Source organism: Coenobita brevimanus, chromosome 101, assembly GCF_032717465.1.
Source record: "Coenobita brevimanus isolate Jiangsu-jjx chromosome 101, ASM3271746v2, whole genome shotgun sequence".
Lineage (NCBI taxonomy): Eukaryota > Metazoa > Arthropoda > Malacostraca > Decapoda > Coenobitidae > Coenobita > Coenobita brevimanus.
In genome coordinates this window covers 24,799,436-24,871,524 of record NC_137054.1, presented here as the reverse complement: position 1 = coordinate 24,871,524, position 72,089 = coordinate 24,799,436, and positions in this window count along the sequence as shown.

Genomic DNA, 72,089 nt, shown 5'->3' with positions numbered 1-72,089 from the left:
AAGGAGGACAGTCAAGTGCACCAAGAAACTGACCTTTTATTTCATCCACATGGCCCTATTCAGTGCCTACATCCTCTGCAAGAACAACACCAACAGGCCCATGACTCTTCTGCAATTCCAGGAGCACATATGCCACAAACTCCTGGCATTCCAGGGGGAGGAGTGGCTGGCATCTGGTCATGCCCTTCACCATGCCCCTGACCTTCCCTCACGATGACAACCACCTGTACATGCAGCAGCCAGTCCGTCAACTGCAGTCTCCGCTCTACCTGCAACGATCACTCCACCTCCCGCAACCATTGCTCCACCTCCTGGAGTAGCTGGTCCGTCAGAGTTACTCGGACAGTTACTGCCACAACCACTCCACCTCCTGCAGTAGCTGGTCCATCAGGAGTTACTCAGACAGCTCCTGCCACTGCACCTCCAGCAGGAGTATGGAGGCGAGGAGATGGAGGAGCACCACTGTCCAAGCGCCGTTGATATGTGGACGACAGGACAAGCTTGGATGCAACACTGCACCACGCCCTAGGGAGAATCCCCGACAGGAAAAGGCTGCGATGTGTGTTGTGCTATTTGAACAAGAGGAGGAGGAACACCAGCTATATATGTCCTGTTTGCGATGTGCCACTCTGCACAGGACTGTGCTTTCATCAGTATCATACTGATGAAATCACACACACTGAGGAGGCACCAAGGAGAGCAGACGCAGGCCAACAGCGCTCCATACCGAGCCAGCACGGCCAGTGGCATTACCTAAATTAGTATCTTTATATGAGTCAAGCTCTGTACCAGGTTAGACTAAATGGTTTTCTATTATTGGAAAAAAAGAATAAGAAGAAGTTTAAACAAGACTTGTTCAAACAGAAAAGAGAACCGAGTAGCGAAAGAATGAGCTCAATCAGCTGATTGTTTGTTTAGACTACAACTGCCCCAGGGAATGTAAGTACTCTGAGCTTTTAGTATTGCAAAATGGCCACATACTTTAGTAAAGCAAATTTGGAAAAGAAAAGGGATAAAGGTAAAAAGCAGGATGATGATTTCTACCAAGAACTGGTGGAAATGGAGACTCACAATAAACTGGTAGAGCGTGTGCACAGACTGGAGATGGCTTTTCAGAATGAGATTGATGAAATAATGAAGCAGATGCACTTCCAAAAGGAAGAAATAGAAAAACTAGGAAGGGAGGTCAACAAGACACAACCATATGTGGACTAACAGTGGAAGTGAGTACACTTAGGAGGAAAATGAGTGAAATGGCAAGTACAGTAGTCAACCACGAGAGTATTGTGGAAGAGTTCAAAAATGATACAGAGACAATTAGGCAAGTAAGCAGTCTGATAGACCAGAGCAGTGATATTGAGAAGATAACACAGGTACATGAAGCTGTGCAAAGCTACAAAAATGATGCGGAAACCACGTATGCTGAAACGGTGAAAGTAAAGAAAGACTTAGAAACAAGGGTGGAAGAAATAAGCATTAAAAAGGAAATGAAAAGAATAATCCAAAACAATCCAAAGTTAGTCAGAGATTCAGTAAATATCAACAAATCTACAGTAATCACTGGTATAGAAGAGGAAGAAGTAAAAACAAGATCTCAAGAGACAAAAAGGAGATGGCAAATGTAATGAGCTTTTCGAAAGAAGTATCAGAGGAAATCTGTAGTAAAGACATAGAGGAACATAAAAGATTAGAGAAATACGAGAAAAGCAAGTCAAGACCTCTAAAGGTAACCTTCCAGAGTGTAAACACCGTGAAGGAGATACTAAAAAATGCAAAGAATCTATGGAAAAAGAGAAGTTCAAAAATGTATGGATAAAAAGATGCCTAACACAAGAGGAACTGGAATTACTGAAAGAGAAGAGGGAGGAAGCAAAAACAAAAAATGAGGGAAGATCAGAAGAGGAGAACAAATTTTTTTACAAAGTAATAGGATAGCAGGTACGAAAGTGGTACATAAACAGGAGGGAATATAAAAGAGGAAGGTAGTAGCACCATGTGATGACAAGTATATAAATAAGATGATTAAGTTGATGTATTCATATGTGGATGGAATGGTATCTAAATTATTAGAGATGAATGATTATGCCAGAGAAAATGAACCACATATAATATGTCTAACTGAAACTAAATTAACACCAAGGATATCGAATGACATACTAAACTTAGAGGAATATAATATATGGAGAAGAGATAGGAACTTAAAAAAAAAGGAGGAGGAATTATAATATTAACTAAGAAAAATCTAAAAGTCAAAGAAATAGAACTAGATATACCCTCACAAGTAGAACTGATTGCAGTAGAGATCAACATCTCTGAAGGGAAAGTAATTGTAGCCAATTTGTACATGCCACCCAGATCAAACACATGGGAAAGAGACGAATATGAGGACCTGGCAGAGAGTACAATTCAGAGTTTAAGAGCATTACTACATAAAATGGGAGAGAAATCGGAAAGAATTATACCAAGTGGAGATTTTCATACAAATATAAATTGGAATACTCTAGATATAATAAGCCAAGAAAGCTGTTGGGACCAAAAGCTCCTGGCTCTCGTGCAAGAGTTTTTCCTAACGCGACATGTGAGGGAAGCCACCAGAAAAAGAGGACTCGATGTACCTTCATTGCTAGATCTCATATTTACTAAGCAAGAAATTGATATTGACAGTTTAATATATCACCCTCCACTTGGCAAAAGCGACCATGCACTACTGAATTGCAACTTCAGGATAGCATATGACATAGTTAACAGCAATGAAAGTTAAAAAAAAAAAAAGAGCCTAAACTATAAAAAGGGAAATTATAATGACCTAAAGAAGTATTTCTTAGAAATTGATTGGGAAAATGAGCTTAGAGGACAAGATTTAAATGCTGTATATAAAAAAATCTGCGAATTTTATGAAATAGGAGTCCAGAAGTATATCCCACAGAACAAAGAAGCAGAAAAGAAAATAAAGAAATGGTTCAATACAGAATGTAAAAAATCAAAAGAAAGAAGAGATTTGTTGTGGAATAGATACAGAAGACACAATAGTGAAAAGGCATATAATAATTACAAACAGGCAAGAAACGATTATACAAGAATAAGGAGGGAAGCCCAAAAACAGTTTGAGGAGGATATCATAAATAAAAGTAGTGATCAACCGAAGCTATTTTACAGCTACACCAGAAGCAAAACCAAAGTAAAAGATAAAATACAGTTCATTACGGACGAGGGAATCACCTATACACAAGAGAAAGATATTTGTGAACACTAAATAAGAATTTCCAATCAGTTTTTACAGAAGAAAAAAATTTTGAGAGGGACTATGTGGAACAAGCATGCCCACACATACTACCAGATATACAAATATCAGAAAAAGTAATACGGGACGAGTTAAGTAAATTAGACAAAGGAAAAGCAAATGGTCCTGATGAAATTTCATGTTGGGTGCTACGAGAATGTGCAAAGGAGTTAAGTAAACCATTATTTTTAGTTTTCAAGAAATCCTTGAGTCAAGGTACACTACCAGATATTTGGAAGAAAGCAAATATTGTCCCCTTATTCAAGAAAGGGAATAGACAAAATCCACTCAACTACCGACCAGTATCACTGACCAGTGTTGTAAGCAAGGTATTAGAAAAGCTTATAAGAAAAGCATGGGTAAATCATCTAGAATAACAGAATATGATAACAGAAAGACAGTTTGGTTTCAAAAAAAGGAAAATCATGTGTTACTAATCTGTTGAGCTACTATGGCAGAGTAACAGACATAATACATGAAAGAGAAGGGTGGGTGGACAGTATCTATTTAGATTTCAAGAACGCATTTGACACAGTACCACACCAAAGACTTTTATGGAAACTGTACCATCAAGGAGGAATTCGAAGCAAACTGTTTTGTTGGATGCAAGATTTTCTCACAAAATGAGAAATGAGAACAGTACTAAGGGGAAAGTACTCATCATGGAAAGACGTGACTAGTGGAGTACCACAAGGCTCAGTGCTGGCACCAATCATGTTTTTAGTGTATATAAATGTTATAGATAGTAACACTGGAAATGAAAGCTATCTAAATATGTTTGCAGATGATGCAAAAATATAAAAGAGAATTACTAACACAGACTCTTGTAAAGAGCTACAAGAAGAATTAAATAGACTTCATGAATGGAGCAATACATGGCAAATGGAATTCAATGTGGACAAGTGTCATGTAATCAAGTTTGGTAAAAGTGGAAAAAGACCTGATTGGGATTATATGTCAGGAAATAAAACCCTACACACATCAGAAAGAGAGAAGGACCTAGGTGTGATTATCAATAACAGACTATCTCCGGCTGACCACATCAGTGAGAAGGTACGGAACATGTATACACTGCTTGCAAATATGAGAATAGCATTCACATACATAAATTAAGACATACTAAGAAGGATAATAACATCATTCATCAGACCAACCCTGGAGTATGCATCAGTAGTGTGGAGTCCTCATCTCAAAAAACACATAGACAAGATTGAAAAAGTTCAAAGGGCCGCTACAAGATGGATACCAAGCTTAAGGGATCTAAGCTACGAAGAAAGACTAAACTGAATCTACCAACACTACAGGAGAGAAGGAAAAGAGGTGACATGATAATGCTATGTAAATGCATGTCAGGGAAGGAGAAAATAGACATAAATGATTACTTAACATATGGGGAAGCATCAGCAAGAGGACACTGCAAAAAAACTGCATAAGAAGAGAGGTGATAAAGACGTAAGGAAATCAGTTTCCCAAACAGAGCAATTGATCAGTGGAATGCACTACCGAATGAAATAGTGTGTGCCAAAACAATTCACAAATTTAAGGATATGTACGATAAATATGGTTTAAGACACGGGACAGTACGAGCTTGACTCATTCCTGTAAAGATACAATTAGGTAAGAACAATTAGGTAAGAACACACACACACACACACACACACACACACATACACACACACATAATGCACACTCACACACACTCACACATCACAAATACTCACACACACACACACACACACACACACACACACACACACACACACACACACAGGCTGTGATTGTACCTGTCCTCCTCTCTGTTACTCCATCTCCTCTCAAGCAGGGTTGCCATTCGTATGATAATTATCGTACATGTACGATTAAACTGCCTGTGGTACGATGTACAATACCTTTCTTATTATCGTACTTTTGTACGATAATTTTGTGTTTTATGGCATAAGAGTTTTCATTTTAAAAAATTATAATAAAAAAAGGCTTTTCATCAAGAATAAATCTTTTCCGTTGATAGTCAGTTATCAGTAAAATGAGAAGTTGTAATTTTCCTTAGTGCACGTAGGGTAATTGTGTTTATGAGATAGCTAGGCTTGTTGTACTTGTACTGAACGAAATGTACAGACACATTTCGAGTCACACTGACGGTTGACTGTTACGGTTTGATATTCGTCATTCGTCACCGTGAAGTACTATACAGTATAAAAGAAATATTTATTTTGATAAGAAAGAATTACCTAAAAGTATCTTGCGTAATCAGTGATCTGTAAATAATGTAGAGGAATTGTTTATTTTATTTGATAAATTTTGATGAATCTAATTAACTTTTCTAAACTGAATATTGGTATATAAATCTCCCTTAAATGATACCTGCTGTATACAGGATTTACATCAGCCATTACAAACAGTATATCGAAACTTTCATGAATTTCCATTTTTTCTTTTTTATTACATGAGACCAATGTTGTTAATATAAATTTAAAACACCACTGAAGACACGTTGTGTTGATAAGAGCTCCATCATTTATTTTATCATCATCAAATTACTGTAGAGCATAGTGTAGTACCGGTAGTAGCAGAAAAAATATGCGATAATTTTCACAGGCATCCAATATATTTCTAGGATAATCTGGGTGGAAAAACGATAATTTTGAAACATCAGTACGATAACTCGATTTTAAAAATCTGGCAACCCTGCTCTCAAGAAACACTACAGTACTGTTAGAGGACTTGAGTAACCAGCTTGTCTGGTTTTTATACTGTTGTATTGTGAGGTACACACTGTGTGTTTACTTATATTTCTCATAGGGAAACTGTGGTGCATTTCATTGCTATTCTCTCAGACATTTTACTCATAAAGTATAGGTCGCATAAAAAATCTGAAGAAAGCATGATCAAGCTGATGATTTCTTATGCATACTTTTGTAAAGCAATACTCTACCTATGTGTGCAAATAATTATTTGGGGAAATTACAAAAGACGAACATAGCCTACGTACCGGAACGTAGGTGCTTTCACCGCATGCAACCCATCGTAACTTTTCAAAATTCATTTTCTCAATAACAATAAGGGTTATATCACTGAATTATATCATTGGCTTCCTTAACCTTTGGGCTACAAAACTGGATAGAATATACATATATGTTTGTTACAGTGTCACTAATAATATGTGAAAAAATAAGCAAATCACACATTTTTAGGCGATTTACGTAGTTTTATTCGATTTACTTGAAAATTATTGGATGGATCAACTCGAAACCTGTTTCTTTTGAATGATTGTGAAATTCTGCATATAGACATGTCCTTTGCAATTCCACATCACAGGAAAAAATTTTCAGTGCTATTGGGAAGTTATGAGAGGCTAGTTTTCACATAAATAAGGTTTATTCTGGCTTCATTTCTGTACATTTATTCATGTTTTATGTTTTTTTTTCTTATCTGATAGTATAAACATCAGCGAAGATGATGGGATGCAATATATAACAATATAAGTACTTTCCGAGGGTAAATTGGGCCATATAATTTGTTTCCTTGCCGCGCAAGCGGAGGCCGCCTGAGCGGTGTTTTGGTCCTGTGCGGGGAACCAAAACTTAGTGGAAACTTATGGTGCACGAGAGAGTTAAGCAATTTAACTAAGAGCATGAAGAAAGAACCCAAACAAATTATATTGCTAAACTTCATCGGCTGGTAAAAGAACTAATAAGTTATATACGATAGTGTGTAAGGGTGCCTGGCTCAAAGCTGCGCATAGGATTACAGGAACAGCATCACATAAATACCTTAACCAGTTTTCAGGATAAACTTGTTTTTTATATCTTTTTTTTTCTTTTCAATCAGAAATGATATGTTTTATAATTATAATAATAATAATAATGATAATTTATTATTATTGTAATTATTAATTATTATTATTATTATTATTATCATTATCTTTATCATTGTTACTGTTGTTGTTGCTGATGTTGTTATTTTTGATATTACTGTTGTATGATGAGGACAACTTTTGTACTTTGTTGTACCTATTGACAGACAATTTCACTCCTCTCAATACACCACAGTAGCCTGGTGTTAAAACTGTCACTGTTAAGCATGTCATGGTCGGAACAGCTGTTTTTCTATTTCAGCTAAGACCTACCGATTTCACTTAGCTGAGAGTGAGTCATTAGAGTTAGAGTGTTAAGCAACTGGCAAAATGACTGTATCTCCTCAATAGTTTGTTTTTAAAAGTAATAGATCGTTCTTCTTGTATTCTGATTATCATGTACTGTAACTGTAACTTGGTTGTGAAGTGTGTCGAAGCTCAGCAAATGATGACAATATCATTAACCCCTTAACCGCGGGGCATCACTTTCATAATGCTCGGGTGCAATGGATCATACCGCTGGGCATCAGTTTTGTGATTCTGTCATTTTGAATTCGCCCGGGCTTTTCAGTGGTGGCTTGTATCATCTATCAATACTGCCAGTGTCCAGCTATAGTTAGTGCTGCTAATGTCACCTGTACTCCCATCCATTGTTGACAATTGAGCCATTTTTCCCCGTCCTTGACTCCCATGCTTACCTCTCCTCCATTACCCTCTCCTCCTGCCTGCCCAGCCGCGCAGCGCAACGCAAATCCTGCATGGATTTTTCCACTGATTTCATCTATTGAAATGTGCCTTATGCCCTATTCTTATACAAAAAAATATATATATATATAAAAAAGGTAATTGATAGTGCCATACACCTGGAATTGGCTAATTATCACCTGGCAACACCCCACGTGCACTCGTTCACTAATTTTCCCTGCTTATTTCCACTTGAAATATGCTGTATTGCCGTAATAAAAATATATATATAAGAAAGGAAGGGAGAAGCCTAAATGATATTTACATTAACCTGGACCTACCTAATTTATTATATATTGTCTAGATTTCCTGCCAATCATTTCATAGCATATAAATTAGCAGCTGTCACCACAATGACATTGTAAACCCTTGCCTGCCCATGTACGCCACATCATTCAGGTTACTGTCGTCTTTTGAGGTGAAACCATGTTGGATTCGTGCCCCTCCATTTCTGCCGCTTCTGAGCCCACTGCAAAGGGCCCTGTGACCTCTGCCCCTACTAAACCTCGTGTGGGAAGGGGTAAAGGACTAAATGACTCTGCTGTTGAATCTGCTGTTGAATGTGAACTGGCTGATTTATCAATGATAATGATGGATAGTGACCTTGATCTTTCTGGTGAATCACGTGATGAGCCTGTAGAGGAAGTGGTGACAGAAACTCCCAGTTCGAGTGCTTCAATGTCCCAAGTTTGTCCTGGCTCCACGGGAAAGGAGCCCTTAGTGCAACAAGGGAAGGATTTTGGGGAGGGAGTGAAGGCGAGTTAGCCCCGGAACAATGGCCCCATGTGACCCAGCCCACCATGAGTCCCAAGGTGAATCACCTCCCTGCTCTCCCAGCCCCACATCACTAATATCTTCCACCTCCTCAGCTGAAATTTCTCCTGAGTCTTCATCGTTGGAGTCTCCATCAGCACCTACAGTGAAGGCACGCTGTATGGGATGAGGTATATCCCATACTCGTCATAAAAGTAGACTTGTATCTAGAGTAAGGGTTGCTAGTGGTACACGGCCACCTACGTCAGTCGGAGTGACCTTGAGACGGCCCAGTCTGCCTCACAGCGACCCTCATTCATCCTCACCCAGCCTACACCACCACAAGAGGGAACCCTGGATGCCTTCGTGTGGACGGAAGGTTCCGATTTCGTCCCGGAACAACTCCACTTTGACGAGAGTTCCTCAGGGATACAGCCTGCCTTCACTCTTGATGAGGATGCTGAGTGTGTGGAATAATTTTGGCCTTCCTTGATGACCAAGTCATGCAACACATAAGTGATGAGACCAACAGGTTTGAGTCACAACGTGCTCTAAGTGGTGCAGGTACAGCACACATGCAACAGTGGACCGTGTTTGGAGTGCAGGAACTGTATGTACTTTTTCGCCCTCATGCTTCTGATGCCTCATTCACGGAAGCATGAGTTGGAAGATTACTGGTTCATGGACCCTTTACTACCCTCACCCACCTTCATTAAGTACATGGCCAGAGATCGGTTCTGTAACATCATGGGAAACCTGCACTTCACCAACTACGATGTACCTTCCCAGACTGACCCACTCTGGAAGATCCGGGAAATTCTGAACAGAGGTTCGTACAGTACATTCCAAGCAAACATCATCGGTTTGGAATAAAGTTCTTTGTACTGTAAGACACGGTACATCCTTGACTTCGTCATCTATTCAGCCAGCACTGTCGATCTGGCTTCTCAGGCTGTCTAGTGAAAGAGCTGCTTGAAAGGTATTTTTGTGGGAATCATGTGCTGTATACTGACAACTATTATAAAGCACCAAAACTTGTTAAATACCTTTTAGAGCACGGCATCGGCTCCTGCGGCACTGTCAAGAACAATCATGCCCACTTCCCCAAATTCCCCGAGGCAGGAAGTTCACAGCAGGGAGACTTGCACCTACGCAAGTCTGAGACGATGCTGGCAATACGGTGGCATGATAAGAGGGTCGTGCACATGCTTACCACCGAACACAAGGGGGACTAAAAGACAGTGGGAAGGTCGACCATAGGACAGGTGAACCGGTGATGAAACCTGATGCTGTCATCGACTGTAATATCAACATGCGGCTGGTGGACAAGTCCGACATGATGATTGGAGAGATCGACTGCCTCAGGAAAAATACCAGGTGGTACAGGAAATTATTTCTGCATCTCATTGACATGACGATGCTGAACGCCATCATCCTGTTCAAGATGAAGGTAAAGCCACCCAAGTCCTTCTCCCTGAGGTTGTTCGTCAGGACCTGTGTTGAGCAGTTGCTTGAGAGATATGGTAGCGTGACAGCAGCAGCTCCTAGGCGCCATGCTGTAAGACTTCCTGACAGACTTGACCAGAGGGCATACATGGATTGGCACAGACTGGTGCAAATGCCTGCCACTACGATGAGGAAGGCTGCGATCCACAGGTGCCAGATGTGTGCACATACCACCCGACGCACACCTGAGCACAAATGCACCTCTTGGCAGTGTGCTAAGTGCCAGGTTCCCCTCTGTGTACCCTGCTTCTTTGATTACCACAGCCTGAAGCATTTCTAAAACAGTGCAAGTAGAAATGTAAATAATGTGAAAATAATGTGCAAATAGCAAGTGAAAACAATGGATGTAAATATAATTGAACAGTGGAAAATAGTTTTATAAGTTACTGCAAGTGACAGTGCATAACATCGTATAAATAAAATAGAAATGTAAATAATGTAAATAAATTAGAAAATGTAAATAGAAATGTAAATAATTTGTAATATAAGAATATGAGTATAAATACTTGGAGAAATGACAGTGAAAGCGAAAGCTTCGCTCTCTATGCTAGTTTAATGAACGAGAAAGTGAATGCCTGGAGTTAAAATAAACTACTAGTACTGAAGGAAACTTATGGATAAATATTGTATATATAAAATAGTGCAATAAAGTACTAGGAACATAAAGTGTGAGTGTGTTTATGAATAATATATGACAGAATACCAGCAGGGAACGAGCACAGGTGGAAAGCTCGTACGCGCTCGCAATTTACATTGCTTTCACAGTTTTTTTTTTTTTTGGAATATGGATTCCAAACTACTTGAAATTCATAGAACAGTGTTTCTAGTGATAATATCAGACAGTGGTAATCATATTACGGGGTGTCGGGAAATGTAAAGTGGAGACTTCGTTACCCAAATTCAGAAGTCTCCACAAGTCCTGCGGTAGTCGACGAAGGCTCAACAAACATCCCAGGAGAAAGCTGAAGGTATGTGCCATAAGCATATTTAATTATAATATTCTAGGACTAATAACTGATTTTTGGCAAATTTTTAAAAAAGTCAGTTGGAGCACGATTATCTCCGCGGTACGGGCACGGAGTGTTTCCGACATCCCCGTGGTTAAGGGGTTAACAAGCATTTATACACAATAAAAAGTTAAAGAAAATATGTCAGTACACAATTCGAATCTCAGAGATTGGGCCACCCAACCTATGCCTGATGTCTGATACATAAATCAAGAAGAGGGCTGATACAGTCAGCAGTTCCATTACAACTTCTCAACACCATTTCAAAACATAGGGTGATCTTGTTAGGTTGATTAACCCCTTCATCTCGAGGGGTCTCGTGCACTGAATGTTTGTGTAACAGAAGCACAAATGAGAAAGGTGTCATCGTACAGAAAGTGTTAAATCAGATTGTTCCTCTTTCACTGAGGGTCTCTCCTATGCTGATTATAATCATCTGATGGAAGCAAGAGCAGTTAGGATTGCGTTATCGTAATGACTGAAGGGATTAAATAACACTGTTTTTTTAGCTCTCTCACTGAAAGATTCTTTCCTGTGTTGAAGAATGTCTCCTGGCGAAAGCAAGACAAAGAAATAATCATACTGGATATATTAATATACTGAATAACCTACCTGGAACTCTGGGTTCCCTACAATGGTGAATCAAATCGTTTGGAGGAAGGGTTAAAAAAAAATGAATAACACTAACCAAATGGGAAGAACGTTGTCCTTCATTATGTGACAAAGCAGAATGTGTAAAGAAATATTTGGTTGTATGATGAAAGTACTGAGCAAGTGTAAATGAATTAATGAACGCGTTGTCGTATCTTGAAATGTGAGCGTTAGAGGCCGAGAGGAGGGAAGTCGACCGATAATTTTAATATTAATATTTACACTTCATTAGCAGCACGGGCAGATAACAGATACTGAAAAGAGCTGGTGATAGGGAAGTAGCGTCCTTGTGTGTGTGTGTGTGGGTGGGTGTGCGTGTGTGGGTGTTATGAATATGTCTGCATGTTTGTGAGCATATGGGAATGTACTTTTAATCATGTTTATGTCTATTTGTACTGATGAATGTCCATGCAACCGTAAGTGTGCAGTTGCTGCAGTGAGACAGTGATTACAAAATAGTTCAACAAAATCAAATATTCATACTAGTCTTACCTCCACACCATCACCACCAATACCCCCGCCTCTCCTCGTAATGTTATCCACTTCTCAGCCTAGGTCATAACCCTTTCGCCGCCGTGGACGCACCACACATATCATTCAGGATAACACCCCGCACATTTTGCCCAGAAAGGGGAACATCTTATCTCGAAAAAGCCTTTCCTTGTTATGGGCCCATATACCTATATTATTTTGACTGACACCAGGCCATTTAATTCAGCTGAAGGAAATCATGTTGTCTCTCTTTTTACTTTTTTTGAACACAGAAAGTTTACTGATCCAACATCAAACAATTTGGTTTACCTGAATGAAATCCTACGTGCCAGTGGGGGTACAAAACTAGGTATCGAGTCAAAAGAGACAAGGTAAACAAAAGCAGACAAGTTTCCCTAAACCATTTCAACACAATAACGTCATTTATTCTGCCTGTAACCGCCAACACTTCTTATTGGTTTAGGGAAGATGTCTATACGTGTATAAGTTTTAGGTAATATGTTAACTCTTTCTATACAAGTTCTCCCTAACTGAATGAAACCACCCAGGGGACGCAAGAACTGAGTCATCAACCAGAAAGATTTAAGCAGATTCATATAAAGCATTTCTGGTTAGTACTTGGATGGGTGACCGCCTGGGAACACCAGATGCTGTTGGCATCCCTACGTGTCAAGTGGGGTTGGTGGAGGATTAGCGCCCCTCCCTGTAAAACAATTAACTCTAAGCCGTTGGCCACCCCGTTTGGGATACATGGCGTCTGGCAATGAATGAAAAAATGAAAATTTTGCAGAAACATTTCAGTTTAGTATGGTCGCCAAAAGATAGCAAAAGTAAACAAGATGAAGGCGTCACTTTTAAGCGTAGATCAGAACCATCTGGCTCCTGTTACTATTTTCTGAGTAAAATACCTATATCTGTCTTAATCATACCAGGGTTATCATCACACTCTCCGGCTCTTATGATTCACTTTCAGTTGAGTAAAGTAGTCTGCCTATGGCGGAAATACCATATAGGAAATGTCGCAACCGTGAGAGTTTTAGTACAATAAAAATACAAAAATTTACGCCTACAGAGAAATATTGAGGCACTCACACGAACAGACTTGCAGAATTGAAGGGCTGGTTGGATTTATTGTATTTTTGTTTCACATATCATGTTACAAGGGTGTGTGGAAAAGACCTTTTGTGTATTGACGTGTGTTTGTGTGTATGAGAGAGAGAGAGAGAGAGAGAGAGAGAGAGAGATGGGAAAGTACATTTCAATCGATGTGCAATGGCACAGTAGAGATAATTTATTTATCGACTTGCAGTATCTGTGCATATCAGATTCTGTGAATAGTACAGACTTCCAATTACTTATGTATGAGAGACTGAATGTATCGCAGTGGTGTGTGTGTGTGTGTGTCGACTTCCAGTGACGTTACGTGTATGAGTACATTGCAGTCCCTTGAGCCTGAATACATCTATTGTTCTTCTTTGTGATCAACAACAGACGACTTCATTCAGCTTTAAAGAAACGTAGTCTTGGTGGGGACGTTAAGACACTCGTCCAGTGGGCTACATCTTTCAACCCGATGATGTCACTTATTTCGTTGCAGTTATAAGATAGGATTTTTTTTTTTTTTTTTGGGGGGGGGAGAGGAGCTTGGGAGGGTAGTCCTGCAACTGATGGGATTAAAATATTATACTTGTTTATAAAACATCCGCCTGTGGCCTGATGAAATTTTCCTAGCGACAAAACGCTACTACTCTTGCAGCTATGTGGTTGGTAGTAATGCATTTCATAATATATGAAATTTAATGTAGCTGACAACAAAAACATGGCTCATCATTCAAGTCTGGGCCACGGCTGAGTTTGGTCAAAGTTGAACAAACAGAATACAAGAAATGTACAAAAATCACTTGTACACTTGCTTATAAGCCACGACGTTTGAAGATTAAGCGCTAGAGAGAATTCAAGAGATCGCTACAAACACACCAGAGAATATTACAAAGTATACAAGAATCGCTAGAAAGTATAGAGAGAGCTTAAAAGTACACTATAAAAGAACTAGAACGCACTCAGAGCGCATATGTCTACCAGTGCCATTGCCATTAAAATGGATCCGGATCTGGATGGGTGGATATAGGAACCAGATCCGGATCCACCCCCTAATTTAATAAATTCTTTCATGGTGCATGGCCTACCTTTCCACAAATTTCATTAAAATTCATTGAGGACTTTTGGAGATATTGTGCGAGATACTCCAGTTCCGGATCCGCCCTCAGATTTAATCATTTTTTTCCTTGGCCCATGGTACAACCTTGCACAAAATTTCATCGAAATCTGTTCATAACTTTTTGAGTAATCCCGCATCCGGATCCATGGATAGAGGATCCGGATCAAGATCCGCCCCCAAATTTAATTAATTCTTTCGTGGTCAATGGCCCAATTTTCCACAAAAGATTTTCATTGGGAACTACTGGAGATATTGTGCGGGATACACCGGATCCAGATCCGGATCTGGCCAAAAATTTAATAATTTCTTCCTTGGCCCATGGTCCACCCTTTCACAAAATTTCATCAAAATCCGTTCATAACTTTTTGAGTAATCCTGCTAACAGACCAACGAACAAACAAACAGACAAACCAACCAACACGGGGTAAATTTAACATAACTTCCTTGGCGGAGGTAAGAAAGTATACAAGAGACAGCTAAAAACATACAAGTGGCAGCTAGAAGTATATAAGCGAATGGCAGAAGTAGCTAATGCAGAAAAAAAAAAAGGAAAAATGAAAAAATACGAGGTATTCAAAATACCAGATAGACAGGAGACCGCGAGAAAGTATTCACGAGATCATTAAGAAATGTGCACGAGAACGCTGAAGAGACAGACAGACGGACAGACAGACGGACAGAGAGCTGACACTTAAACAGTATTCCTTTTGACAGATATACACAAATTTCGCACACCTGCGAGACGAAGCGCAGTTCGAAAATATGACCCCTAAGAAGTATATGCCATGCACCTTCTAAGCATACACAGCCCCTCTACGCGTGCATATACGTTTTAATAATGCCACAGAAATGCGTCTAATAAGTATACACAAGACCCTGCTCCGGCGTGAATACGCAGTAGTATTTGAAAATAAGACCAGTAAAATCGGTTTGATTTTATCTTATGAAACTGGGCCACATCAAAAACTAGAATACTAAATCGTGGTTGTGTGAAACTCTATAAGCCTTAGTTATGAGGTAAGAATGAGTATCCACGGTCAATAGTCAAATCAATCTTCCAGTTTAACTACGCTTGATCATCACCTGACTTGAATGGGGTTAGATATCGTCGTCAGCATAGAAAATCCTCACTAATTAACATTCACAAGACACCCATTTCTACATAGATGCAAAGCAGTTTGAAGATAAGACTTAACAAGTATATGAAAAATCACAATAAAGTGTAAAAGTATTGCACGGTTAAAAAAAAAAAAAAAAAGTTATATACAGTAGCAATGCTCTTGATGAATAATGGATAAACCTGTATAAGCTGTATTCTCCATGCTCCAACAAAACAGCGTTGGAAAGTATAAAGCAATCACATGGCTGCCACGAATTTCATTCGACTGAACAAAATCTTGTGATGTTAGCGCGAATATTCTATCTTAATGTACCACCAACCGAAGTGGAAGGATTAATGAACATGCCGAGGCTTTCATAACGGCTACGCAGCTTGAAGATCGCAGCGGATGGGATGAAACACTCTTTGGCAACTATGGCTCACAGTCAGTTCATTAAAGCTCCTAGCGTTAAGTAGAAGACAATAGTATTTTTTTTTCCTACCATTAAGGGGATAGTAAGCGTAAAGAAGCCTGCATTCTGGCAGCATCGGTTGAAAAGAGCAATGGAAGGCATAAAACTACTGAGTTAATGAACATATACCAAGCTCCGCGTAATTTCATGGTAACCCATACAGAAAGTTGGTAATTAATGATTCTAATATTCATACATCCACCTCTGAGAGTACTGGCGGCGCAGACTGAGAGAGCTGCAATGTATAAAAATAATGGTTGGTGTGGGGATTGAGAGAATAGCGAGTTTCTAGAAAATAATGGTGGTGGTATTCCTTCCTCGGCGAAGTTTCCACACCCGGGTAATGCTATATTTTTCTTAGACTTTTATTTCCGTTCAATTTTTATTTTTTTTATTTCTGTTCATTTTATCTGTTCACAAGATTTAATTTTTGGAAAGTGTTATTGATTCAGCCGGGACCTGAGCCCAGGACTCACCGGTAGCAGGCAGGTACTCATATCACTACACCATGGCGCGATAAAACCTGAGCCACCCGAATTCTGAGAACCACGTAAATCAATTATAGTATATTTTTCATCCAAAACCAAGATAACACATTTAAAAGTCATTTGGAATTTCGCATAGCCTCACTCAACATGGCATTCCCAGCCAGTGCATGCATCTTCCTAGATGTTGGAGAAACACGGATTACACATATGAATATGTGGAAAGTTGTTAATGCTCTAGCTGGGAATCGAAGCCGGGACTCCTAAAAAGAAGCCAGACATTGCAGTCACTGTGCTATAACATGATTAAAGCTAATTGTTAAAAAACTTTCCACAAACGTCCACACGTGTGATGTGTGTTTCGCCAGCATATAAGAAGTCGCTTGGTCCAGCTGGCATAGATGAAACCTGCTCTCACATGCTGAGTTGGGTTGGACTAAGCAAAAATCCAGATGACATTGAAATATGTGTCAACATATGGATATGGGTTGAAACATATTTTTCTATTGAGGAGAGTTACCTGGTTCTTCACATAATTCCGGTAATGTAGCTTGTATCAGGCAATGACTATGGTGATCGTAGTGCCTGGCTTCTACCCGGGAGACCCAGGTTCTATTCCCAAAACTTTCCGTTTGTCATCACGGGTAGTGTGTTTCTCCAATATTTTTGTTGTTGTTGTTGTTCTTATTAATTTAGTTCAGAGCTGTCTTCCATCCACCTTCTCATGTCTCTCCTTTTGGTTCATCTAATTTAATATGACGCTTGCATACACTGTACTTCTCATTTACTCACTCCCATAACTCGATATAATGTTCATTCAGCCCCACTCACTGTAACCACACACACACACACACACACACACACTTGTTGTCACTTATTGTAGTACACGAGCTCATTTTCACTTGCAATGATTATAATTCTCTCTCTCTCTCTCTCTCTCTCTCTCTCTCTCTCTCTCTCCTATGTTTAGGCAAGGTGTACGAGCTGAGTTTAGGTAGTTTCTTGTGGCTACCACAGGGTAATTATATTCAGCTCAGGAAAACCCTGTCCTGGAACGGGTACCGTAAATGTACTATTCATTCACTTTCGTTTTATCACTCATTCTTGCCAGCGTTCCCAGATTTCAGTGTTGAAAATATCCTACACAACCACCAAAAATTATCTTATTTTGAGCTAGATTATCGTACACCTTCAGTTCATGTGCATCATACCAATATTGTTATTCCTTCATTTCTTTTCACTTGGATAAAACTTCAGAAAGGTATATTTGGCACACTAAGCATCAATAACGCATTCTCCTCTTAACATTAAAATATCATAAATGCAACGGAAGGCTACTCACCGGTTTAATGGTTAGTGGCTGATTCCACATCGATTTCCGGATAGTCAGGATCACATTCTTCACCAGCTGGGTACAGTATTTGAGAAGTCATGTTCCTGATCATGCTTCTGGATGGCGTGAATGAGGTGCAGTCATGGTTTCCTCCGGTGGTTACGGATTGCTTTGCTAAAAGAATATCTCTCACTGATTCTGTTTTAAGTTTGTTTCTGTCTTTTGTTTTCATTCTGTTAATGTCTGAAAAGCACCTTTCGCAGTCTGCATTTGCATGGGGCAATGATAAGCATGCTAGTACAAAGTCAGACACACACTTGTATTTTGGATTTCCCTCAGTATCCACAATCGCCCTTATTTCTCCCTAGAACAGGTCAGGAGTAATGTCTTTTACTTTTTTCTGTTCCTTGCTCATACTTCTAACGTGAATCGCACACTGACAAGTGAACTTTGCTTGGGCTATTTGCGCTCCCACCGGTACTGGTACTGGACGGACGTGTCCTGGACTTGGCCGAATCGCTACCAGCGTACCGTATCGAGTTATCACAGTTTTTAGTGATGTTCGTTAGTGATAGATTATTCTAAACGACTATGAATAATAATTGTCATTGTCATATTAACTTGGTTTGGTCTTTGGGAAAAAGTATGGTTTGTTAATGGGTATATTGAAAATTTTATTACAGTATCACGAATTATTGCACGAAGTGTAAATTAGCGTACAAAATTGCAAATTATTGTATTACATGCTATATTTTCTATCGTACAGTATGCTAAATTATTGCATCTGTACGATAATTATCGTACGTCTGGGAACGCTGATTCTTGCTCACTCTTATCATTCGATTCTCCTCACTGATTCCATCACCGAATCGCTTTCATTTCCGCACTGTCACTGTGTCACTCACAGTAATTCATTATATGAGTGACGCCTCTCTATCAGTTATTTTTTTATCCTTTTATCACTTTTATTGTCTCCACCATTCACTTTATCTTTCTCAGTCATTCATTGTCGTTTTCTCACACTTTTATCCACATATTTAGCCACTCTATCATTCACTCTAGCTCTTTTAAATATAGTCGCGGCGCATGTCTATGAGGTTGTCATTGTCGTACCCTGGCAACCTACCATTCAAAATTGCGGCAGATTTCGTATCATATTATACACGAATCATATTATAATGCATGAATATATTATACACGCATATTATTATACACGAACATATTAGAGACAAATCATTTGTACCTCATGTTATACAGGAAATGGGACGCACTTTTGAATGCTAGGTTGTCAGGGTACAATAATGACAACCTCAGAGTCGTTCGCCGTGACTATAGCTCTCTCATTCACTCCTATAAGTCAGTAACCTACTCATTCTCGTTTTCACTGCAGTTTACTCACCTCTCACTGTGTCACTCGTTCAATCACTCTTACATTCTTCTTAACCCACTCATCCTCATTCCCTATCAAGTATTTTTCACTCACTAATTCCAGGTCCTCACTCTATCACTGCATCATTCGCTCCCTGTGACTTATTATTTCACTCTCTTACTCGCTGACTCTCACCCACTTCATCATTCACTCCCTCACACTTCGTCTATCACTCACTCACTCGTTCACCCATTCTAGTTTTTCACTCATTCGCTCGCCTATTCTAGTCTGTCACTCACTCACTCACTTACTCATCTATTCTACAACTCAGTTTCGGTACCTTATTCACCACCCCACTCAGTCATTCACTTTCACATCCTTTATTGTTCAATTATTTACTCACTTGCTATACATATATCTCACCAATTCAGTCATTCTCGCTTTGAAGTTCCAATCACCATTCCGTTCCCAATCTTTCTACCTAATTCAAATCAAGATAAAAAGATGACACCCCACCCCGTCTATTGCCGTCATTCATTCTCTTTGTCACTTTCTCGCCTTACATTGTCCCTTAACCCGCGCCGTCCCGAGGACGTACTTCCACGTCCTCACGTTTTGTCACAGCCAGTCCCGAGGACGTACTTCAACGTCCTGCAATTGCAAGGTTCATAATTTCCACAAATTTCAAAATTCGCGGGAGATTTTCGTTTCGCCCGGGTACCCAAGCCTCCCCTACCTGCCGCCAGGCGGGCAGCATCCTAGACCCCGCGTGACCTGCGCTCGCCCTTGTCTCGGTCACTCACCTGCCAGCAGTGACCCAGGTCAGACATGGCGCGGAAAGGTCTCTCAGATGAGCAAATTGCATCCGTCCTGGAAGCCTTCACTGGAGACAGTGATTCTCCACTCGATGATGATGTGGTGGATCGCGATTACGTCCAGCCAGAGGAAGAAATAAGTAGCAGTGATGAGGAGGTCCCTTCGCCCCGAAAATCGCGGTATGTGACATACCGTAAGGCAAGGGAAGGCCAGGCTGCTCCCCAACCACGTGCACAGCTATCTCTCCATCACGATTCTGATCAGGACGAGGATGAGGACGATGAGGATGACGGAGGGCTAGGACGTGATATCGCCGAGTGGTTGGGAAAGGAAAAAATATCACCACGTGGATCAGAAGGTGGGGCGAGACGACACCTAAGGTATGGTTCAAGTACTTTGTCTGGGGAAGTAGCAAGTGGTGTGGTGGGATTGCTGGGAGAAAGGGAAAGTGTTGTGGCGGCAGCGCGGGGTGAAAGTGAGAGTGGTGTGGGGGTAGTGCGGGGTGAAGGGGCCATTGGTGGGAGGGAGGCAGCACGAGCACGTGGTGCTCGTAGGCCTAGGGGAGAGGAGGTTGAGTCACTCCCCAGCACTTCTTTCGCCCCTGAATATGCCCAAACTTCCTCCCCACAGCCCCAGGATGTGGGGAAAGGAAAGAAAGGGAAGGGAAAGGGTAAAGGAAAAGGGAGAGGGAAGAGAAGTGCGAGTGATGAGAGGCGCCGCTCTCCACCTCCCCAACCTCCCCCACCACCCTCACCTCCCCACCCTGAAGAAGGGGACGATGGTGACGTGGCTGGAGACGGTGGTGTCACGTGGAACTGGGAGGATGGGAGTAATTTTACTCCCATCATTCACCAGTTCACTGAGGAGTGGCGGTCAGGTTGCACGGCTCCAGGTGTAAATGCTGGGTCGTCACGTTTAGATTTTTTCAATTTGTTTTTTGATGAGGCGTTTGTTGGGCGCATAGTAGAAGAGACGAATATATTTTCACAATCCCAGCGCCTTGAAAGTGAACGCCTAGGAACCACTAGCAAGCATGCAGAACAGTATGACTTTCCCGTGACTATATCAGAGATGTTCCTATTTTTGGCCCTGGTAATCTTGATGGGTGTGGTAAAGAAAAATCAAATTCCTGCCTATTGGACAACGGACCCAATCATCCTAACACCTTTCTTTGGAAAGGTGATGGGTCGTAATAGATTTCAGTTTATTCTCGGCCGCCTCCACTTTTTTGATGCAGATGATCCAGCCAATGCAAATAACACCGATAAAATGAGGAGAATTAGGCTGGTATTTGATCATTTACGGGAAATGTTCCGCTCCTCATTTTATCCTTACAGAGACCTCGTCATAGACGAGAGTCTTGTGTTGTGGAGAGGCAATATTTCCTTTAGGCAGTATATACCCAGCAAGAGACACCGTTTCGGGTTCAAGATCTTTGTTATGTGTGACTGTAAGACTGGTTATGTGAAGACATAGTCTTGTACACGGGCGCACAGACAGATATAATAGAAGATCGGAGTATAGGACTCTCTGGGGCCGTGGTGAAGACAATGATAGAAGAGTACCTTCATCGTGGTCATGTTTTGTACCTGGACAACTGGTACACTAGCCCTCTTCTCGCTAGGTTCCTCCACCAACACGACACCGGAGTCTGTGGTACAGTCAAGAGAAACCGTCGCCATATGGTCAAGATAGGGAGGAAACTTGACAAGAATGAGGTGGTTTTCTTCCAGGCCAATAACATCCTGGCAACCCTGTGGAACCACAACAGGGAAGTTTGCCTCCTATCAACTGTTCACAGCCCCCTGATGCACCGCACAGACTCCGTGGATCACCGTAGCGAGAGGAGGCGCAACGTATGGAAACCAGAGTCTGTACTTGCCTATAATCTGAACATGAGGCAAGTTGATCAGTCAGACTCGATGATTTCAAGTGTTGACTGTGCCAGGACAACGATGAAGTGGTACAAGAAACTCTTCTTCCACTTGCTCGACATCACGGTCCTGAACGCCCACTACCTGCACGCAATGACCACCGGAGTATCCGAGACCTTTGAGGGGTTTGTGAGGGAGCTGGCACGTGAAATAATCGCCAAGCATGCCCAGGAAAGACCCCCACACCGCCCCCGCGTGCTGCTCAGACTCCCCTACGTCTTGCAGCCCGCCACTACCCCAGCGCAATCCCTTCCGAACCAAACCGTCGTAAACCCCAGCGTCGCTGCCATGTATGTAAGCACTCGACAGTCAGACCATCAACGCAGAGAAAAGACACAAGATACGAGTGTGTCGAGTGCAATGTTGCGTTGTGCCTTCAGCCTTGTTTCAAGGAATATCATAATCTCGTACACTTCTGAAACTGTGTGGGAAGGCGAAATGACGCTCATGATAATGGTAAGGCCAGTCAGTAGGTGCTAAGTCAAATATAAAGTTGAAACGGGTGTTATTTTTTCAGAAAAGTAATGTATAAGATGAGAATTAGTGTAAGTGGAAAGAATTGTTATCAAAACTACACCCACTGTGTAAATCTGGTCAGTAAATATGTGATAGCAAGGAAATAAAGTGGAAACGGGTGTAATGTTAGCATGAATAAAACGTATAAGTTGAACATTACTGTAAGTTGTCATAATTGATGTCACGAGTACACCCACATTCTGGTCAGTAAGTATGTGATAGGAATTATATACAGTGGATGATGTTGTAATGTTAGTAGTAAGGTATTTTATAAGTTGATTACTTGTGTAAGATGAAACAAATGATATCGCGATAACACTCCCTGTGTAAGTACGCGCAAATATGACGCTAAGTTCCATCGTACGTTCAGAAATGATGTAATATCAATTATATCAAGTGTTTACATGTGCAATGTTAGTGTAGAATAATTATATAAGTAAAAAAATAGGTTGTAAGTTGAATTAGTTGTCATAGCGACTTCACCGTGTGTGTTACTATGCGCTAATATTACGCTATATATTTACGTAAGGCCTGAAATAATCTCAAAACAGTTATATAAAGTTGAAAAGTGTATAATAATATTAGAAAGGTATTATGTTAGTAGAAAAAGCACAATACGAGTTGAAACATCAGTCACAGCGAGTTCACTCACTACGTAATTTAGCGCTAGCATTACGCTAAATGTTATCAAAAGGCCTGTGAATACGTAAAAACAGTTCAATATATTGTAAAATGGTATAATGTTATTGTAGAAGTATTATGTAAGTAAAAAAAATTATATGTATCATGATTTTAGAATGTTAGCGATTCATCGGAACCAAGTTGGCCGATTTTGCTCGTTTCTCACGATGGTACAATGGTTATTCCTGCTCTATTTTTGTATAAAATCCAATATACTCTTTTATCACATGTTTTTATGTTTGTAATAAATTCATTTCTACTTACTTTCATTGGTTTCCCAAACTTATAATACCATAGAAAACGTTTGATGCTCACACCGCATAGGGAGAACACGGGACCAGGTGGGACGAACGCATACCTGGTTAAGCTAATTAGGGACCCCAGGGACCACTTTCTTTGCCACCGGCCATTGTTTCTGACCAAAAGCGAAAGTTTAAGCAAAAAAAAAAAAGGTCGAAAATTGCCCGGGATTGGGGGGTACCAGTGGTCGAAAAGTTGCCGGGACGGGGCGGGTTAAATTTTGTCATTTCTTCCCCCCCCCATGTGTGTGTGTGTGTGTGTGTGTGTGTGTGTGTGTGTGTGTGTGTGTGTGTGTGTGTGTGTGTGGAAAACTAGCAAGAAGAAGAACTAAGAGTACGTGTGTGCGTGTGTGTACTATGCTAAATTGTCTAATTAGGCACCTAGAGCACCTGTCGACAGCAAAGGAAGCTGTTTCTTTACGGTGGTTATATACTGTTTAATTTTCGCTAAAATTTGCTTATATAGCTTAACTCTGTGCTTATGGTGGAGCATTTTTTATTAATCTATGTAATCATGGTATACAAGCCAGGATGATGGATGTGGTGTGATAAGTACCGAGGAAGACTTAGGAAAGCAAGCAAGAAAGTAACTGATGATTCTTATAAGGATGTATCTCACATGGTAAACAGAATAAGAAACTGACACCTATTACATTCATGAAAGGAATTTGTAGTAAACATGTGATGTGTTTAATGCCGAAGGAGAATAACGAAAGTAGGCAACAGCTTTTTCACTGACTCCCTTGAAGAATTATATTTCATTAAAAAAAATGTGAAGTTACGGAACGCTAAGTACCGAGGAAGGCGAAGGAAAACAAATAGCAACATACTGTATACCTCGATTATACTGAATGTGTATTTTAGAGGATATGACTCATTTTCTATTAGGTTAAAAAAGGGTTCTTCAGTATGGGTAGGTAAGAGGACACACACACACACACACACACACACACACACACACACACACACACAACTATTTTCATTAACAAGAGCATATTTTTCATCCCCCCCAAAAAAAAAAAAAAAAAAAAAACTAACACCGCTGTCATCAGCTAGGGCAGTGGGAAAGTAAATTTCTAAAAATTATATTCATCACTGCAAGAACACCATAGGCGGATGCTCATGAGACTTGCTAGGAGCTGGGAAAACAGGAGTATTCAAGACAGAGAGAGAGAGAGAGAGACAGACAGAGACAGAGAGAGAGAGATCTATATGACAACCAATGAGAACCTTCTTTAAAATAAAGGGAGACTGTATTATCTTTTATTACAAAGGAGTCACATTATCAACACATTTTAACCCTCGTAGCACCATTACTTCCATTTTCTTTCTTCCCACCACTTGACAGATTATGAGAGACTCCAGAGATTGAGTAGATTAAAAATTCGTTTCCTTTAGCCTCTTGAGCAAGACGGAGTGGACACAATTATTATTCATGATCCTTTGCGACACTCTCTTTCGCCAAAAGAGGAACTCCACGTAATGAAGGAATAAGGAAGTCAGTAACATTTCCCTCAAAAGGATGATGTTCATATTTTGTTCCTGATACCGCGAAACAACTTTATTCAGTATAAAAAAGACACTAACGCTGAGAGAGTAAGAAATAGTCTCCGTTAACCTCTTCAACACGATGACGGCTTCCCACTTGCTTATAATATCATCAAATGAATTTACTTAGCTGTAGAAATACCCCTCGTAGTGAAGGGCTTAGGATAGGTTGAGCAGTTGATAGGGATAAATGTAAAAGGAAGTCTGCTAAACTGACGAGGGCACACCCTCAAAACACCCAGCATTGTATTGACCTTGAGGGGTTTAGCTGGGGAACTGTGATGTGGGGGTTCAAGAATGGGATGTCATGGTGTGCAGGGAGGGGAACTGAGGGTTTGAGAGGGGATTTGTGATCATGGAAGGGGGCTTGAGGTTTTGGAAAGGGGTGTGGTGGTATGAAGGTGGGGTGTAATTTTTTGGAGAGAGTGCTGGGTGTGAGGTGGACGTGTGATAGTCTGGGGAGGAAATGTGGATGCGTGGCAAGAGGACATGGTTGTTTGGGGAAGGTGGTCTGAGGAGAAGTTGTGATGGTGCGGAGAGAGTGTGGGTAGTATGGGAAGAGAGTGTAAGGGGTGAGTGAGAATGTTAAGTGATGAAACTAAGGTTTTGGGATTACGTAAGGAGACCTGGAAGTGTAAGGAGGGAGTGTCATGTGAAGACATGGTTTGTGATGTCGCGGGGTGTGAGGGGTTTGCGGCAAGTCAAGTTGTAGACTGGGTGGAAAGAGGATGTCAGGAAGGGTTAATAAGAGTGTGGGTAGAGGCTGCTGAGGGGTGGGTAGCGGGTGATAGGTGTGTAATAGTGACAGAAAGTGTTAAAAGGGTGAGGGACTGCGAGGAGCAGATGTGGGGAAGGCAGTGTTCGAATGGGGAATCTCGGGGTCACTTTGTCCACCATGTTGTGTGTCATTGCACTATCTGCGACTTTACTACCCTCTCTCTTTATCGAATAACGAGCAAGCACAAAAAAAAAAACCTCTCTCGTTACACACACACACACACACACACACACACACACACACACACACACACACACACACACAAACAACTATTCACATAAATGCATGCAAATTTACCCTCTCACACACTCTCTCTCTCTCTCTCTCTCTCTCTCTCTCTCACACACACACACACACACACACACACACACACACACAACTATTCACATAAATAGATGCAAATTTACACCACACACACACACACACACACACACACACACACACACACACACACACACACACACACACACACACACACAAACAAACAAACAAAACTATTCACATAAATACATACAAATTTACCCTCACACACACACACACACACACACACACACACACACATCAGTATCACTGACCTGTGTTGTAAGCAAGGTATTAGAAAAGCTTCTAAGAAAAGCTTGGGTAAATCATCTAGAAGAACACAGTATGGTAACAGAAAGACAGTTTGGTTTCAGAAAAGGAAAATCATGTGTTACTAATCTGTTAAGCTACTATGACAGAGTAACAAACACAATACAGGAAAGGGAAGGATGGGTGGACAGTATCTATTTAGATTTCAAGAAAACTTTCGACACAGTACCACACCAAAGACTTTTATGGAAACTGTACCATCAAGGAGGAATTCGAGGCAAACTGTTTTGTTGGATGCAAGACTTTCTCATAAAAAGAGAAATGAGAACAGTACTAAGAGGAAACTACTCATCATGGAAAGAAGTGACTAGTGGAGTACCACAGGGTTCAATGCTGGCACCAATCATGTTTTTAGTGTATATAAATGATAAAAACAGTAACACTGGAAATGAGAGCTATCTGAATATGTTTACAGATGATGCAAAAATACAAAGGAGAATTACTAACACAGACTCTTGTAAAGAGCTACAAGAAGAATTAAGTAAACTTCATGAATGGAGTAGTACATGGCAAATGGAATTCAATGTGGACAAGTGTCATGTAATCAAGTTTGGTAAAAGTGGAAAAAGACATGATTGGGATTATAAGTTAGGAAACAAAACCCTATACACATCAGAAAGAGAGAAAGACCTAGGTGTGATTATCAATAACAGACTATCTCTGGCTGACCACATCAGCGAGAAGGTACGGAACATGTATACACTGCTTGCAATATGAGAATAGCATTCACATACATAAATGAAGACATGCTAAGAAGGATAATAACATCATTCATTAGACCAACCCTGGAATATGCATCAGTAGTCTGGAGTCCTCATCTCAAAAAACACATAGTCAAGATTGAAAAAGTTCAAAGGGCCGCTACAAGATGGATACCAAGCTTAAGGGACCTAAGCTACGAAGAAAGACTAAATAAACTGAATCTACCAACACCACAGGAGAGAAGGAAAAGAGGTGACATGATAATGCTATATAAGTGCATATCAGGGAAGGAGAAAATAGACATAAATGATTACTTAACATATGGAGAAGCATCAGCAAGAGGACACTGCAAAAAAACTGCAAAAGAAGAGAGGTGATAAAGACGTAAGGAAATTCAGTTTCCCAAACAGAGCAATTGATCAATGGAATGCACTACCGAATGAAATAGTGTGTGCCAAAACAATTCACAAATTTAAGGATATGTACGATAAATATGGTTTAAGACACGGGACAGTACGAGCTTGACTCTTTCCTGTAAAGATACAATTAGGTAAGAACAATTAGGTAAGAACACACACACACAAAAACACACACACACACACACACACACACACACACACACACACACACACACACACAAAACAATTAACATAAATACATGCAAATTTACACACATACACACACACACACACACACAAAACAATTAACATAAATACATGCAAATTTACACACATACACACACACACACACACACAAAACCAACATCTTTGACATTAGTCCCGCAGTAGGAAAATAAATTCCTTAAAATTATATGCATCATTGCAAGAACACCATAAGCGGAGGAGCGGGCAAAACAGAACTGTTTAAGAAAGAGAGAGAGAGTTAGAGAGAGAGAGAGAGAGAGAGAGAGAGAGAGAGAGAGAGACAGACAGACAGACAGACAGACAGATAGACAGAGAGCAAAGGAGTTAGAAGCAGAGAAAGAGGGGCATGAAATACGTGAGAGGAAAGGAAATAGAAAAAACAAAAAGCGAAAGACAAGCAAGAAAGCATGAAGGAAAGAGTAAGGGGAGAAGCATGAGAAAAAAAGAGAAAGAGGGGCAGATGTAAGAAAGTAAGGAGGAGAGAGCGGAGATTAAACGAAAACAAGCTTACAGGAAAATAGGTTTATAGGCTTAGGAGTCACAAAGGGGGAAAAATATGAAACCATCCATTTTAGTTCCTCCACTTTCCTGGATATAATTTGTGTGTATGTGTGTGTGTGTAAGTGTGTGTGTGTGTGTGTGTGTGTGTGTGTGTGTGTGTGTGTGTGTGTGTGTGTGTGTGTGTGTATGTGTGTGTGTGTGTGTGTGTGTGTGTGTGTGTTTTGTGCATTATTAGGGAGAGACCTTCAGACCTGAAATGATCTGCAGTGGCGTGAAATGGTTTGGTAATGACCTTTAAAGTGATACGAATAAACATGATGGTGTGTCATAAAAGACTTTGTAGTTACTTGTAGAGAAGTTATATATATATATTAGACTTGTGGACGAGTGGTTGTTATACTTGAGTAGCTTTGTAAGTAGATAATCTTCTTTCCCAATTGTCAAGCAATGACAGGAGAGGTAAAGAATAGTATGGGACTATTTTTATTTGTCTTGGAAATATTAACAAGTCTCTCACTCACGAGTAAGTATGAGTAGAGTCCCTGTCTCTCTCTCTCTCTCTCTCTCTCTCTCTCTCTCTCCCCATGTTGCTAAGCCCTTCTTGCCACTCCCTGCCGCTTCTATGGCCTGTCTCCTTCTGAGCTCTCTTTCCTAAATTCTGGTGAAACAGAAGTCGTATCACGTGTGTTCCCTGTGATTGGAAAGTTCTAGAAGCCTGTGTGTGAGTATGTGTGTATGTGTGTGTATGGTCAACAAGGCTTTGTTCACCTGGTGAATTGCTGACACCTAACTGCATCATCTCCTTACTGGCTACTTCGTAATCTGTCGTCAGCTTTTCCTCAGTGTAACTTGCAAGATCATTTCCCATTCCCAGGCTCGCATAGAGCTGTCTATCTGTCTATTTATCTGTCTATTTATCTACTTGTCTATTATGATTTGTAATTATAATATGGACTCCTAACATATGCTCAGTCACGCAAAAATGGCGTACCATCGACAGTTAATAGTCATAACATATTAATACATATTATATACACATTATAATGAACTTATAAGCTAATTAAGTGAAATACATAATATTGTAAAAGTAACATAATTGTATGAATATTGTATACATATAATATTCATAGTAAATAGCGATTATTCAGTAATATTACATTTTAAACAAGTTGTATACATTTTGTGAGAAATGTATGTATAACAGACATACGCATATAATTGTGCAATGGTAATACTGCTAGGTTATACATTACATATTGAGTTATCACTTTAGTAATGTCTAATATTTCACCTAACTTGTATGATGATACTGGTAATACAGAATTGTGCTATAGTTGTATGACTTATAATATTGTACTAACATTGTGGTAATACATAATTGTAACATTTTATGAATTGTTACAAAATATTGTGGTAATGCATAATTGTGTTGGCCTTATAATTGTAGTTACATTTTGTTAATGCAACTGTTACATAAGTGTCTTGGCCTTATAATTGTAGTTAAAGTTACATAAAAGTTACATCTTGTTAATGCAACTGTTAATTGGCAAAGTGTAACATAATGCAATCGTTTGTCGTTACATAATTGTTACATATCTTTTGTAGTAACATAACTGTAGTTAAAGTTACATAAAAGTTACATCTTGTTAATGCAACTGTTACATAAATGGTACATCTTGTTTGTAGTTACATAATTGTAGCAAGTGTAACATAATGCAATCGTTTGTCGTTACATAATTATAATATGGAGTTACATAATTGTTATATATCGTTTGTAGTTACATAATTGTAGCAAGTGTAACATAATGCAATCGTTTGTCGTTACATAATTGTAATAATTGCAGTCCTGACATATGAATCCGGTCATGCTGCGGTTGATGATAGTGATGATGTGACTTGCCACTGGCTCGTGGAGACAACACTCTGCTTTTTGTTTCACTTATGGAAGGAGTTTATGTGATGATGTGCCATGCCACTTGCTTGTGGAGACAACAATTTGCTTTTTTGTTTGTAGTTTATGTGGTATTTTGACATATGTAGTAACACACTTATTTTCATTTGTTTGTTATGTGATCTTACTCTATTTCTCTCGTTTTTCTTTCTTACTTTTTCTTTCTTTCTTTCTTTTTTTTTTTTTTTTTTGTATGTATTGATTTTCTATAGTTTGTTTTTCTTCGCTTGTGTACGCTTTTTCTATGTTGTTCATGGTTGCATAATTACTGACTAATTTCCTTGGGATACTTTTTTAAAGTTTAGTTTATATTGCACAGGTTTTACTGAAAATGATATTATATAGCCCCATATTTTGTTATTTTATATAAAAAAAATATGTACACTATATACAGTATTAACTATAGACACTGACTTGTTGTTCACTTGTACCTGTCGTGGGTAATATGTGTGTCAGAACTATGTAGAAATCACTGTCTTCACGATTGTGTTGAAGATGTTCACTCTTGCTAACGTCATTTGTGTTGGCCATTTTTTTTTCTCTAGTTTACCTTGTAACTTAATTTATATGTTTCCACTAGGTAGCTTTAACTAATAAATGTTAAATACAGTTCTTTTAATTGCTCACTGAGTAACTGTGATGGTATATTTTCTTTATTACTTTGTAGATATAATGTATAGTTGTATGTATGAAACACGTATTTTATGTAGGTATAAATGGTAACACTCGTTGGTAGTAAATAAATGTTATAATAAATGAATGAATATATACAGTGTAGAATATATATTGCTGGTGATAATTTAGTGTTTGAGTTATGCAGATAACTGAAGTAAGTATGTGTATTTAAGCTGTAACTATACTGCACGTTTTATATGTTTGTGCAAAAGCTTATTGTCTATCACTGTGTATTGTATAAATGAAGTAACTATGTAACTCACTAATTTTTACCGTGGTGGGAATGGTGTTAGTGATGGTGCAGGTGGTGAGTTGACTGACGTGGCGTCTTTTCAGCAAGCACGCATGATGACGTCGACTTCCCACACTGGTAGCTCTTGTGAGTAAATGAGTAGCGATGAGTAACTTGAGTGAAGACGAGTGAGTAGGATGAGTTATGAGTCGTGTCTCACTCTTCGTTTGTTTGTTCCGTTTTTCTTCCTCGAGGTATTCGTGGTCCTTTTTTCTTGTGATTTACTCGTTGTAGGATGAAGACTGCCGCTACTTGTAGGTGCGTGTAGAAGATTATACAGACGACTCTTAGAGTTGTTACTTGTAGTTGATTGTAGATGGTTGTAGTTCGTTGGTTCGTCATAGAAATTTCAAGATTGTTTGTATCAGTACTTTGTTAAACTACTTGCAAGGCGTCCTGTCACCTCTTCACCTCTACATCAGCGTGATGATCGGGGAGACGGAGGGGGCTGGTTGGAGAGAACTGTCAGGAGCTGGTTGTAAGTTGTTGGTTGTGAGAGGTATTCTTGTTTTCAATCTTGATATTTTGTAGGAATTCACTGTTGATTCGTAGACGAGGTTCGTATACCTTCGCTGCTACCAAATGTCATAAAAGACTTTGTAGTTACTTGTAGAGAAGTTATATATATATTAGACTTGTGGACGAGCAGTTGTTATACTTGAGTAGCTTTGTAAGTAGATAATCTTCTTTCCCATTTGTCAAGCAATGACAGGAGAGGTAAAGAATAGTATGGGACTATTTTTATTTGTCTTGGAATTATTAACAAGTCTCTCACTCACGAGTAAGTATGAGTAGAGTCCCTGTCTCCCTCTCTCTCTCTCTCTCTCTCTCTCTCTCTCTCCCCATGTTGCTAAGCCCTTCTTGCCACTCCCTGCCGCTTCTATGGCCTGTCTCCTTCTGAGCTCTCTTTCCTAAATTCTGGTGAAACAGAAGTCGTATCACGTGTGTTCCCTGTGATTGGAAGTTCTAGAAGCCTGTGTGTGAGTATGTGTGTATGTGTGTGTATGGTCAACAAGGCTTTGTTCACCTGGTGAATTGCTGACAACTAACTGCATCATCTCCTTACTGGCTACTTCGTAATCTGTCGTCAGCTTTTCCTCAGTGTAACTTGCAAGATCATTTCCCATTCCCAGGCTTGCATAGAGCTGTCTATCTGTCTATTTATCTATCTATTTATCTATTTGTCTATTATGATTTGTAATTATAATATGGACTCCTAACATATAATATAATATTTAGGAAAGCGAGCTCAGAAGGAGACAGGCCATAGAAGCGGCAGGGAGTGGCAAGAAGGGCTTAGCAACATGGAGAGAGAGAGAGAGAGAGAGAGAGAGAGAGACAGGGACTCTACTCATACTTACTCGTGAGTGAGAGACTTGTTAATATTTCCAAGACAAATAAAAATAGTCCCATACTATTCTTTACCTCTCTTGTCATTGCTTAACAAATGGGAAAGAAGATTATCTACTTACAAAGCTACTCAAGTATAACAACCGCTCGTCCACAAGTCTAATATATATATAACTTCTCTACAAGTAACTACAAAGTCTTTTATGAAATGGTTTGGTAATGACCTTTAAAGTGATACGAATAAACATGATGGTGTATCAAATAATTTGCAGAAAGTCTGTTACAAACGGGTTTTGGGAGTTTCACGTTGTTGTTGTGGCCCCAGGCTTCTATGGACAAAAACCTGTTGAACTGCAGGCTGATGCTTACGTTTTCTTGTAATCTTCTAAAACGTTATAGGGGAAAGTGTGGGAGTTGGGAGACGTCTGTATAACCAGACTGGTGCCATCGCATGAAAGTGTCCTAGTCCAGTACCAAGGAGTGCAAGATTATGTGTGTGTATATATGAAGGGTCTGGGATGGTATAATAGGTCTGCGAATGGATAGGGATGGTATAAAATGGACTACTTGCTCTGTAACTGTGACTCTAAAGGGTCTTAAGGGATTTTTTAAAGACGTAGGATGCTTCCAGAATAATCTATCAATACTGTGTCCGGTAAAATGCTGATGAGGTATGGAATGAGTTGAGAGAATATGGCATGAGAGAAATTGGTGGTTCAGGAATATTCTGTATGGTATCAATGGCCACGAATAGTCTAACAAGTATACTGAATGGTCTGTAATAGTTTATATTGATCTGTTAGGAGTCTGAAATGGTTATAAACGTCGTGGGATACTTTGGAAACATTGTCTAGAAAATGAAATCTGGAAAAGCCAGGAATAGATTAGAGCGATCCAGGTGTGGCTAAAACCTGTCACTGAAATGGTAATAATAGTTTGTATAGGTCACTGCATAGTCAGGGATGTTTGTGAATGGTATGAGGCAATATAAGAAAGTCAATTAAAGATCAGGAACACTAGAAGAAGCATAGGTGTTCCTATGCTAATAACACACACACACACACACACACACACACCTTATATATTTAAGCAACTAATAGTTCCAGAATAAACCAGCTTAATGAATGCAATATCTGTTTTTATTCCAAAGTATAATAACTACTTAAAAATATCTGGTTACGTTATTAACCTGTTCTTATCATGCAGGATTCTGAAATTATTACGAAATAAGTAACAACACCTAGCTAAAAAGGAACACTCAAAGTGCAACGCCGGTGCCAGTATATCGGCCAGGGATCCAAACCTTTGACCCTGTCGGGTAACAACGACCATCCAGTGAGTGTTCTCAAATTGGAATAAGTTCTTTCTTGAACGGTCTTCAGTTGTTCCTTCAGAACCGGTCCAAATCGGCTCTAAACTACTTCATCTGTATTTTTCACACACACACACACACACACACACACACACACACACACACACACACACACACACACACACACACACACACACGAGTCAAAGCAGGTGTATGAAATCTCAGATATGAAATGCAGCCTACTTTTAAAAATCGCTTAAAATCTGCAGATACGAGAGAGAGAGAGAGAGAGAGAGAGAGAGAGAGAGAGAGAGAGAGACTTTGACTATCGCAGAAAAGATGAAAATCGACCTACACAGGTCAATATTTTAAGGGGGGAAAAAAATGATTCACTAGTGCATTAGCTGCCCCCACCAACTCGTTTAAGGACAGAATATTGGATATTGCCTTGTGACCTTGACAACTAACCGACTGTACTCAAAATCGAATTACTTTGTTCTTGCCTGGCTCTTAACTCTTTCATCAGGGTTGAGAAAAATTGAATCAAAAATTCATTGAGATGCCCTTTCCTAAACGTCAGAAAATTGAATTTTGTCTGTGACGTTGATATTTGACTGGTTGTTCTCAGAATCAAGTTTCTTTGTCATTTCCTATGCCTGGACTATTCCAGAAATTTTATATAGATGGACCTTGCCATGAAACCTTGATCTCTGTTCTAAAAAGCAACAAGCAGTGTCAACCCTTCCACCAAGTTAGCTCTAAACCAGATATTTTTTAAAAATCTAATGAGATGAAACCTTGACCTTACACTGTGACCTTGATCTTTGACAAACTGTTCTCAAAATCCACCTTGCCATACCCTCAACCCATCCACCAAGGACTGTTTAAACCGGATTTTTTAAAATTTAAGTTGACCTTCGTACATGAGTCTTCAACCCATCCCTTTGACCATGACATTTGACCTGCAGTAATTATCTTAAATATAAGTGATCAACCCTTTGGCCGACCGTTCACCTTTTCACGAAGTCTGAGTAAAATCGATTGGATAATTTTAAAATCCATTTTCTCACCCCCCCCCCCCCACACACACACGACATGAGAACACTACAGGTAATTCTATAAGTTGATGGTCTGGGAGACATTGTTGCCATGCGGTCTGCTAGATAATAGAAGCTGGATCTGAACAAAGGGGACTTTGGTAAGCTCTCCTTTGGCTTGTGTGAAGCTGTATTCAGCTACTCTCCAGTATCAAGTTGTGTAATAGATTAATGTAACATAGTACTCACAGAATGTCTGTCAGCATTAAAGAACTGTCCGATATATGGATGCTATTTTTAATGGGTTTCTATGTTTTTGGTCAGTCACGTTTCGTTATGGAACCTACTATTGCTTTGCTATCAGCAGTATAGCATAATTTGCAAGTAGGGTCTCTCTCTCCCTCTCTCTCTCTCTCTCTCTCTCTCTCTCTCTCTATATATATATATATATATATATATGTAGATATAGATATATATATAGATATAGATAAATATATATATATATATATATATATATATATACTGTGTTTTGACATGATGCTTCCTGCGATAATCCAGTTTTCCCTGCATACCTTAACTCCTAATCCTTTATTCATTTACAAAGGATCGTAACAATATGGAAGATGTTATTTTTTTTTTTTCTCACTACGCAGGATGATTTAACGAGCTGAGGGAGGTATCTGTTGGACAGTGCAAGAAATCTTAAATATATCACTGTAGAACAGGACATTGCGTGAGATATGCATTCTATGCATCATTTTTGCGAACACCAACCCTACAGAAGGATCATGCTTGGACTCTCCCTAGTAGAAATGAACGAGTAAGACATTCATGTCCACTAAGACGACGAATTAAGCCGGAATCCTCCTTGAAATGATAAAGAAGATTCCCGGAATGACAAGTAGTACCTGAATGGTCTCTGGGATGGTAAATAACCGATTCATGTCTCCTGGAATAAAAAAAAAAAAAAAAAAAAAAAAAAGAGCTTCAGAATGAAAGATGCCCCCATGTTATGCATCTCCCTCTAGGGCATGGCCAGACTACTAAAGTAAGGCAAAGAACGGTCTCCCCCGCCCATAAAACCCTCCAGGCGAAACTGGTAGGTGAGATGAGACATCGCACAGTGTAGAAAAAGAGTGGCGTGGAAATTTTATTGGGAAGGGCGAATGGAACTGGGTGACTATTGGAGTGAAAGTGAAAAAAATAAGTAATTAATTAGCTACTGTAAAAATAATTTTGTCCATCTCTTACCAGCCATAGATCAATCTGGCCTAATCTGGAAATTCTCAGTCGAAGGGGTAGTAACTACATCACTAGGTAGCTTGTGTCACCCATCTACTACTTTATTTCAAAACCATTTCCTACCTATATCCTGACAAAATCAGAATTTATCTAGTCTAGATCGAGTTCCTCATGTCTGTTTACTTTTAAAACCTTCCTAAATTCTCCATTATTTTTTCCTTTAATTCGCATAAAAAGCTCAAACACATCTCTCATTACTCAACGCCTTTCTACTTAGTGCAAATTTCATTTTTTAAGTCTGTTCTCATGTGAAATGTTTCGAACATCGTATATCATTTCTCTCATTCTTCTCTTCACTCTGTAAAAGGAATTTACATCCATTCTAAAGCAAGGATACCAAAACTACGGGGCATAATCTAAGCATAGCCTTACTAATGCTTGGTTAAGCATTAATATTACTATAAATAAACAAACTACTACAATTAAATCCCAAGACCATATTTGCTTTACATCTTACACATACAAACTATTGTCTTGGTTTTAGGCTTTTACTAATCATGGCTCGTATTCTCATCTATTAAGGAGGGTTTCTAGCATCTCTTCCTTACTGATTTATTTCTGGATATGGTAAGTTAATATCCTTTTGTCTTTAGAGTATGACGATATTTCAAAAATTTCCATAACACAGGAGATGAGAGTAAGATGAATAAGTCAAATAAATTAATAAATTCTCTTAGAAAATGGTGTTTGGGAGCTTCCTTGCCTGAAGGGAATACCGGCCCATTACTCAAAGATCCCTCTCACTGCCCGATTGTTTAATTTCTGTATTATTTGGTGTTTATCTAACCCCGCCTCCCCCTCCCCCCAAAAAAAATGCTGACATTCAGTGTTTACATGTGTCTGCGTTAAAATCAATTTGTCACTCCCCTGACCATTTAAACAGTGCCTTATGGCCCTTTTAAAAAATATCATAGTCGTCTCTTGAATTAATGATATGTCCTGTATTTGTGTCCTCTGAACAGTTAATCTGAAAATGCTTATACTGATAGTGATTGCTAACTTTTGTGTGTATATATATATATATATATATATATATATATATATATATATATATATATATATATATATATATATATATATATATATATATATATTGTCACTGGCGTAGTTACCCCAGTAGCGAATGAGTGAAATAGAGGATAAGGTGATAATGAAAGGGGAGAGAAGCGAGCCATCAATAACATAAACCTTTTTCTTATCAGTTTTGCTGCCTGTAAGGGTAAAACCAAGCGGTCACTTTTGCCATCTCAACTGATAAGACACCAAATGTTTTTCTCACAAATTACGCAGAAAGTTCCTCTTGTCCTTGAACTGTGGGTGTGACATAATGTGGGAGGAGCAAAGTAGGGATGTTTGCCAATTAGAAGCCTAAATGGCGCTTTCGTCACGTTCTTGATGGCACACAATTGGTTCTGTGTGAAGTGTATGAGGCCCTCATTGGTAGCAGGTGCCTCTATTGTTTCTGTATGAACAGAGATTATTTTTAAGACAGCCTAGTGGTTAATTAGCTGAGAAAGGCGGAGTAAGTAACCTTTATAAGCTCCAGGAAAGTGTGGAGAGACAGACATTTAGTCTCATTTTTTTCTACACACATCCCTGCACACATTTGTCTTATTTTGTACACACATCCCTGTACACATTTTGTTATTTGTACACATTTGTACAAATTTACTGTCACTTTACACTTTTGTCACATTGTGTTGCACTTTTCCCCAACACCACTCAATACGTGACTTTGATTACAAAACACACTGTTTGTGTACAATTTCCCATTTTTGGTTCACTCCTCCATTTACACTAGTGTGTGATTTATATCTGGATTTAACCTTCGAAGTCTCCACGTTTCCTCGAGCTTTGTGAGTACTTAGCTTCCACTGAGTGTATTCTGGTTAGGTAAGAAATAACTTGTTTTATATTTGTATCCTGAGGCCTATATGAATCCTCCCTTTTGTAAAACGAACCCTGGTTTCTTCTTTGGTTGTGTATGTTATAGTGTACAGTAAAGTTAAGTTAGTTTTCTTGCAAACTTTATCTTATCCCTTTTGGTGCTTAATTAAGGGTTAAGAGTGCACCGTAATATACACCCCCATAATAATATATATATATACTGCCAGACGCCTCAATCCCATTCGGGGTGACCACAGACAAATCGCCTCCACGTCGCCCTGTCCCCCGCCATTTCAATGCCCTGCTCCCAATTCACACCCCCCTCCCCCTCATATACCTCTCCACCCATCCCACCATCTCATCCTCGGCCTCCCCCTCCCCCCCTCCACCTCACTCACATACACTCTCTTCGTCAGTCTTCCACCCTCCATCTCTCCACATGGCCAACCACCTCAGTGTATTCCTCCTAACGCTTCCTATCACATCCACATCCACACCACACACATATATATATATATATATATATATATATATATATATATATATATATATATATATATATATATATATATATATATATATATATATATATATATATATATATATATATATATATATTATATATATATATTTATTTATATATAATCATCGTCCCAGTCGGTTTTACTGGTATTTATAATGACCGTCTGTTATCGTCCCTTTCGCGAGGATATTGTCCATTAAAAATTATCACAATGTTTTGCCGTGCACGGGAAACTTTCTAATTAACCTATTGTGAGGGATCCTGTCAAAGACTTTGCTAAGATTAAGATATTAATATCTTTTGATTTATCACTATTTATCATTTCATACACATCAGAAAAAAATTAATAAGTTCGTGATACATGATAGGCCATGGATATATTCACGTTGACTTTCATTACTGAGGTTCAATCCTTGTAGGTGGTTCCGTATTTTACTCGCCGTTAGTGACTGTAATATATTTTCCACTACTAAGTTTATACGAAGATATTTCGATGAATATGATTTATCGCCCTCCTTAAATAATAGGTACCGCATTCGCAACCTATCTGGAAGTACTCTTGAATTTTGGGAATTATTAAAGACCTGAATTCCTCCAAGAATAACAGGTAGGACCTCAATGCCCCCTGAGAGGATGAATGAGTCCTGCTTACCCCCTGGGATTATTCAGACCTAAATGCCACATGAGAGGACCAGTAAGACCTGAATATCCCTTGAGAGAACGAATAAGACTTGAAAAGCCCATGGGAGCATGAATAAAGCCTGAATGCTTCCTGGGATGATGAATAAGACCTGACTTCCCTCTGAGAAGATGAGTGCCTCCTAGGATGATAAATAGACATAACTTCCTTTTGGGACGATGAATAAGACCTGAATGCCTCATGGGAAAATAAATAAGACCTGAATGCCACCTGGGATGATGGAAATGACCTGAATGCCATCTTGAATGGCGAATTCGACCTGAATGCTACCTATGATGATGAATAAGACCTGAATGCCACCTGAAAATAAGCTCTGAATGCACCCCTCCACCCCCAAATATGAATAAAACCTGAATGCCTCCTAAAATTGCCTGGATTTCAACATCTCGAAGAAAAATCTGAAATTCAAAGAGTGTCAGAGAGTTGAGGAGAGGGTGTATGAAAAGAAGGAGGAATACGAGGAGAAGGGATATTGGATGTGGAGAAAGGGCTGGCAGGGAATATATGCGAGGGGAAGAATTGGAAGAAAGTGAAGAAAAGGAAAAATAAGTGGCAAAGAAATGCAAGAAAGAGAGGAAACATGAAACAGAAATGTGAAGGAAAGAGGAGGAGCGAATGATAATAGATTAGGAGGAGGAGGTGAGGAAGAGAAGAAAATGGTGATGGAGAAGAAAAGAGAGAGAGGGAATAGTTGAGGTTGAGAAACACTGGGTGACGAGAGAGGAGGCGGAGTGGGAGGCCATATATTAGAGATGGAGTAATGGAGGACAGGGATGGGAGGTATGAGAGAATTACACATGAAGGCAGGAGAGACGAAGAGGAGACACGAGAGATGAAAAGAAGCAGAAGAGACGGAATGATGTTAGAAATGGAGAGAGAAGGATGATACATGCATTATTGAAATGGAGGTGCAAGAGAAGGAATCCAGGAGAGATGAAGGGATACCGGCAAGGAGACAGGAGAAAGAGAGGGAAGGTAGAGGTGAGAATTGGTGAAGAGAAGGAAAACGGGATTGTTTAAGTACGGAAGAGAGAGAGAGAGAGAGAGAGAGAGAGAGAGAGAGAGAGAGAGAGAGAGAGAGAGAGAGAGAGAGAGAGAGAGGCGGGGGGGACGCATGTGATTTAAAATTGGAGATAAAACAAGTATGTGAGGGATAGGCTTAAAAAAATACCGAGCTATTACTTAATAAAATGAAAATTACTGAATGACAATGATATTACTGAAAAAAAGTGAAAAATACTGGATGAATAAGATGGATGTGATGAAAATATAGGCAAAGGGTGATACAATAAGATAAAGAGAACAGTAGAATGAGGTTGTTATGGGAGAACATAACAACACAGAAGGGAGATTTTTAATTATGTTAAACAAGGACATTTCAGTTTATATTGCGTGGTCATAATATTGCGGAGGGAAGATAGTCCAGTATCATACAGCTTGTTAGGAAAGCAGGAGACAGGAAATGTGGCAGGGTGAGATGTGGCTATGAAATGTGTGATAGAGGTGTGTGACTGTGAGATGTGTGACTGTGAGATGTGTGACTGTGGGGTGTGGCAGTGTCGAATGTGGCTGTGTATTAAGTCATCTGACTGTCAGGTTTGACTATTGAGGTGTGGCAGTGTGAGGTGTGACTGTGTATGGTGTGTCAGTAGAGGTGTGAGTGAGATGTGGCTGTGAGGTGTGGTAATGTGAAATGTGACTGAGGTGTAGCCGTGTGAAAAATAACTAACTTACGGCAATGCGGAGTGTAACTGTGGTATATGTGGTGTGTGCGTGTGTGTGTGTGTGTGTGTGTGTGTGTGTGTGTGTGTGTGTGTGTGTGTGTGTGTTAGATGTATGACATTATTTTGCACTGAACAAAGGCTTTCTTAAATCTTGTAATGTTGAGAGCGGAGGAAATGAATATTTGCAAGTTCATCACTCCCGAGATACATTACCTTCAAACCCACTTCACAACGAAAACACGAATGAAAGCACTGTTATTAGGATGTCATACTTGAAGGATCCTTTGTGGCAATGCAACGAGGGGAAACACTGGCTTTAATTTATTGTGCTCTGAATAGTCTATATGGAGGAAACTGTACCCACGGATGAACGGTAACTTTATATGTACAATAAATACAGTAGTTGCTGCCAGACTTAGGTCCTTTTAGGTAAACCTATGTTACAGGAAATCTTCCGTTTCCATTCTTGTAACGGAGCGGGTAATTAATAATCGAAGGAGAGTAGTAAAAGTTGAAAAAAATTAGTTCTCTCAGAGTGCAATGAAGGGAATTTCGATGGCTTAAAGGACGAGAGAATGAGTGTGGAGTCCATTTTTGCTTGTCCTTCTTTTGATAAAATTCATACTTTCTCACTTTACCAATGTTTGCTCCTGTATCTTTGCTATTCCTTATAGAGTAATGGGAAGTGATCTATGTTAGGATGATGATGATGATAATGAAGAAAGAGACAAAGAATATCAGAATTAATATACAGCGGAAGAAAATGCATAGGAGTGGAAATATGGACAGGATGATAATGGAAAAAAAGAAAAAAGACAATTCCATAACCAATTCATGGTGGTGGAATATATACGATAGGGGTGAATGAGGTTAGGATAACGTTGATGATAATGAAGAATGAGACAAAGAATTTCATAATTAATATAGTCTAAAATAAAGGAAACATAAAAACTGTGAAGTGAATAATATTAGGAAAAACATAGGAGTGTTAAAATGGAAATAGAGAAAGATGGAAATATAACAACGGGCAGGAAAATAAGAGTAACAGTAAAAGGAAATAAATGGGAGAACAATAGTGATAACATAAGCAAGGAATAGAAGGGCAGCAAAGCCGAATGAGACAGAGAGAACCGAAAGTTTGACGGGATCGGCGAAATAATAAATCCGATAATGCCGTGACAATCGAACTGAGGCGAGGATTTAGTGGTCATGGGGTGGGATGACTGCCTTTGTCACTGAGGCACTGAGTTATGGTGTGAGTTGCGAGGTCACACTTAATCAAGGAGATGGGGGGAATGGGGGATGTGAAGGTATATATAGTGCGTGTGTGTGAGGGGGGGGGGGATCTCGTTCCCATTGTGTCAGGGTATATAAAATGATGTATCTGGATTCGGGAGTGCTGTGTGAGAGATGAATCACCATGAGGCTTAGGGGTAAGAAACATCCAAGAAGGTGCCGGAAAAAAGACTAAACTGCTAAGGGCATGTGATTAGAAGCGATAACGATTATATGGAGAGAAGAGAAATGGCAATAAAGGTTCAATGAAGGAGGAAGAGAGGAGGGCCGAAGAGGTGTCAAGGAAGATTTGAGAGAGAAAGGGCTGATGGGGGAGGAGGCGCAGGACATAGCTGTATGGCGAAGATTAGTCAGTCATATCGACTCCGTATAAAGATGAGGAAAAGATGGAAGGTGAAGAAAATGTAAATTATTTTTTAAAAATAGCCCACGGTATGACTCAGTAACTTATTAAAATTCTTCAGAGCGAAATGCTATTACTTAGTAAAGACCTCCGCCCAACAAAGTCTATTCTTAACAGAAAAATTTTAAAGCATCTTTCTTATCACAACCGTCTTTCCGACCGTCAGTATGGGTTCCGTCAGGGATGCTCCACTGGCGATCTTCTCACCTACCTTTCAGATTCCTGGTCATCCTCCTTTCGGGTCTTTGGCGAAAGCTTTGCCATCGCACTTGACATCTGAAAGGCTTTCGATCGAGTCTGACATAAATCTTTACTTTCCAAACTGCCCTCTTACGGTTTCTATCCTTCTATCTGTGCCTTCATCTACAGCTTCCTTTCTGGTCGGTCTATAGCCGCTTGTGTAGGCGGCCATCGTTCTTCTCCTAGATCTATCAACAGTGGTGCTCCTCAGGGCTCTGTCCTATCACCAACTCTCTTCGTTTTATTCATTAATGATCTTCTAAGCTGTACTGTACATCTAACCCTATCCACTCGTACGCTGATGATTTCACTCTTCATCTTTCCATTTGGTTCCCCCAACGTCCGTCTCAGCAATTACTTCAACATTCAAGGGATGAGGCTATGGCACAGCTAATGTCTGACTTGGTTCCTATCTATGACCGGAGTAAAAATAATCTTGTTTTTAATGCATCAAAGACTCAGTTCTTACACCTATCCATCCATCCATCCATCACCCAATCCTACATTGCCCCATGAGGAGCGTAGGAGCCCGGGGCTAGGCAGTTGGTCCCGACAATTAAGATGAGAGTGACCAGCCTCACTCATCCCTGAGTGGCATTACATGAGCAATCAACCCCAACCACCCCTTCGATATAAACCTTCACCGGCTCAATCCGATTGGAGCACAATAATTACCCACTTAACCACCAGACACCACAATTTGGTTATATGGTTACCACCCAGCATTGTAAATAGTTCCACAGGAGTACCCTCTAATATTTAACAATAGCCAGTTCAGTCCTGCATCATCCTTGAAAATGCTTAGAGTTTCATTCACTCGGGATTTATCTTGGAAAGACCATATTACATCTCTTATAAAATCTGCTTCCAAGAGATTAGGTGTGCTAAGCCGACTCCGTACCTTCTCTACCCCTGCACAGTTGCTGACTTTATACGCGTGTTTTATTCGTCCGTGTGTAGAGTACAACTCTCATGTGTGGGGAGGCTCACCACACACAGCTCTTCTCAACAGGGTGGAGTCAAAGGCTTTTCGTCTCATTAACTTTCCTTCTCTTACTGGCTCCCTACAACCTCTGTGTCTTCGCCGCACTGTTGCATCTTTATCTCTTTTCTATCGTTACTTCTATGCTCACTGCTCCTTGGAACTGTCTGCTTGCATCCCTCCACCTCTACGATGGGTGCATAGCACCCGTCTGGTAACAAACTCTCATCCCATTTCTGTCCAACTCTCTAATACAAGAGTTAAACGTTCCTCCCAGTCCTTCATTTTATGCAACAGGTCAACTCTGGAACTGTCTCTCTCTGACTGTATTTCCTGCTTCATATGACCTCCAGTCGACGCAGTGTGTCTAGGCATCTCGAAATGAACAGATCTTGAATTTGGCTCTCTTTTATATATTTTTTTTTCTTTGAAGGAACTGTTCTGCGGGCTCCCAACCTTTGGTTCCTTCTTCCTCGCATAAAAAGAAAAAGGTGTGTGTGTGTGTGTGTGTGTGTGTGTGTGTGTGTGTGTGTTAGCAGACCTGTCTAATAGGTTCTTTTTCCAACAAAAATGAGCGTTATACCAGTAATGTGTAAAACCACTAATTTGTATTCGCAAACTATACTTAACATGGTCAGAAAGATAAGTACTTCGGCAGAGAGGTAGAGAAATAATGAAAAAATAATGGGCTGGGAGAGTCAAGAGAAGCAAAGAAGGATGCAATGAAAGTAATGAAGAGGGAGTATGCAGTGTTGAAAAAGGAAAAGAGGGAAACTGCAAGTACAAAAAATGAGGAAGGCGTAGACAAGAGGACAGAAAACAAAGGCTGGAGGAAGGAAGGCAGAGGCAGCAAGAAGAGAAGCAGACAGGATAAAGGAGAGCATGGGAATGAGGCAGGAACGCAGAGACAGGAATGAAAAAAGCATAGGCAGGAGGGAGGAAAGCAGAGGCAGGAGGGAGGAATGCATCGGAAGAAGGTAACCAGATGAAGGAATCAGGAAATCATAGACTGAAGGAAGAAGAACAAAGGCAGGAACGGGAATGTTTGGGAAGAAGGCAAACAGATTAAGGAAGGAGGAAATAATAGACAGGACGAAGCAAAGCAGAGGCAGGAAGGAGGAAAGTAGAGAAAAGGGGTAAAAGATGAAGGGCAGAAAGGCTGAAGCATGAAGCACAGGAAACTATCACATTATTGATAGTCCTTCACTTGTGCTATCCTCGGGCTGTTTCTAGGAAGTCTTCTTGCTTTTCCATCTTTTCCTATGTCGTTGATTACATACTTTAGTTAAACTCTTGCAACAGTCGGACCAGTGGATCATTTGCTGCATACGTATTTTGTTCCCTCCCCCCCTCCCTCCCTCCCTCTCTCTCTCTCTCTCTCTCCGGTTTTTCTTTTCACCAACTTTACCCTCTCCGACAACCTCAATTTTCCATCTCTTCCCTTCATTTCCTCTAATCCCTCTTCCTCCTTGCTTGCTTATACATTCTTTTTCCAAAACAAAACAACACCTTTAATTTTTTAGTACTTACCTATATGTTCTATTTCTTCCCAACTGCTAGTTCATTTTATGTTTTCACTCCCGTGATATTCAGCACATTTTTCTACAGGGCAATATGCTTCTACCTCTGTTTTCTTTATCCAAGCTTTATATCAAGCAAAGGATATATATTAGTTTGCTCTCTCTCTCTCTCTCTCTCTCTCTCTCTCTCTCTCTCTGTGGAGGGGTGGTGGAAAAGGAAGTAATTGTAATGGGAGAGTAAAGCAGAACAACAGCAGAAGAGGATCGTTCAAAAAGTTTTGGCAGGAGGGTAATAAAAGCAAAATTAATAGATATGCACATTTATTGAAGTTCAAACTCCTTCAATATACTCTCCTCTAAGGTTTACACACTTCTGGAGCCGTGTCATTCACTTAACAAAGCACTCCGAGTACTCAGAAACATGTATACTCTTCAGTTCTGAATTTATCCTCCTGGCAAGGTCCTGTTCCCTTCGAAAATGGATCGCAGCAAGGTTTTCTGACAACTTAGGGAATAGCCAAAAGTTACACGGTGCCGTCCTGCTCTGGCACCGTGTAACTTTTGGCTATTCCCTAAGTTGTCAGAAAAACTTGCTGGGATCCATTTTCGAAGGGAACAGGACCTTGCCAGGAGGATAAATTCAGAACTGAAGAGTATACCTGTTTCTGAGTACTCGGAGTGCTTTGTTTAGTGGATGACACGGCTCCAGAAGTGTGTAAACCTTAGAGGAAAGTATGTTGAAGGAGTGAGAACTTCAATAAATGAGTATCTCTAGTAATTTTGCTTTTATTACCCTGTTGCCAAAACTTTTTGAACGTCCCTCGTAGGAAGGAGAAGGGGTAAGGTGTCGTGCATGGAAGACGGATGGCTCGAAGGATAAAAAGGAATTATGTGAGGGACGGGAAGTGAGGCCAATGGATGAAAAGAAGAGGGGTGAGGGAAAAACAGGGAGATGGGAAGGAGGAGGAAGTAATGGAGGGGAGAGGATTGGGCAAAGGAGGGTTGGAAGGACAGGACTATGTTAGGAAGGGATGAGGTACTGCACTGGGCCGAAGGAAGGGTGATAGAATGGGGTGCGACGGTATTCAGTGGAACTAGTATAAATAAATCGTATACCATATAGAAATTATGTTTACGTCCTCCTGTGGTGCTGGGATATGTTAGACACTGGAAAGAAAACAAATGAGTTTTTACAGTCAACAAACGTATAATAACTGTTGCCATTGCTGCCACTTTGAAACAGGGATGAACAGTTTTCAAACATTGTACTAAATGACTCAGTTCAATAACTGGGCACTGTTTTGTTTGTCTTTCACTGATCATTTAAATATGGGAGACCGTTCGTTCCTAATTTCATTTACTGTGTTAATAGGAACGTAAATAAATAAAAAAATAGTACCATCTAACAGAATCTAAATGTATAATATGTCTTTGTAACGAAGAGGGTACAGACAAATAGCAATGCATTAAATGCAATGATTATTAAGATAACCTGACAAACCAAAACACTGAGAGGAACAACATAACCCCGGTTGTGTAATTGACTACATATAATTGATTACGTGACTAAAACTTAAAAAAAGAAAAAAAAAAAGAGTGAACTGACTCCATGATATGTCCTATTGTTCGTACAAATAATTATCCTGACACAGGACGTAAGTGTGTGACCAGAAATAAATGAATTGTAGGCACTGTCCTGTACTTAATTGGCTGCATACATCACTACTTCTAACTCAGTCCAGAACTACCAGCGTGAATCAGTCTTTTAAAATCTTTCTTTCATACTTTTTCTTTATGAATGTTTTCCTAAATCGACGTACATTTCATCCTTACGTCAACATGCCCTATAACCCATCACGATATATATATATATATATATATATATATATATATATATATATATATATATATCTATATATATATATATATATATATATATATATGAGAGAGAGAGAGAGAGAGAGAGAGAGAGAGAGAGAGAGCAAAGGAGTCTGCAAGCAAAGAATAAAGAACATGAAAGACATGAGAGGAAGAGAAATCGATTATAAATGAGCAAGACAAACAAAGGAAGACGGACAGACAAACAGAGAGAGAACGAAGTGAGGTCCATCACTCTTATAAGTGGAGAGCGACGGTTCTGTGGTGGACTGACATGGCCTGAGTGAAAAATATGTTCTCTTGAGTGTCACATGATTTTTCTTAAAGATTTTTTTTATTTTTTATTATTGTGTCCTTGTCCTCGCTTCCATTTTTTGGTCACCCTGTCACTCCTTCCATTATCTCTCTTTTCTTTCTCTCTTCTTAATTTCCTTTCCTCTTCCCTCATGCTCTCTCTCTCTCTCTCTCTCTCTCTCTCCATAGTGCCTCTTTTCTCCCCTTTTGATCTCTGTCTCCCAACTCATATCGTTCTCAGAGCGTCTTTTGTCTTGTCATATAGTCCTTCACCTCTTCGTCCTATTCCTAGTTCTCTTTTGCTTTCATGATTCTTTGGCTTCTGTTAAGGATTTTTTCTCTTTCCCACTTATAGTCACCTTGTCATCTTTCGGTCATCTTTTGTTCCAGCTTTTTAGTCTCTGCGCTTCCTTTATTTCTCGTATTTACTCACTGTCTCTTTTTTCCTGGTTCCTTTCTTCTCAATTTATTTATCTTATATATTTGTTTCTCAGTTTTCTCCTTGTTTTATTAGGTCTCCATTTCTTCATTTCCTACTTGGAAGCACGAACTTCAGCTGACTCATGCTGCCATCTTTTTCTTATGTTTTTCTCTCTTTTTCTTTCATTTCATCCCAACCATCCATTACTGCTCCTTGCTTACTTTTCCTTTCCTCTTCTTTTCTCTTCGCTGTCAATCCCTTCTTCGTATTTTTCCCCAGTCCCACGTATTTCCTGCAATTTCCTCTATTTTGCCTTTCTTTCCCCTTCATCCAGTTTACAAATCTTTTTCGTGCCTCCTTCATCCAGTGTCTGTTTTCCCTCCTCTCTTTTCCTCAATTTTATTCTTTTTTTCCTCTCCTTTTATACCTACGGTGGTAAACTATTATTTTTTTTGGAATATCACTCTCCGTTCTTTCTACTCATCTGTTTGTCTCCTATTTCCTTGATGACAGTTGGTAACGACTTACTTTTTTTGCTTTCTCCCTTTTTCGTTTTTTTTTTTTTTAGGACTTTTTCTTTAATCCTCCCAGCATTGGGTTAAGTGTTTCTCCCTTACATTATTTTTCATCCTTCTGTTTTTTCCTCCCTACCGTTTGGTGTCTAATCTTCCTTCATATTTTCATCTCTTTTTATTGCCTGCTCCTCCCTTTTCCCCTCCATATCTGCTGTCATCCTCACTGTTTTCTTCTCAGAGGTATATATTTTTTTCTCGTTGTTGCTCCTTTCTTAACAGACTTCTCACTTCTCCTTCCTCTTGTATATTTACCTTTACTCTTTCCTCATTGTCATCGGCCTACGACTGTTTTCTTTTTTCTCATTCCCTGTCCCTCAGATTCATTTTGTATATCTATTTTTCCCATTATCTCTCTTCTTCTATCCACTCCCCTCCTATCCAACTGATCCTTCTCTTTCCTCCCTTTCCCCCTTTTCCGCTCCTCTGTCCTCTTCCATCTCCGCTCCTCTCGTCTCCTGCCCTCATACTATCTTTCCCCTCTTCTCCCCGATTCATATCTCCTCCTCTTTCCCACCGTTAACTCCGTTAACTAAAGCCCACTGAAACAAGAGGAAGGTCGACCCTGGAGTCGAGATCACTTCGCTTCACTAGCGGCAGACAAGAAAAGGAAAGAGACAATGGTACGGGAGGGAAGGCGAGTAGAGACCACAGAGAGAGAGAGAGAGAGAGAGAGAGAGAGAGAGAGAGAGAGAGAGAGAGAGAGAGAGAGAGAGAGAGAGAGAAGAAACGTAAAAAGAACTGGTCAGTGATATGGAGTGGAGCACACAGAAGACATACCGGTACACAAGTAAGGCAGAGAAGCAGATTTGAGGGAAGACTATAAGGAAAGAGAAAGAGCAAAAAGAAGGAGAATGAGAAGCGTGACAGAGAAAAGCAGGAGAGGGATAGAGGAGGCTTGAAAGAGAGTAGAATGGATGATGCGAGAGGAGAGGGCAGGAAAGGAGATGTGAGAAAGTAAAAGAAGGAAGAGTAGGGAGGTAGAGGAGGAGGGAGAAAGAGAAAATGAGAATGAAGGAAAGGAATCAGAGGCGCGTGACAGACTAAAAATGAAGGATGATGGGAAGAAAACGTATTGGTAATTATGAGAGAAGTAAGGAAAGCAAAATAAATGAATGAAGAAAAAAGAGACAACGGATGGACGTTAATTTAAAAAATGCAGGGAGGTAAAGGTGGGAGTGAGAAAGGGCGGGGGGCAGAGTGGGTTGGTTAGTGGATGGATGAGGGTTGAAGACGAGAAAGAAGGAATGAGGGAGAAAAAGAAGTTGGGAAGAACAAATGAAAAAAGAGGAAGGATGAGAAGTAAAAAGGAGGAAAAGAAAGGTGGGTATGAAGAGGAGTGAAGGGGAGGAAGAGAAGAAGTAAGGTTAAACAGGAAAGAAATGATGAGAACAGAATTGGGAAGAAATGAGAAAGATGAAGGTTGATGATGAAGGCAGACAGGAAGTCAAGGAGATAAAACTAGGCAGATATAGAGAGGAAATGAAGAAAAATATGTATGGAGTACAAAAGAATCACATAAGAAGTGCAGATGACAGGAGGGCTGTCGGTCCATGACAAAAGTTACCTATTGGAAAAAAAAAAAATGCTAATTATACAATGATCTCACTAAAGTGTTCGACAAAAATATCGAAAACAGGAAGGCTGTCTCTCATCCACCACACCATCCGGTTAAATCGGCATGTTAGGAAGAATGGGCATGGAAATTTTTACGGGAGAGGCACAAGAGGAACAACTATGCACTAAGTAATCTTTGTTCTCCTGATGTGTTAAAGAAAATCAAACAGTTGCTGAATGTTATTGATATTAAGTAAACATCTCAGAATCGTCAGCTTACTCATCAACCTGGAAATAACTCTAAGTTTGTCATAGCCTACAGGCTAAAAATATTTGTCTAGCCGAATTATAAATGTACCAAAAGTTTTTGCACTGATTGCTGTGCCTGATATCTTACTGTAGTCCATTGTTCCACAACGGGAATATTATAGCAGTTTTTCTCTACACTCGTATTAGTGTTACATCTCTTATTTTTCAGTTTCATTTAATTATTCTAGTCGCAGCATTATTCTGCATTTCGAAGATAATACCATATCTAATGTCATCAATATTGTTAAGAATTTTATAGTCTTCTATTAGATCTTCTCTGAGTCATATTTTTATTTGTATTTTTTAATAGAAAACAAACTTTGTTTCTTGAGCCGCTCCTCGCTGTAAATTCCACAGCAATGGGATTTTTTTTGTGCCTCTGCACTGCCCTCTTCAAGCATGCCTTCGAAGATTTGGGGACCATTGCTGCACACAGCATATCAGGCGTGATCTAACTAACACTGCATAAATCTTAGAGATTTCATCGGTGTTTTATGATCGAAGTTCCTGGCGATGAAGCATAGCATGCCATGATAATGCTTGATATACAATGTTTTGAGCTTATGAGGTCATTACTGATAACTCGTAAATCCTTCTCGTCATTAATTTCCATCATATGATATTCATAATTAACGATTTTGTTGCCAAAGTGCATTGCCTAACATTTATGTACATTAAATATCGTGCCACGTTTTGCCCAAATACATAAACCTATCCAGGTCGTTTTTCACAGATTCACAATCTGCCCTAGTAATTACAAGACCTCCACTCTTCGTGTCATCTGCAAATGTCGATACTTTAGAAACAAGCCCATTTTCTTGAGCATTGGTAAAAACAACAAAAAAATGGTCCTAGAAGTGACCCTTCAGGAATTTTACCTGTTACTTCTAGCCGAACTGATGATTTACTACTTATTACTCCAAGAACTTGTGATTCGTTAACGAATCAGCAGTCCATGAACACAAATTGTTAGAGAGGCAGTGGGCTTTTAGCTTTTCTTGTGGTCTTATATCGGGAACCTTGTCAAACGTTTTTTTGGTACGTAGGTATTTGACATGCAACGGTAGTTTTGTTTCTCAGTTGTCGTATATCGTTGTAAAAATTTTCAAACAAATTTGTAAGGGATGATGTATTACGAAAAACATGCATTTTTATTTGCTGTAAGATTATGCTTATTAAGGAACAAGGTAGTTTGATCACTAACATTTTTTTTTCTAAATTTTGCTGTAGTGCCGGGAAGTGATAATGAGTTGTACCTGATTCATTTTATGACCAAAACTTCGGTTCAGTGAGAGTGTGGCCAGGGTATAGATATTTCCATGTGAACGAGATCAGAATGTACAGTAGATTAAGTTACCTAGTGCTTAGGTCATTTTATTCTACGGTAATTTATTAGTATTAAGTCTCATTATAAAATCTCGAGCAGGTAGGAATATGTGCCTATGGTCGCGTAAGCCAGCATGATGTACAAATGCGCAAAGGGGTGTGAGGCACGATGATTTTCAGTTTTTTCGATGCAAGGGTATAGAGAGAGGTTGTTGGAGAGTAATTATTGTAACTAGGGAATGTCATTTTTTGGGGGTAATCAATTGTAAGGGGAAGGGCATCACACTGAGGCTATCACGAGTCTATAGTAAACTTTAAATTGTGTAAGCCGTCATCCTCTCCCCCCCCCCCTTTCCACCACGTAACATTGGCGTACCATGAGCGTGTCACTCGCTCAACGACTATTAAATGGTGGCGGGTGGTCGGTGCCGCGTCATCCTCCTCTTCCTCCCCCTCCAAAGAATTCTGTAATTTGATAATATTGATGTTGATATATTGAAGCGTGATTAATTGATACACCACGAGTGATAATAGTGACGAAAGTAGAGAAATAGACTCGGTGTAGTATCAAGTGTTGTCGTCTCCCACGAAGTTCCGTGTTTGATCACGCGAGGTGTCGCCATTGGCCTCATTTGACGAGCGAGTCCTGAGTTCCTGCTCACTTCCCTTGTGTTCTAGTGAGCTGGATAGTGAGGTATTTCCCACATATTTGTGTACTGTACTTTATGTTATTTAGTGTGTAACTGGAATACGAGAATGCTAGCTACAGAGTTCTGTCTGGACCTCAGATAAATGTGTGATTTTTGTGGGCCAATATCAGGTGCCCTGGAACTGTGAATTGTTAATTAATATGTGTTGGGATGACTTTGCAATTCAGTACTCATTAGGATTGTGTTAGTTGTGAGTTAATGCTCACGTAGTTATTTTGTGAGACACAATGATATCGACTCAGTGATGTTTTTTTATGGTTACAATAGGGTTATTCATGCTTATTTGTTATCGAACTTTTCTTCTATGTTATCCCTACAACACGTATTCTGAGCAGACCTGTGTGTCTGTGATGCCATGTGTTATTCTGTTTATAACTGAAATGCCGTGTGTTGTAACTCATGTTTCTTTATTATGAGACTTTCTTAATCACCTGACGGGAATAGTTGCATTAGAGAGAATAGTTATTCATTGTACATATTAACTTCTAGCGGGTTCCAGTGAGGGAGTCAAGGTCTCAGTGCGAGAGTCAAAGCCCAAGTGTGGAAGTCAAGGTCCCAGTGTGGAGGTAAAGGTCTCAGTGTGGAAGTCGAGGTCAAGAATATCTGAGGATCGGACCACTGAACTATGAGCTCAGAGGGACGATTATGAAGAGCCAAACTGGACTGAACCTGGAACAAAGGAGCTAAGTTTTTTGGAATTTGATATTAGGGTCATGTGCTCTTTGAATAACGTGCCAACTGATTCAGGGTTATTCTGAAAGGGTAGTAGATGGGAAGATTTTACTTTTTTATTTTTTTGTCGTATTAATACACATTTCCTCTCACTCGAACTTTATTGTTTGTATAACCCTTGAGAACTGGTGGTATAGAGTTTATCTAGTAGGTTGTTAATGTGCAACCAAGGAGCCTTTTGGGAAATCACGAAGGTCGGGCTTGGGATGGCTGAGTTGGAGACTGACCCCGTCATTTTGGCATGTTACCACTCTTAACTTGACCACTCGAAAAGTAACAAACACAACCGAAGAGGCAGCTAGTGGGAGTCTCCGTCAATATCAGTTCCCGACCGTTCCAGCATGCAGTGGTCATTACTAGTGACTTGATTTTTGCCCCTTTTGACCACGCAAAAGTCTGGATTGCAGAACGTACTCATACACTGCATAATACTGAGAAGGAAGGAAGAGATCAGTAGAATGAAAGTAGTGGAAGCAATGAAGAAAGTCAGAATGAGTAAAGCCCCAGGAATAGATGGGATGTGTGGTGAAATGCTGAATGGAGTGTGTGCTGAAATGCTGAATAATGGGGCTAGTAGTTTAATGGATATGGAAGATGTACAGATTGGCCTTGGATGAAGGAAGAGTCCCAGAGGATTGGAAGTCAGGTGTAATCATTCTCCTCTGCAAAAGGACAAGGGGAAAAAGAAGTGTGTGGAAATCATAGGGGCTTTTATCTTCATAATAAAGTATATGGTAGGATACTTCTTCAGAGATTTAGATAAATAACAGAGGAGTTAGTTGGAGAAGAACAGAGGTTTTAGGAATGGAAGAGGTTGTATATAACAGATATTCATCCTTATGTCTTTAGTAGAAAACTTTCTAGAGAAAGGGAAAGAAGTTGTATGCTGCCTTCATGGATTTGGAAAAAGAATATGACAGAGCAGATAGACAAGGATTGTGGAAAATATTAAGAATATATGCAGTGAATGGGAAGCTGTTGAATGCCATGAAGAGTATGTATGAGGGTGCTAAGGCAGCAGTGTGTGTGGATGGTGAACCGAGTGATTTTTTTCTATCTGAATGTTGCACTGAAACATAGATGTGTCATGTTTCCATGGTTGTTCAGTCTGTATATGGATGGGGTTATAAAAGAAATATAAGATAGGACAGTCAATTTTGGAGCAGCCCTAATGAGAAGAGGGTTGGAAACTTGCTCTTATGTTTTCAGATGGTACAGTATTGTTAAGTGAAAACCAAGGGGAACTGCAAGACTTGACTGATGAGTTTGTAAGAGTGTGAAAGAAACCGAATCTAAAGGTGAAGGTAGGGAATAATGAAGTTACCATCTTCGAGAGAAATTAAGTCACTGAATGCAGAGTGAGGTTGGATGATGAGGAAAATGGAAAATGTGAGTGCATTTAACCTAAGTACTTGAGGGTATGATGAGTAAGGATGAAGTGCTTGAAAGGGTACAAGAAGGTAGAAAGGATGTTGGTTCTTTGAAAGCAGCGATAAGAAATAGGGAAGTGAGCATGGAAGTAAAAAAGTCGCTGTATTGTGATGCAAACTCTACCGTAAGGAAGCGAAGCTTGGACCTTGCTGGAAGGACACAAGTGAAGAAAGAGCAGCAGAAATGAATTATCTGAGAGGAGCATGTGGAGTTACATGAAGTGACAGATTGACAAATGAGGATGTGAAGGAGTGTTATGGTGCGGATGTGGATGCAATAGACAGTGTTAGGAAAATTACATTAAACCTATTTGACCATATGGAGAGGATGGAGAGCAAGAGGCCAGCAAGGCGAGTGTATGTGAGTGAGATGGAGGGAGGGGAAGGCCGAGGATGAGATGGAAGGATGAATTGGAGAGGTATATGGGGGGGGTACAAACTGGGGGAAGGGCAGTGGAATGGTGGGGGACAGGGTGACATTGAGGCAATTTTTTTGTGTGTGTCCACCCCCTAGGGGTTTAACCCCCTGTGTGCCGGCTTTTTTTAGCCCTATGGGTCACCCCAGTGCCAGCCATTTTTCGACCTTCTTTGGGGGGGCTAAAATGATAGATTTTGATGCGAAAACAACGAATTTCGCCATTAAAATGCTCACCGAGGCTCAGAAATGAGTTTTATTGAGTCCTGCATACTCGTGTACCGGTAGAGCTGCTTTCTCATACTCACCACGTACGTGAGAGAAAGCCGTTTTCTATGTAAGGTATAATCAGATATGCTGGGAAGGTATAGCAATGTTCAGTACACTTTTCTGATTACTTATTACTTCAGCATCTATCACAATTTGCGGGTCAGTCTCATTGCGAATGCATTATCTTACACTTACTTGAAGATAGGTACAACCTGACATCATTACTTACAGTCCTGGCACTCACAAGAAGGTATTTACAACTTGACTTCACTATATAGTCCTTACACTTACAAGAAAATATTTACAACTGATATTTATATGAAAATATTTACAAAATGCCTTCACTATGTACAGGACTGGGTGAGGAACTCAGGCAGAGTGAGGCAGAACAAGCGTGAAGGGGGGGAGCTAGTGAGTGTATGGACTTGACAGTCTGGGGGATGGTAGAGGAACAGTTACCTTACATGCTTGCCAATTTTTACCCACAAATCTTGAAAAATGTGGCCACAGTGAAGTTTTTCATTTTAAACCATTTTAAAATGGCACTGGCACTGGCCGCAGAATTGTCAGACCGTTTTAAAACGGTACTGGCACGCGGTGGGTTAAGGCGACTGGTAATAGATAGACAAACTGAAACTAGGCATATTGTGCCATAATCTGTGGTGTGTGTTTTATCGCTTTTGTTTTACAATAACTGATGTATTAAAGAGCTTCCATTGATTAGGTGCTCTTCATTCATTTAATGATATATTGGATATTATAGTTGTCTGAGAGGGTAATTCTCTGTAGCATTCACGGAAAATTCGAGGAAATAATCTGGTCCTGGACAGTTATTCATAACCTTATCCGGACCAAGTTCAGTGAGGTTTTGTTTTTGGTCGAGTTTCTTGTTTGTTTGCAACATTAAGGAAAAACGGTTGAATGAAATACCATGAAACTTTCAGGATATGTAGGCACTGGTAACAAAAGGAAGTGATTAAATTTTGATGGCAGTCGAGTGAACCTGAAACGTCAAAGTTAGGGTCACGGATTTCCAGAGGGCTATAACTTGAAATCGGTTGAAGATACAGATATTTACCATTATGAGCATCAAAGAACTCCTATATGGGCTTTGATCTGTCACCAAGACCTTTGACCTTGAGGGACCTTGAAAGGTCAAAATCAAGGTCTCAGATATTCAGGGGGCTATAATTCGAAACTTGTTGCTGATATTTACTATTATCAACACACAGGAAGTCCCAGATGGGCTTTTAATTGGTACCATACCACGATCTTTGACCTTGAAAAGTCAAACTCAAGGTCATGGATAATTAGGATAAAACTGATTGAAGATAGAGATATTTATTAGTATCAAAATATAGGAAGTCTCATATCGGCTGTCATTTGGCACCATGACCTTTAAACCTTGGTGACCTTGAAAGTCAAACACAAGAACATAGATTTTTAGAAGGCTGTAACTTGAAAACGGTTACAAATAAAATAACTGCTTTTGGACAAGATTTGTTGTGCTTGCACCACTTCATCATTATCAGCTGTTGAGTGTCCACTGCAGGACCAGCCTATCCCTACCAAAGCAGGGATGATACATAGAATGTATCTCTACCCAGTGGCTTAGGCTGTCAGGTGGAGATTGTATGTAGGGTGAGAAGTGCTTATGAGTGTGACTGTAATGTTGGAGTGGCTATGGATGTGTGTGTGTAGTCTGTGAACCAAGTGTAATCGGCTTGCCTTAAGCTGACTGGGTGCAAGCGTACTAGTATGCAACACTAGTTCAACCATAACACCCCTTATGTCCGCCAAAGGAGTAAGTGGCTCAGTGAATTGATTTTCTGGAGACAATTTAACACATCATGTCCTGTTGCTTTGTTGACTGATAATATCTACTGGCCCTGAGAAAACAAAATGATGACTGGCAATGTTTATTCTGGAAAGCGAGAAGATAATATCTGGTCTAGACCAGTTAATCTATGTTAATTTTCTGGATATCATTTAAGACATCATGTCCTGCCACTTCGTTGACTGATAACTTATTATCTTCTGGTCATGAGGAAACCAAATGATGATTGGAAATGTTTACAGTATTCTTTTGTGAAAACAGTGTAAAAGGAGTCATTCCGTATTGTTGCTACAGTTTGATAATCATGGACTAGATCGCCTTTCAAGCTTAGTATGGGACCTATGCTATCTTTTACACTTTTCTTACTTCTTAAACAATGACATAATATTTTACGGTTTGACTTGATTCACGAGAAATTATCATCTTGTAGTCTCGTCAATCCTTCTGAATAATTTTCGTACATTGCCGCTCACTTAAAATATTCGGTATTGTCATCGTCATTTCTTGTATTATTATATTTGTATGCTCTTCTCTTGAGGCCAAAGATTTCTTTAAAATTTTCGACATCCAGGTCGATTTATTAAGGTATGTATTTCTATGTGTAATTCCCTGAATTCATTTCCTTTGATAAACTTCAATGGACTGGTGAGTATTTCCGACATTTGTTGGACATTATCCACCTTTAGTAATTTATCCAGTTCATGTTGTGATGTTCATTTCTCATACAGTCAGAATTTGCTTCATTTTTTTTTTTTTTTTTTAAGTTGGGAACTAAGAGACTATTTTTGCTGGTCTTACAGTTTATATTAATTTAATTTCATGTTTGATGATACTATAATCACTGTTGCCAAAATTTTCACAAACATCACTCACATTAACTAAATCACTGCTGTTGATAGGACAAGCTCAAGTAAATTAATTACCATGTTTTTTTTTAATCTGTGTCTGACTTAAAAATGATTTCATGTATCAGTTATAACAACCTGTTCCCTTCTTTCTCTTCACATAAATTTTCCCACTCAAAATTTGAATGATCAAAGCCACCCACATTGCGCTTCCCTTGTTTCTATGACTGATTTGATTTCGTCTTACAATAATTATCTTTTTCCTCATCAGACTTGAGTGGTCAGTATACTGAACTGAGAAGGTTGGGTTTATTAATGAGAAAATCTCAGCATACAATGAATCCTATATTTCAACACAGGATTACTGGAGTTTGAATTTCACTTATATAGGTTTATATATATATATATATAGATATATACATATATATATATATATATATATATATATATATATATATATATATATTAAAATCACATTAATGACCCCTGTCCATATTGTGCAATAGTGATTTTTCAAATATTTTATAGTTTTGTAGTGATATTTCTCAGATGCTTGTCATGAGGGTTTCTAGTCATAATTATTTTTGTCGGAATTTTCTGTAGTTGCATAAGTAATTAATTCATATCACTTTGAAATAATAGCTTTTGTATTAGTACATTTGAATTAGTAGGGTTGTGAAACAGACTAATATTAACCCTGCTTCATTGTTTAAATCCTCAGGCAGTGTGGCAACATGCCTATGAGCAACTGATGTTGCTCTCCCACCCTTCCCACAAATCACTCACTTGAGGTGAGGTCAGATCCACCTGATTCCCCTGGTGGTCTGGGGTCATATTAATAAACATTCCTCAGAAAGTCGTAAGAACTATTCTCAGCTGAGAGAAAGTCTTGGGATGAAATTCATAAAAGTGTTGGGCTCTTCTCAGTACACCTCTTGGCAACAATGTGTTCTCAAACGTCTCGATAAGCTCGGTAACTATTGGATGTACAAGGTCCCTTGATATACCAATCGAAAGGGCATAAAATGTTCTGTAAAGTATTCCAAGCATTGTATTCTACTCCCCTCCTTTCGAACACACATGTTTTCAAATTTGGGGAAACCTTGAGGGCTATTTTCTCGAAATGTAATTTAGCAACCATTGAGATCGATATGCTCGTTTACTATTGGTCGTAAGAGGATCCTTTTATACCAGTCGAAAGCACGTAAAAAGTTCTGTAAATTCAATTCGTCCAATTTTTATGCTGCATCACGTTCATGCACAGTATCTCTTCAAAATCTGACTAGGAAGGAACTGATTTGACCTAATTTCCTTATCATCTATTGTCGTAATTTGACATGATATCACAAACTTCCGATTTTCAGTTCAAGACACACTTTCTTTGAGTTGTGTGAACACGAAAAAACATATGATACAAGGCATTTTTCAGGACTACATCTATTTTTAGCAATGGTGTTCAGTTTACCTCTGAAACTGATTCGAAAACTAATACTACCGATTTTCACTTTGTTAGGTACCCATCATTATCTCTAATGTGTGCCAAATCTCATTTAAATCGGACGAAATCTACTGGCACGTTCAGGGTAACAACTGGACGATCCCCTGGTATTGGCTGAGCTAGAGGAAACTATTCATGTGTACAGGTTAGTGATGGCTTATGTATCTCTTCAGTTCGAATAACCCTTACAAACATTAATAATATCACTTTTAGTATCAGTCATTAAACAAAGGCTAGGTCACGACAGTAAAGGAGTTATAATCAGCCAAAAGTTGCTCTAAAGTCTGTGGTGGTACATTGTGGATGCGTACCTAAGGTTCTCTTATTTTTGCCCAAAAAGGAGAATTGAACTGAATTTCCATCAGTGGCAGATTCGGAGTACTGTATTGTTATTAAGAGTGATAAGGGTGAATGGGAGTATGAATTGAATTTCCACCAGTGGCAGATTCGGAGTATTGTTAATAAGAGTGACAAGGGTGAATGGGAGTATAGATGGGGTATATGCGCGGGCATACGTGAGAATGAGAGGGCAAAAGAAGGAGTGTGTATTGTTGTGAGTATCAGAAGGAAGGAGAATATAAGAGTATGGATCAGTTGGCTCAAGTGTGGGTAAGATTGAAAGTTGGACTACAAATGTGGGGGATTATGTGCGTCTAAGTGCCACCGCAAGATGTGCAAGCAGAGTGAGAGAAGAGTTCTGTATAAATATGGAAGTGTGCATGGAAAATTTTGAAAGGAATGAGAGAGTGTTTTTTTATTGGAGATATGAATGGAGAAGTAAGGAATGTGAAGGTGGATGGAGCAGTTGGTGAGTGGGGTGTGCCTGTAGAGATGGATGAGAATGGCAGTGCTTTAGTGGACATTTGTGTCCAGAGGGGGTTAGTGATAGCCAATACCCTTTTCAGACACAAAATGATCTATAGGTATAGGCGGCGAGTGATGAGAAGGGTGGGTGGTGAATCGAATGAAGGGAAGGCAATGATTGATTATGTGTGTGTGGATGAAAGGATGAGAAGTTGTGTAATGGATGCAAGAGCATATAGAGTTTGGGGGAGCAGACTTTCTGACCACTACTTAGTGCTGGTGAGAATCAAGGTCCAAGTGAAATGGAAAACTAGAAGAAGGCAAGGACAGGAGGAAGTACTGTAGTTTACACAAGGAGGGTGGAAAGATTACAAGAGGATGGAAAAAAAAGCAGAATATAAGAGAGAAGTCGAGGAGCGATTGTGTAATGTGGATTGGAGCAAATCGGAGACGTGGAAGATGTGTGCAAGATATTCACAGAAGAAATCTGTGCAATATGTGAGGTGGTGTGTGGGGTGAAGAAAAGACGAAAGAGGGTGCAAGGAACAGCGTGGTGAAATGAAGAGGTGAGACAGGTTGTGGCACAAAAGAAGAAATCACATAGTAAGTGAATGAGAAACAGGGGTGTGGAAGAGGATGAGAGACGGAAGAGAGAGTTACATGTAGAGAGGAAAAGAAAGGTGAAAAGATCGGTAAGAGAAAGTAAGAGAGTACGAGGAATTTGGAAGGAATCTGAGAGTAAAGTGGAGGGAATGTAAGAAAATGTTCTGGCAAGAGGTGAAGAGAGTTAGACAGGGTGGCAAAGAAGTTAGTCGGGGAGTGAAAGATAAAAATGGTAGATAACTAGTGAAGAGAGAAAAAGTGAGCAGATGGAGAGAACACTTTAAGGAATTGTAGAACATGGACAATGAAAGTGATGCGAGTGTAAGTGGCTGGGGAATGGCTGTGAGGTAGAGGGATGTGAGAGGAGTGGAAGATATCAGTAGGATGAAAGTTGTGGAAGCAATGAAGAAAGTTAAACTGGGTAAAGCCACAGGAATTGATGGAGTGTGTGGTGAAATGCTGGATCTCTCTCTCTCTCTCTCTCTCTCTCTCTCTCTCTCTCTCGTCAATGGGTGCGAATGAATGTATTTCTCTCTCTCTCTCTCTCTCTCTCCATTGGGCGCGAATGAATGGATCTCTCTCTCTCTCTCTCTCTCTCTCTCTCTCTCTCTCTCTCTCTCTCGTCATTGAGTGCGAATGAATGGATTTCTCTCTCTCTCTCGTCATTGAGTGCGAATAAATGGATTTCTCTCTCTCTCTCTCTCTCTCTCTCTCTCTCTCTCTCTCTCTCTCTCTCTCATGGTGGGAAAAATACATTTACCCTTTGTTAGTATCCCATAAATTCCGAACTTTGTAATTAATTTCAGTCTGAATCCGGATTACGTATGAAGCGTGTTATGGATTTAAAATGTGGCATGGATCAGAGGCTTGTGCTGGTTCGTGTCACAGGGCGCTATAACACTATGTAATTTCTCTGGTAAGGTATTCTGATTACAAAGCAGACAACGGGACAGCAGAGCTTTCCTACACCTTCCCTGCTGTGAGTTAGTGAGAGAGGCAGCGGAGGAGAGAAGTGGAGTGGTAGAGGTGGAAGAGTGAAGGGGGGCGGGTGTAGAAGGAATGGAAGAAAGAGAAGTGAAGGGAGGAGGAGGAAGGGTAGAAGAAGAAGGTCGAGGAGTAGAGTGAGGTGGAGAAATAGAGGGAGGTGTAGATTGGTTGGAAGACAAGGAAAAAGAATGAGAGAGAGAGAGAGAGAGAGAGAGAGAGACAGAGACAGAGACAGAGAGGGAGAGAGAGAGATTGTAATGTGGTGTATGTAAGACAGAGGGGAAAGGCAGAAGGAAGCGAATGATCAAGGCCATGAGTGGAAGAGAGGGGAAGAAAAGTGGGAATGGGGGGGAGAGAGGGGAAGGATAAAGGGGAAGAGGAAGAGAGAGGGGGAGAAATAAATGGATAAGGAGAGAGTGGGAGGAGAGAGGATGACGAGGAGAAAGTGGGAGGAGGGAGAGGATGAGGACAGAATGGGAGGAGGGAGAGGATAAGGAGAGAGTGGGAGGGAAGGAAAATAGAAGAGAGAAGATGGCAAAGATGATGGGGGGAAGAAAAAGGAAGACAAACAGATAGATAAATGAATGGCTAGAGAGCTAGACAGAGATGGATTGATTGATAGATACAGTAGACAGAATATTGAGAGAGAGAGAGAGAGAGAGAGAGAGAGAGAGAGAGAGAGAGAGAGACAGACAGACAGACAGATAGACGGATGGTGTGGATATATTAGAAGGGGGGGCGATTGGGAGGACCAAAAGCAGTCAAGGGAATGATGGAAATGAAAGAAAAAAATGGAAAAGAGAAAGTATGGGGAAAGGGGAGTCTGTATGAAGGAAGGAGTGAAAAAGCTGGGAGGAATTAGGGAATTAAGACGATAAGGGAGTGGGAAGAAGGGAGAAATGACGAGGATGGTGTAAGGAAGCGGAAGGGAGAGAAGGAAAATGGGTTTAGGAAGAGGAAAGAGGAACAGATGGAAAGAGAAACAGAGTGGAGGAGGAGCGGGAAGGGCACGGAGTGTGAGGATGAAAAGGCTAGATAGGTAGGGCAAGCTTGGACCTTGTTGGAAGGACAGAAGTCAAGAGTGATGGCAGTGGAAATGAATTATTTGAGAGGAGCATGTGAAGTCACATGGAGTGACAGACTGACAAATAAGGAAGTGAAGGAGCATTGTGGTGTAGATGTGTATATGAAAGGAAGCGTTAGGAGAAACACACTGAGGTAGTTTGGACATGTGGAGAGGATGGAGAATGAGAGACTGACAAGGAGAGTGTATGTGAGTGAGGTGGAGGGGAGGAGAGGGAGGGGGAGGCCTAGGATGAGTTGAAGAGATGGAATGGAAATGTATATGAGAGAGGGGGGTGTGAGCTGGGAGCAGGGCATTGAAATGGCGGGGGACAAGGCGACATGTAGGCGATTTGTTTGTGGCCACCCTTTACGGGATTGAGGCGTCTGGCAATGACAAATAGATAAAGGTAGGGCAAGGAAGAAAAGGGAAGCAGAGGATGGAAGGGAAACGTGGAAGGAAGTGGAAGAGGAGAAAGAGGTGGAAACATGGGAAGGGGAAGAGAAAGGGAAGGTAATGAAGTAAGAGAAGCGTGAGCAAGAGGAGAGATAGGGACAAGAAACATGAAACATCTCTGGTCTCTCTTCTCAGTGTCTTCCTTTGGGAGAGAAATTACAGTTACCGTACGACAAGAAATCGATCGTAATTGTGTTTTTGATTCTGGTCCCCATTTTAAATGCTGGAGGAACTGTATTGAATAAAATTAATGGTAACATTTAACTGCAGAAGCGTCAGTCAAGGATAAAACATTTGGAAGATCTCTCCCCAAGACCAAATTTATTTACTTCAAACATATAAGTATAAATTGTTCACTCTACAGTATATGTAAAATTGTCATCTCTCTTTCCTTAATGCTGGCTTGAAACAATACACTAACACTTGAACATGATATTAATCACAAAATATACTGTAGAAAGTATGTGAGGCTCTAGTGTTGCCATAGTTTACAATTGAGCCACGTGAAAGATGCTCAAAAACGAAAAAAAATGTGCAAAATTAAAGTGACTGATTTGTAGAGGAAAGCAGTTTCTACAGGACGGAATTGCCCAAATGAACTGTTTGGAAAGACAGGACGAATTACAATGGGCTGCCTTATATGAACTGAAACCATGAAAGTGTAAGTACGAGTAAACCCTAAAAGGGGACAGTCATCTAAGAACCACCGGTAAATTATTAGATAAAATCAACCTGCATCCCACACTGCCAAGTGAGGTTAGCGATGAAAAAGATTGGTCAAACATTTTATATTTTAGTAACATGCTTCACAAGTTATAATAAAAGAAAAAAACAAAAAGATAAATCCGCACTTACGCTTTCTCAGTTTTAATAATATCGCCCGAAATGTGGTACTTATATTACTACTGATCCATCCTTCTTAATTACTTTATTGTGAGACATTTGTCCTAAACTGGATAAAATACCATAAGCTTTGGTACCAAGAGGGTGAATGGAGCTTCTTTCTACCACATAAACAAAACAGAATCATCTGGATGTAGCGAGAATAGAATAACGAGACATTATGGTAATTACAACGCTATTTTAACAAACACTGTTTTTACTTAAAGTATGTGAAAGTAATGGAAGTAATGAAGAAAATCAAAATGGGGTAATCATAGCAATGGAGGGAATGTGTGATGAAATGCTGAAGCACAGGGGAGAGATAATAGTAGAATGGATGTGGGAGATGTGCATATTAACCTGTGAGGAAGGTAGTCCCGAAGGACTAGAAGCCAGGTATAATTATTCCCCTGAACAAAGGAAAAAGAGAAAAAAGAAATGTGTGGAATTCATAGTGACATTTGTTTCCTTGGTGTAATGGGGAAAGTATAAGATTGGATACTTACTGACGGAGTTTGGGAAATAACAGGGATTATCTGGGGAAGAACAGAGAGGTTTCAACAAGGCTTGTGGTTATGTAGATCAGATTTTCGTTCCAAGGTGTTTAGTGGCAAAGTTTCTAGGGAAGGAAAAGAAGGTGTATGCTGTCTTCATGGATTTGGAGGAAGAATAAGCCAGAGTGGACAGACAAGGAATGTGGAACATATTAAAAATATACGGAGTAAATGGGAAGCTGTTGAATGCCATGAAGAGTATGCATGTGGGTGTTAGGGCTGCAGTGCGTGTGGATAGTGAACTTAGCGAATTTTCCTTTCTGAATGTTGGCTTGAAACAGAGATGTCATTCCTGCATGGTTGTTCAATCTGTATATGGATGGAGATGTAAAAGAGATGCAAGGTAAGGCAGTGGATGTTGAAGCGGCCCTAATGAGAGAGGGCAGCGTTTGGAAACTTCGTGTTCTGTTGTTTGCAGATGATATTGAATTGTTAAGCGAAGATGAAGGGGCAATGCAAGGCTTGTTGGGTGAGTTTGGAAGGGTATGTAAGACATGGAATCTAAGATAAATGTAGGGAAGAGTAAAGTTGTGCTCTTCGGAAGAAATGAAATCACTTATTGCACAGTGAGTCTGGATAGAGAGAAAATTGAAAATGTGAGTGCATTTAAGTACTCGGGTAGTGCAATGAGCAAGAATGAATGTCTGGAGGATGAAGTGCTTAAAGGGTACAACAGGGAAAAGTGGTTGCTGGTTCATTGAAAGCATTTATAAGAAACGGAATTAAATAAGGAAGTAAAAAAGGTCCTTATATGACAGTATTGTGATCCCTATTCTGATATATGGAAGAGATGCTTGGACCATGTTGGAAAGACACAAGTCAAGAGTGTGAACGATGGAAATTATTTATCTGCGAGGAGCATGTATAGTTCCATGGAGAGACAGACGGACAGATTAGGAAGTGAAGGATCGATTTGGTGTGGATGTAGATGTGATTGAAAACGATACGAGAAATACATTAAGGTTGTTTGATAGTGAAAGACTAACTAGGAGAATCTATGTGAGTGAGGTGAAGGTGGGGGAGAGAGGGAGAAGAAGACCGAGTATGAGATGGAGGGATATAATAGAGAGGTATATGAGAGAGGGGGGTTAGAGTTGGAAGGAGAGCAACGAAATGGCAGGGGACAGGGCGACATGGAGATTTGTTTGTGGCCACCCCTTGCGGGATTGAGGCGTCTGGCTGTAGATGGATAGGCCTACAGTAAGTAGATTACAATTTACATGATTATTTTTAACTATCAATATCATGGTCATCATTATACCTTTGCCTGTTTCATTATTCCTCCTTTCTCTTCTTGAATATTGCACTCTCTCTCTCTCTCTCTCTCTCTCTCTCTCTCTCCATTGAGGTAGCCACAGTAACGCGTTGTCCATTCACAGCCACAGCATATGAATTCGACTACACAGTTTTGAAAACAGCGGCAGTAATACGGCACCTTCCGTGAAACTGGTGAGCGTCGCTAACAGGTAAAACCAGCCAACATTTTACTGTTCCTTTTGAAATGAAGGAAGGACCTTGGGTAAGCTACCATAAGGGCAACATAATCCAAATCCTTTGGAGTGTAAAAACCACCTTACGTCACCTGCAACGTTCATATGACAGAAATACCTTCGACAACCTTTTGGATTCAAACTGTGGTGTGTTAATCTAACCTGTTGTGACTAGAGCTCACAACCAAATCACCAAGGTGTACAGGTGACACATACCGATTATTAGACTGACAATAACCATCGCAACAGAGGTGGATTTTTCTTTCTTAATAATATTACTTCTTTTGTGGCCGTGAACATACTCCAGTTTTATATTCAGGTTAAATCACGGCGAATTTATGAGAGGGAAGATAGGGAATCCATGGGAGAAGAGAATGGCAACATGGAATCGAGGATGCAACAGAAGAAAGTGTAGAGAGAAGGGAAGGAGAGAGGGGAAAAAAAGAGTGAGTTGACAAAGAATATGAGAGAGGAGAAAAAAGTTGACTGGAGGAGAAGAGAAAATATTCATAGGACAGGAGAGGACATGAAAAGAAATGTAGAGATGAAGAGGAAAAGAATAAAAATATGAGAAGAGAGAGGAAAAAATAAAGATGACAGGAGCTTTGTGGAGGAGAGACGAGTAGAGAAGAGAAGGGGAGAAAAGGGAAAAGAAGAGAAAAAAAGAGAAAACAAGGGATGAAAAGAGAAGTGAATGGAAGAAGAGAATTGAGAAGAGAAAAGGAGAGGAGAAGAGAGGAGAGAAGGAGAGAGAAGAAGAAAGAGCAGGGAAAGACATTTGAAGAGAAGAGAGGAAGAGACGATGCAGGGAGGAATGCAGAAAGTAGAGGGTAGAAGAGAAGACAAAAAATGATGATCAAGAGAACAGAAGTGAGACGAGATAAAGGCAGGGAAAAGAAAAGAAAAGAAAGAGAATAGAGGGAGCAGACTGGAAAGCAGAGGCACGGGAAAAAGGAACAGAACAAAAGAAGTAAAACAAGGAAGAGGAAGCAAGGAGGAGGAAAGAATGGAGAGAGAAAAGAGAAGAGTGGAGAGGGAATGGACATTTGAGGCGTTTTGCCAAGGGATGATCTCATGTTGGGACGAAGGGGAGGGCAGAGGAAAGAAGAGGAGAGCAGAGGGGAAGCGAGAACACAATATGAGGAAGAGGAGAGAAGAGGTGAGTGTAGGAGAAGAGAGAGGAAGTGAGTACACGAGAGGAGAGGATAGATGAGGGACACTGGAGATGGTGTTTGGTCAAGGGATGATCCACTCTCTAGATGATGGTCACGCCACACCAACCTCCACTAACTACCAACATTTTCAACATAATAATTACCACCATTTTCGTCACAACCTCTACCAATACTTTTCGACACAGGGAGTACCACATTCGCCTCAGTATGTATTAACATTTTCATAACTATCACTTTCAATATTTCCAATGCATATGTTCTCAAAATAACCAATATTTTTCACCATATTTGCTGATATTACCACCACAACTACGAATGTTTTCACCATAAGTGCAAATATTTTCAACAGTACTAAGACCGGCATTTTCAACATAGCACCTAACAACATTACCAATATAAATACCAACATCTTCAACACAGCCAATACCATTACCACCAGAACCACAAAATGTTTTCACCATGTGTGCAAATATGACCAGCATTTTTCAACACAACCATTTACAACATTACCAGCATAAATACCAACATCTTCAACACGGCCAATTGCATTTTCAATACAAATATCAATATTTTCAATACAAATGATTCCAATATTTTCACCATAACCACCTATATTTCCGACACAACCAACAGCATCATTTTCACAACTTGTGATCGAGTCTGGATACATCTTTAATTTCCAAACTGCCCTTTCTCGGTTTCTGTCATTTTATTTGTGCCTTCATTTCTAACATCAGTTCAGCTCGTTCTGTAGCTGCTGTTGTGGACGTCCATTCCTAGCGCTATAAATAGAGGTGTTCCTCAGGGCTCTGTCGTATCATCAACTGTCTTCCTTTTATTTATCAGTGACCTTCTTAGTAAGCTGTACATCTAACCTTGTTCACTCACACACTGATGACTCCACTCTTCACCTTTTCATCCGTGTCCTGCAGCGTCTGTTCCAGTCGTTACTTCAGTAAATGAAGGAAAAGGCTATGGCGCACTTAATGTCTGATTTGGCTCATACCTCTGATTGGGGTAAAAGTAATCTTGTTTTTAATGCATCAAAAACTCAGTTCTTACATCTTTCGAGCCTTCAAAGTGTACGACAGGAATATCCTCTTATTTTTAATGGTACCCAACTCAATCATGCATCATCTTTTAACATACTTGAGGTTTCATTCTCTCGGGATTTTTCTCGGAATGATCCTATTACCTCGCTTATAAAATCTACTTCCAAGAGATTAGGCGTGTTTAGTCGACTCTGTGACTTCTTTAACCCTACACTTTATACACGGGATTTATTCACTCCTGTGTAAAGTACAATTCTCATGTGTGGGGAGGCTCCCCATATACAGTTATTCTCAACAAAGTGAAGTCCAAGGCTTTTTGTCTGATTAACTCTCCTCTGCCCTCTGGCTCCTTACAACCTCTATCTCTTTTCCAAGCTGTTGCATCTTTATCTCTTTTCTGTCATTAGGCTACATCAATGGTCTCTTCTCCTCTGAACTGTATTTTTGCATCCCTCCACCATTACGGCCTAGCGAACTCTCATCTCTTTTCTGTGAACCGCTCGAATTTAAGAGTTGACCGTTACTCACGGTCCTTCGTGTATGCAGCAGGTCAACTCTGAAACTGTTTTCCTCTGTCTCTATTTCTGGCTGTCTATGACCTCCAGTCTTGTAAAGGCAGTGTGTGCAGACATATCGAAATGAACGGATTTTGAATTTGGCTCTGTATTATCATGCTTTTATTTTTTCTAGGAGGGAACAGGGTGTGGACTTGTTGCCCTTAGTTCTTTTTTCTTTACACTAAAAAGAAATATCTTTGCCACTTTTGCCAACTTTTTACAGACTGCCACTACACAAACTTTCATAATAATTATTAACGTCTTCAGTATACCCAAAATCATTAGTCAAAACAACCAACACCTTCAATTCAACTACTACATATAATTTTCAGTTCACTCAACACCCAAGATTTCATCACAGTTATGAACGAAAGTGCAACGAACATGAACTTCTTGACGGCTATCATCCCCAATACCAGAATTTTTACCATTGTGCCAACAGTTTCAACACAACTATCATAATTTTTACAACTCTCTTATCACCTTGTGGCAGGTGGAGGTGCCTATCATCCACTTACTTCATACTGTGCTGCCTGTTTCTTCCTTCATTTCAATCATTTTTTCTCTGTGTTTGTCCTCTCATCCTATTTCTCCTATCCTTCTCCTCAATATATTATTCTTCTTTCCAGTTCAAGTGGCTCTATGGTGACTGATAGTCCAAATGATTTCCTGTAACCCTGGAAACCATTTACAATGCTGGGTGGTAAACATATTGCCAAATAACAGGATGACGTGGAGTCTACTGTGATGCTTCATTTAACATCCTCAGGCGTCACTGGATGAAAAAACGACGAGATGGAGGACTGTTTGGTGATCCATATCTACTGCAGCTTATAAAATTTTCGCGGCCATTTTGCAGGTAGGCGGCTGCATCAGAAAATATGGCCTGGCAATTGGAATGTTCGCATTTGTTGAGACGGACGTCCACCGTATTACTCGCTAGCTGGAGCCTCGGGATATCAGCCACTTCATCACCATCCTCTTTCTCCTTCCCTGCATCCTCATTATCCCCTGCAGTCATGGACTCCACAATTACCTGGTTGGTCATAATCTGATACCCAGGGTATCCTTCATCCACTTTCAGCCAGTCACTGATGGTGTCCCCAAGTTGCCTGTTCTACTGCTTCCATCCACCGGGCGAAGTCATAAGCTACAAGTCCGGTGAAGTTAGCAGTGGCCTCTTCACACTTGAGGAACTTGTTCCAACGGTGCTCAAGCATAAGAGCAGAGAGTTCCCTCCAAGGCTGGGTCCAATTATAGATCACAGATTTGAGGGAACACGCATGAAGTTTCCCAAGGTCCTCTCTCCCCTGTTCTCACCTTGGGCTGCCTCCTCCTCGTCCTCGAGCACAACCATCACGTCTTCCATAAACCTCTTCCAGTACAGCCGCTTCATTGCCGTAATAATACCCTGAATCATCAGTTGCAAGATAGAAGTCAAATTAGGGGGCAAAAACATGATCCTAATATGACATCCCTCCCCAGTCACCTTCTTCCCTGAAGGATGAGCAGAAGTTTTAACAAGTAGGAGCAGAGCCCACTTGATCATGGGCAAGGCCAAGACTCTCTGTTTGGTAATGGATAATCTCCTTTTCAGCATGATTGTAAAACCACTCTCTGAAGCTCTTGGCTGTGAACCAAGGCTTCAGTGAGTGGAAATATATCACTGGGAAATTATCCATCAACTCCCTGAGACAGCGTGGCTGTTTTGCATGCCCCACTATAGCAGGTTTCAGACGATCTGAACCTGTTGCACTGGCACAACACAAAGACACGCTCTTTGCTCACCTTACAACCAGGTATCGACTTCTCCTTCTTGTCAGCCAAGGTATTAGTTAGGACACACCTGAAGAAGAGACCAGTTTCATCAACGTTATAAACCTGATTGAGACACAGACCTTTTTCATCTTCAGGTTTTAAAGCTTTGTGTAAAACTCTTCTACTCCTTCTGTGTCTTCATCCAAACCTTCTTCACAAGTACTCTTCTTAGAAATCCCATGTCAAAGTTTGAACTAAGTCAGCCAATCTTCAGAGGCTCTGAAATCCACTTCACACAGGCCCTATTCGAGTTCGCCATAGTGTGGTTTGCCCATCATCTTGTGCTCATTCCATCAAACAGTCGTTCCATGTTCACCCTGAAAGGCCATCTTGATGGAGTCCTTGTTCTTCCACAGATCCTGCTGCATGGTCCAGGGTATGTCGTAAGTGCCAGTTCAGCCTTGCAATGGCCCAGCCTTGCTCAGTCATGTCAATTATCTCCATCTTCTCCATGGAGAAAATGGCCTGACATTTCTTAGCAGGTGGTGGAGGAGTCATGGAGACAATAACTAGGACCATGCACAAAGCAACCAGGACTTGCAGCAGCAGGGTAGCGCCACAAATGCGACAAACTCAGCCATCACACAGAACTAGGGTACAGTAGTCAAAGCACTAGGTCACGGACCACTGATGAGCCACAAAGAATGTCACAGGACTACAGGAACGGCCGAGGCACGAGGGGCCACAGGCAGTCACAGCATGGAGGTGATAGCCATCACATGGATCGCAAATGCACATAACTGTATACACTACATCCTCATTTTAAAGTACTCAGAGCACTAGGGTAATGAGCACTGAGGGGCCACAAGGGAAGTCACAGCACTACAGCAATGAGTGAGGCGCGTGGGGCCACAGGCTAAGTCACAGCACTGGGGGGTAGCCACTGCACGGGTCACACATGTGCAACACACGTACAGGTGTACATCCTTCGTGTGCAGTGGTCAGAGCACATGAGCAAGGAGCACTGAGGGGCCACAAGTTTAGTCACAGCACTACAGATATAGGTGAGGCAAGAGATGCCACAAACTAAGTCACAGCACTAGGGTTA